This window comes from Aegilops tauschii, chromosome 2 (genome assembly GCF_002575655.3).
Source record: "Aegilops tauschii subsp. strangulata cultivar AL8/78 chromosome 2, Aet v6.0, whole genome shotgun sequence".
Taxonomy (NCBI): domain Eukaryota; kingdom Viridiplantae; phylum Streptophyta; class Magnoliopsida; order Poales; family Poaceae; genus Aegilops; species Aegilops tauschii.
In genome coordinates this window covers 84,129,344-84,201,432 of record NC_053036.3, presented here as the reverse complement: position 1 = coordinate 84,201,432, position 72,089 = coordinate 84,129,344, and the positions used below count along the sequence as shown (strand labels likewise).

The 72,089-nt window shown below is 43.8% G+C and overlaps 3 protein-coding genes across 16 annotated transcripts; all 3 read right to left on the bottom strand.

Moving 5' to 3' along the window:
* Nucleotides 1–10,958: 10,958 nt before the first annotated feature.
* LOC109742580 (pentatricopeptide repeat-containing protein At5g04780, mitochondrial-like) lies at nucleotides 10,959–14,206 on the bottom strand. The gene has a single exon (XM_020301676.2). It carries the CDS (start codon nucleotides 14,045–14,047, stop codon nucleotides 11,843–11,845), a length of 2,205 nt encoding a protein of 734 aa, XP_020157265.1. The 5' UTR covers nucleotides 14,048–14,206; the 3' UTR covers nucleotides 10,959–11,842.
* Nucleotides 14,207–30,740: 16,534 nt separating this feature from the next.
* Nucleotides 30,741–34,014, bottom strand: LOC109742578 (uncharacterized). Of its 2 annotated transcripts, none has more exons than XM_020301674.4 (4): nucleotides 33,580–34,014; nucleotides 32,316–32,516; nucleotides 31,626–31,720; nucleotides 30,741–31,546 (listed from the first exon to the last, which is right to left on the bottom strand). In XM_020301674.4, exons 1-4 carry the CDS (start codon nucleotides 33,953–33,955, stop codon nucleotides 31,436–31,438), a joined length of 783 nt encoding a protein of 260 aa, XP_020157263.1. In that variant the 5' UTR covers nucleotides 33,956–34,014; the 3' UTR covers nucleotides 30,741–31,435. The 2 variants fall into 2 exon arrangements, with proteins under 2 accessions (XP_020157263.1, XP_020157262.1); XM_020301673.2 differs by having other exon boundaries at nucleotides 30,741–31,542.
* Nucleotides 34,015–45,744: 11,730 nt separating this feature from the next.
* On the bottom strand, nucleotides 45,745–51,934 carry LOC109742577 (histidine--tRNA ligase, cytoplasmic). Of its 13 annotated transcripts, none has more exons than XR_012201880.1 (9): nucleotides 50,963–51,934; nucleotides 50,782–50,879; nucleotides 49,459–49,509; nucleotides 49,010–49,101; nucleotides 48,837–48,927; nucleotides 48,186–48,300; nucleotides 47,926–48,109; nucleotides 46,156–47,385; nucleotides 45,745–46,055 (listed from the first exon to the last, which is right to left on the bottom strand). XR_012201880.1 is itself a non-coding variant. In XM_073508033.1 (8 exons), the coding sequence occupies exons 5-8, from the start codon at nucleotides 48,863–48,865 to the stop codon at nucleotides 47,264–47,266; spliced, it is 450 nt and encodes a 149-aa protein (XP_073364134.1). In that variant the 5' UTR covers nucleotides 48,866–48,927; nucleotides 49,085–49,101; nucleotides 49,459–49,509; nucleotides 50,782–50,879; nucleotides 50,963–51,934; the 3' UTR covers nucleotides 45,745–47,263. The 13 variants fall into 13 exon arrangements, 5 of the variants coding, with proteins under 5 accessions (XP_073364134.1, XP_073364135.1, XP_045088570.1 ...); XR_012201879.1 differs by having other exon boundaries at nucleotides 45,745–46,155; nucleotides 46,335–47,385; XR_012201878.1 differs by having other exon boundaries at nucleotides 45,745–46,691; nucleotides 47,203–47,385.
* Between the last annotated feature and the right edge of the window lie 20,155 nt (nucleotides 51,935–72,089).

Below are 72,089 nucleotides of genomic sequence, written 5' to 3'. Positions count from 1 at the left end.
AGGGATACCGACGATCGAATCTCGGGCAAGTAACATACCAATAGACAAAGGGAATTTTATATGGGGTTGATTGAATCCCCGACATCGTGGTTCATCTAATGTGATCATCGTGGAACATGTGGGAGACAACATGGGTATCCAGATCCCGCTGTTGGTTATTGGCCGGAGAGATGTCTCGGTCATGTCTGCATGGTTCCCGAACCCGTAGGGTCTACACACTTAAGGTTCGGTGACGCTAGTTGTTATGGGAAATTGTATGTGGTTACCGAAGGTAGTTCGGAGTCCTGGATGAGATCCCGGACATCACGAGGAGTTCCGGAATGGTCCGAAGGTGAAGATCGGTATATTGGACGAAGGGTATTGGAGTCTGAAAGTGTCCCGGGGGTACCAGGCTATGGCCAGCATGACCGAAAGGTGTTTCGGGGGGCCCGGCAAGTGTTGCAGGGCCTCATGGGCCAAGGGGAGGGGGCAAACCAGCCCACTAAGGGGCTGTGCGCCCCCACACCCTTTCCCACGTTTCTTGGGGAGGTGGGGCGCTTCCACCTGACTTGGAGGCAAGCCTCCACCTGGCTTGGCTTGGGGGGCAAGTCTCCCTAGGGTTTTCCTAGGGAGATCCAATCTGCCCTGGCCGCCGCCCCCTAGGGGAAACCCTAGGGCGCCTCCCCCTCTCCCCTTCCCCCTATATATAGTGAGGGGGTGGGAGGGCAGCCGTGACCCTTTCCCCTGGCGCAGCCCTCTCCTCCTCCAACTCCTCCTCCTCCTCCTCCTCCGTAGTGCTTAGCGAAGCTGTGCCGGAGAACCACGAGCTCCATCACCACCACGCCGTCGTGCTGCTGGAGTTCTCTCTCAACTTCTCCTCTCCCCTTGCTGGATCAAGAAGGAGGAGACGTCCCTGGGCTGTACGTGTGTTGAACGCGGAGGCGCCGTCCGTTCGGCGCCAGATCGGATCTTCCGCGATTTGAATCGCCGCGAGTACGACTCCATCAACCGCGTTCTTGTAATGCTTCCGCTTACAGATCTTCAAGGGTACGAAGATGCACTCCCTCTCTCTCGTTGCTAGCATCTCCTAGATTGATCTTGGTGACACGTAGGAATTTTTGGAATTATTGCTACGTTCCCCAACAGTGGCATCAGAGCTAGGTCTATGAGTAGATTCTATGCACGAGTAGAACACAAAGTAGTTGTGGGCGATGATTTGTTCAATTTTCTTACCGTTACTATTCTTATCTTGATTCGGCGGCATTGTGGGATGAAGCGGCCCGCACCGACCTTAAATGTACTCTTACGTGAGACTGGTTCCACCGACAGACATGCACTCGATGCATAAGGTGGCTAGCAGGTGTCTGTCTCTCCCACTTTAGTCGGATCGGATTCGATGAAGAGGGTCCTTATGAAGGGTAAATAGCAATTGGCATGTCACCGTTGTGGATTTTGCGTAGGTAAGAAATGTTCTTGCTAGAAACCCATAGCAGCCACGTAAAACATGCAACAACAATTAGAGGACGTCTAACTTGTTTTTGCAGGGTATGCTATGTGATGTGATATGGCCAAAAGGATGTGATGAATTATATATGTGATGTATGAGATTGATCATGTTCTTGTAATAGGAATCATGACTTGCATGTCGATGAGTATGACAACCGGCAGGAGCCATAGGAGTTGTCTTAATTTATTGTATGACCTGCGTGTCAATGAAAACAACATGTAATTACTTTACTTTATTGCTAACCATTAGCCATAGTAGTAGAAGTAATAGTTGGCGAGACAACTTCATGAAGACACGATGATGGAGATCATGGTGTCATGCCGGTGACGATGGTGATCATGCCGCGCCTCGAAGATGGAGATCAAAAAGCGCAAGATGATATTGGCCATATCATGTCACTTTATGATTTGCATGTGATGTTTGTCATGTTTACATCTTATTTGCTTAGAACGACGGTAGCATAAATAAGATGATCCCTCACTAAAATTTCAAGAGATGTGTTCCCCCTAACTGTGCACCGTTGCGAAGGTTCGTTGTTTCGAAGCACCATGTGATGATCGGGTGTGATAGGTTCTAACGTTCGCATACAACGGGTGTAAGCCAGATTTACACATGCAAAACACTTAGGTTGACTTGACGAGCCTAGCATGTACAGACATGGCCTCAGAACACGAGAGACCGAAAGGTCGAACATGAGTCATATAGTAGATGCGATCAACATGGAGATGTTCACCGTTGATTACTAGTCCGTCTCACGTGATGATCGGACACGGCCTAGTCGATTCGGATCATGTATCACTTAGATGACTAGAGGGATGTCTATCTGAGTGGGAGTTCATTAAATAATTTGATTAATTGAACTCATTATCATGAACATAGTCTAAATTGTCTTTGCAAATTATGTTGTAGATCAATAGCTCGCGTTTCAGCTCCCTGTTTTAATACTTTCCTAGAGAAAGACTAAGTTGAAAGATATTGTGAGCAATTGTGCGGACCAGGGCCGTAGTATGAGGATTGACCTCACTGCTACACAGAAGGCTTCTCTCCTTGATGCACGGCTCGGTGTGCCAAACCCCTCTAGCATCGTCTGTGGATGTTGTGAACATCTAGCAGACACGTTCTGATGACTACTTGATAGTTTAGTGCTCCATGCTTTACGGCTTAGAGTCGGGGCTCCAAAGGCGTTTTGAACACCATGGAACATATGAGATGTTCAAAGAGCTGAAATTGGTATTTCAGGCTCATGCCCGTGTTGAGAGGTTGAGACCTCTGACAAGATCTTTGCCTACAAGATGGAGGAGAGTAGCTCAGCCAGTGAGCATGTGCTCAGAATGTCTGGGTACTTCAATCGCTTGAATTGAGTGGGAGTTAATCTTCCAAATAAGAGAGTGATTGACAAAGTTCTCCAGTCACTGTCACCAAGCTACTAGAGTTTCATGATGAACTATAACATGCAAGGGAAGATGATCCCGGAACTGTTCGTCATGCTTAAGGCCATGAAGGTAGAAATCAAGAAGGAGCATCAAGTGTTGATGGTTAACAAGACCACTGATTTCAAGAAGGGCAAGGGAAAGAAGGGAAACTTCAGGAATGGTAAGCCAGTTGCCGCTCCAGTGAAGAAACCCAAGAACCCAAACCCGAGACGAAGTGCTTCTATTAGGGGAACGGTCACTGGTAGCGGAACTGCCTCAAATATTTGGTAGATAAGAAGGCTGGCAACTTCAACAAAAGTATATTTGATATATGTGTTATTGATGTGTACCTTACTAGTACTCCTAGTAGCACATGGGTATTAGATACTGGTTTAGTTGCTAATATTGGTAACTCGAAACAAAAGCTACGGAATAAACAGAGACTAGCTAAGGGCGAGGTGACGATATGTGTTGGAATTGTTTCCAAGGATGATATGATCACCATCGCATGCTCCCTCTACCTTCGGGATTAGTGTTGAACCCAGATAAATGTTGTTTACATTGGTGTCTGCGTTGAGCATGAACATGATTAGATCATGTTTATTGCAATACGGTTATTCATTTAAGTCAGAGAATAATGGTTATTCTGTTTACATGAATAATACCTTCTATGGTCATACACCCAATGTGAATGGTTTATTGAATCTCGGTCATAGTGATACACATGTTCATAACATTGATGCCAAAAGATGTAGAGTTGATAATGATAGTACCACTTTCTTGTGGCACTGCCGCTTAGGTCATATTGGTGTAAAGCGCATGAAGAACCTCCATGCTAATGGACTTTTGGAGTCACTTGATTTTGAATCACCTAACACATGTGAACCATGCCTCATAGGCAAGATGACTAAAACCCCGTTTTCTGGAACACTGGAACGGGCAAGTGACTGGTTGGAAATCATACATGTTGATGTATGCAGTCCGATGAGTGTTGACGGGTGCGGTGGATATCATTATTTTCTCACCTTCACCGATGAATTGAGTAGATATGGGCATGTTTACTTAATGAAGCATAAGTCTGAAACGTTTGAAAAGTTCAAGCAATTTCAGAGTGAAGTTGAGAATCATCGTAACAAGAAGATCAAGTTCCTACGATATGATCAAGGTGAGAGTATCCAAGTTATGAGTTTGGCAATTACTAAAGACAAGGTGGAATCGTTTCATAGTTGACGCCACCTGGAACACCATAGCGTAATGGTGTGTCCGAATGTCGTAATCGCACCCTATTGGATATGGTGCGATCTATGATGTCTCTTACCGATCTACCGCTATCATTTTGGGGTTATGCATTAGAGACAATTACATTCACTTTAAATAGGGCACCATCTAAGTCCGTGGAGACGACACCGTATGAACTATGGTTTGGCAAGAAACCTAAGTTGTTGTTTCTTAAGGTTTGGGGCTACGATGCTTATGTCGATAGGCTTCGGCCAAAAAAGCTCGAACCCAAAGCGGAAAATTGTGTCTTCATAGAATACCCAAACAAGACGATTGGGTATACCTTCTATCTCAGATCTGAGGGCAAAGTGTTTGTCGCTAGGAACATGTCCTTTCTCGAGAAAGAGTTTCTCTCGAAAGAATTGAGTGGGAGGAAGATAGAACATGATGAGGTTGTTGAACCTTCACTTCAACCAGAGAGTAGCGCATCACAGAAAGATGTTTCTGTGGCACCTGCGTCAATTGAAGAGAAAGCTAATGATGATGATCATGAAGCTTCATATCAAGTTACTATCGAACCTCGTAGGTCGACAAGGGTGTGTACAACTTCTGAGTGGTAACCCTGTCTTAAAGGTGTTGTTGGACAACGATGAACCTATGAGCTGTGGAGAAGCGATGGTGGGCCTGGATTCCAACAAATGGCTAGGAGCCATGAAATCCGAGATAGGATCCATGTATGAGAACAAAGTATGGACTTTGGTGGACTTGCCGATGATCGGCAAGCCATTGAGAATAAATGGATATTTAATAAGAAGACAGACGTATGATGGTAATGTCACCATTTATGAAGCTCGACTTGTCTCAAAGAAGTTTCCGACAAGTTCAAGGAGTTGAATGTGATGAGACTTTCTCAATCATAGCGATGCTAAAGTCTGTTAGAATTATGTTATCAGTTGCTGCATTTTCATTTACGAAATCTGGCAGATGGATGTCAAACCAAAGTTTCCTTGACGGTTTCCGTGAGGAAAGGATGTATGTGATACAACCAGAAGGTTTTGTCGATCCTAAGGATGCTAAAAGGTATGCAAACTCCAGCAATCCTTCTATGGACTGGAGCAAGCATCTCGGAGTTGGAACATACGCTTTGATGAGGTGATCAAAGCATTTGGGTTTATACAAAGTTTGCAAGAAAGTGAGTGGGAGCACTACAACATTTTGATAAGTATATGTGGATGACATATTGTTGATCAGAAATGATGTAGAATTTCTGGAAAGCATGAAGGGTTGTTCGAATGGAGTTTTTCAAAGGAAGACCTATGTAAAACTACTTACATATTGGGCATCAAGATCTATAAAGATAGATCAAGACGCCTGATAAGACTTTCATAGAGCGCATACCTTGACATGTTTTTTGAAGGAGTTCAAAATGTATCAGTCAAAGAAGGAGCTCTTGCCTGAATTGTAAGGTGTGAAGTTGAGTAAGACTCAAAGCTCGACCACGGCAGAAGAAAGAGAAAGGACGAAGGTCGTCCCCTATGCCTTAGCCATAGGCTCTATACGATATGCCATGCTGTGTACCACACCTGATATGTGCCTTGCCACATGTCTGGCAAGGGGGTATAAGAATGATCCAGGAGTGGATCATTGGACAGCGGTCAAAATTGTCCTTGGGAATAAGGAAATATTTCTCAATTATGGAGGTGATAAAGAGTTCGGCATAAAGGGTTACGTCGATGCAAGCTTTAACACCTATCCGGATGACTCTGAGTAGCAAACCGGATACGTATAGTGGAGCAACCATTTGGAATAGCTCCAAGTGGAGCATGGTAGCAACATCTGCAATATGAAATAGAGATTTGCGAAGTACACACGGATCTGAATGTTGCAGACCCGTTGACTAAAAACCACCCTCGTAAGCATAACATGATCAAACCCTAGAACTCGTTGAGTGTTAATCACATGGTGATGTGAACTAGATTATTGACTCTAGTAAACTCTTGGGTGTTAATCACATGGCGATGTGAACTAGATTATTGTCTCTAGTAAACTCTTTGGGTGTTAGTCACATGGAGATGTGAACTATGAGTGTTAATCACATGGCGATGTGAACTAGATTACTGACTCTAGTGCAAGTGGGAGATTGTTGGAAATATGCCCTAGAGGCAATAATAAAATGGTTATTATTATATTTTCTTGTTCATGATAATTGTCTATTGTTCATGCTATAATTGTATTAACCGGAAGCTGTAATACATGTGTGAATACATACACCACAACATGTCCCTAGTAAGCCTCCAGTTGACTAGCTCGTTGATCAATAGATGGTTATGGTTTCCTGACCATGGACATTGGATGTCATTGATAATGGGATCACATCATTAGGAGAATGATGTGATGGACAAGACCCAATCCTAAGCATAGCACAAGATCGTGTAGTTCGTTTTGCTAGAGCTTTTCTAATGTCAAGTATCGTTTCCTTAGACCATGAGATTGTGCAACTCCCGGATACCGTAGGAATGCTTTGGGTGTATCAAGCGTCACAACGTAACTGGGTGACTATAAAGGTGCACTACAGGTATCTCTGAAAGTGTCTGTTGGGTTGGCACGAATCGAGACTGGGGTTTGTCACTCCGTATGACGGAGAGGTATCTTTGGGCCCACTCGGTAATGCATCATCATAATGAGCTCAATGTGACTAAGGAGTTAGTCGCGGGATCATGCGTTACGGAACGAGTAAAGAGACTTGCCGGTAACGAGATTGAACAAGGTATAGGGATACCGACGATCGAATCTCGGGCAAGTAACATACCGATAGATAAAGGGAATTGTATACGGGATTGATTGAATCCCTGACATCGTGGTTCATCCGATGTGATCATCGTGGAACATGCGGGAGCCAACAATGGTATCCAGATCCCGCTATTGGTTATTGGCCGGAGAGATGTCTCGGTCATGTCTGCATGGTTCCCGAACCCGTAGGGTCTACACACTTAAGGTTTGGTGACGCTAGAGTTGTTATGGGAAACTGTATGTGGTTGCCGTAGGTAGTTCGGGGTCCCGGATGAGATCCCGGACATCACGAGGAGTTCTGGATTGGTCCCGAGGTGAAGATCGGTATATTGGACGAAGGGTATTGGAGTCCGAAAGTGTCCCCGGGGTACCAGGCTATGGCCAGCATGACCGAAAGGTGTTTCGGGGGCCCTCACAAGTGTTGCAGGGCCTCATGGGCCAAGGGGGACAAACCATCCCACTAAGGGGCTTTGCGCCCCCACACCCTTTCCCACGTTGCTTGGGGAGGTGGGGCGCCTCCACCTGACTTGGGAGGCAAGCCTCCACCTGGCCTGGCTTGGGGGGCAAGTCTCCCTAGGGTTTTCCTAGGGAGATCCAATCTGCCCTGGCCGCCGCCCCCTAGGGGAAACCCTAGGGCGCCTCCCCCTCTCCCCTTCCCCTATATATAGTGAGGGGGTGGGAGGGCAGCCGTGACCCTTTCCCGTGGTGCAGCCCTCTCCTCCTCCAACTCCCCCTCCTCCTCCTCCGTAGTGCTTAGCGAAGCTCTGCCGGAGAACCACGAGCTCCATCGCCCCCACGCCGTCGTGCTGCTGGAGTTCTCCCTCAACTTCTCCTCTCCCCTTGCTGGATCAAGAAGGAGGAGACGTCCCCGGTCTGTACGTGTGTTGAATGTGGAGGCGCCGTCCGTTCGGCGCTAGATCAGATCTTCCGCGATTTGAATCGCCACGAGTACGACTCCATCAACCGCGTTCTTGTAACGCTTCCGCTTAGCGATCTTCAAGGGTATGAAGATGCACTCCCTCTCTCTCATTGCTAGCATCTCCTAGATTGATCTTGGTGACACATAGGAATTTTTTTGAACTGTTGCTATGTTCCCCAACAGCCGGAGTACCCAACATGCTCGAAGGCTGTGTGTTGGTTCGGAATTCGGCATCGTGTGTATCCGACAGGGCTAGTCGAGCCATTCATCAAGGACAGTTTTGTGCCCCGTTGGGGGCTTAATTTTCTTGTCCATGAGGTGATGATCGGGTGCCTCGTAAGGGTGTATCCTTTTTGCCCATCCGGTGGGTGGCTTAAAGGCCGGCGGTTCCCACCGAGTTGTCTGGGCTTTCCAGACGCTTTCCATGGCGCAATATTTCTACACTATGTGTGCCAAATCTGTGAAGTGCAGTATGCGACGTCGGTTGAGGGCATTGAGGATCCCTTCGTCCGTACAGTTGCGGCAGAATACTGAAACTGCGTCGTTGTTGCAGCAATCTTTGATCTTGTTTTTAACAAGGAGGAATCTGGCCCAAAAGTGATGGACTGTTTCCTGAGGTTGCTGTCGCACATACATTAGGTCGCATGTGTCCGGAGGACTGAAATTGCTTGGGGAATATTGCTTGTGGTGGGCGGGTGGGCTTAAATCCGAACCCTGACCCACTGCGGGATCCAGAGTTTGAAGAATTTATGAGGTCACTAGCTCAAGATCCGGAGCGCCTTGGGAGGTTTCAGGCTCAACGCCTGGTTCTATGTTCGGAGGACAAGGAGTCTCTTCCCGAAGAGGGGTATCCGACTCACAGGGCTCGGAAATCCGAACATAGCTTGTCCTCAGTATAGGGGGGAGGTATCCTTGGCTTGCTCTTCTACAACCGATACCAGATGGGTGATCGGCGGGGATCTGATTTCCCTCTGATCGGGTTTAAGCCCAATCCGATCGTAGTCTGTCACGACCCCCAGGGCGGCGATGCGATCTAGCAGTTCGTTCAAAGACAAGATATCTGCCGGATCCATCTTATCGGAGTGTTCGAGGCCGATGCGGAGATGATTTTTGGCAATTTGGGGGACCGCCTTTGGCTTAACGGCCGAGCGGGCGCCCATGGTAAAACTGCCGTGCTGGAGGATCTGCCCAGGAGCTAGGGCCCTTCCAGAGACGTTTTTGTCGTTGATGACAAGGCGAGCCATCGATCCTTCTATTGACGACACAGAGGAACTCTCAATGAAAGCACCAATGTCGGTGTCAAAACCGGCCGATCTCGGGTAGGGGGTCCCGAACTATGCGTATGAGGATCGAAGGTAACAGGAGAAGGGGGACATGATGTTTACCCAGGTTCGGGCCCTCTTAATGGAGGTAATACCCTACTTCCTGCTTGATTGACTTTGATGAGTATAGGGGTTACAAGAGTTGATCTACCTCGAGATCGTAATGGCTAAACCCTAGATGTCTAGCCTGTATGATTTGTGATCATCTCTACGGACTAACCCCTCCAGTTTATATAGACACCAGAAGGGCCCAGGGTTGTACAAAGTCGGTTTACAGAGAAAGGAAACTATAGGACTAGCCGCCAAGCTTGCTATCCACGCCAAGGAGAGTCCCATCCGGACACAGGGGAAGGCCTCATATCTTGTATCTTCACGGCCCATTAGTCCGGCCTATGCCACATAGCCCAACCATCTGAGGACCACCCAGCCGGCTTTTATTCCGGAGAACCCCTCTTCCTGCTCGTCGGATGCCATGGACAGTGTGGACAATATGGTGCAAGGAAGAGATGAGGAGCGGAGGTGTGGTGTGGTTCTTGCCCAGTGTCTGGCCTCGTTTAAATAGCTGGTGAACGCGAGGAGCCAATCGGCGTTGTGTTTAATGTCGGTCGGCTCGTGAACGGACGTGTGGTCGGAGTAGGTTTCTTGGCACACGCGCGGCTTTAATGAATGCAGGCGAGGAGGCGTGTTCAGTCGGCCGTGCAGTAGGCGGCGCTCTCACGGCCGGCTTGAAAGGACGTGTGGTCGGAGTAGGTTACTCGGCACACGCGTGATTTTAATGAATGCGGCCGAGGAGGTGTGTCCAGCCGGGCAGGCGGGGAGGCGTGTTCAGCCGGGCGTGCAGCGGGCGACACTCTCACGGCCGGCGCGTCGCTTCAATGCAGGCGCCAGTGAGAGATCGCGTCCGCCCTAGGCCCGCATTGTGGAACAATTATATAAATTCACTTACATAAACAATCTTTGAATTGTACAAACATTTTTTGAATTCATGAACATTATTTGAATCAATTTTTTTTAAGAAAAATGTGAACAATTTTTTAAATCCTTGAACATTTATTGAATTTTGTGAACATATTTTGAATTCACGAACATTCTTTCAAATTCATAGTTTTTTTATTTCCCAAACAATCTTATGAAATCTTGAATACTTGAATATTTTTATACAAATTCGCAAACATTTTTTTTAATTTGTAAACATGTTTTGAATTTACGAACATTTTTTAGAAATTCACAAATAATTTTTGAAATTGTGAGCATTGTTTTGAAACTCGTGAACATTTTTTTAAATAAGCGAGCATTTTTTAGATGCATGGATATTTTTTCAAATTCATGAACATTTTTTGAATCTGCGATCATTTTTTTAATTTGCAAACATTGTTTTTCACAATCATGAACAACTTTTGATTTTTTGAACATTTTTCTTCAAACCGAGAACAATTTTGTAACATGGCAACATTTTTTCAAAGTCACAAACATTTTTTAAATACACAAACATTCTTTCATAATTCGTAATTTTTAGAAATTAGGATTTTTATGAAATTCTGTATTATTTTAAAATAATAATAAAATAAAGGCATAAAATAAAAATGAAATGAAAAACAGTGGACGTCCCACCCCGCACATGGGCCGACCCAAAAGGGCGCGCAATGGGGTAGGCGGGGTGCGCATTGGTTCGTTCGCCAGTGGGAACTGCGCTAAATAGGAGGCATCATGGATAGGTTAGTTATACTCTCTTTATCCATATATATTGGGTCTATGCGTTTCTCGAGGCTAACTTTGACCACATGTCAAAGCAATAATATATGACATGCAAGTTACACAAAGCATAACGTTAAATTCATATGTGAAAGGAGTTTCCAATGTCATATTTCACATTATACATCTCATATACTATTAATCTTTCATTAAAAAAACGTAAAGAGCACAACTTATACGTAGGTGAAGCATTTTTTGCTCTCTTTAACTGCAAAATTTTGCCAAAGTCTGCTGGAGCTACTTGTGTCCCTCCACTATTTGCATGGGCCGTTTAGTCATGCATCTCCGATCTTAAAGGTCGCCTCAAAGTTCCATCCCAATGGACACCAACATCGTTCCCCGGGAGTGATATAATCTTTACAGGAGTTCCAGATTATAACAAATTTAGAACAAGGGCTGACACTGGTTTCCTACCAATCGCATTCGGTGCACAGTCGCCGCTGCCTTCCCAGGGCTACCCTTCTCCGATCGCCATGGTCCCGATTGCACTGTCCCGGCCTCCCTGTCCCACCTCGCACTCCTTCGACCCCATCGTGCCCTTCTGTCCCTTCTCTGGTTGACATGAAGCTCGCCGCACCTTCCTCAACCTTCGCTCTCCTACCTTTACCAACCGCATGTCCACCTCCCACTGCTCCCGCCACGAAGAAGCCACGCGACCAGGAAGGACGACACAAAGTAGTCGGAGCAGTGCCAATGCTGCCATCACCGTAGCTGGTCAGCGAGGACCCCCGTTGTCACCCATCAGATCATGATGCCCTCCGCGTAACATAATGACCGCCCGCTCACCATGGCACCATTACAAAGAAGAGGCGGGGCTCAAAGGCGGCGGTGCGCTGTTGAAAGGTGCTGGCAGCAACAACCGAGTGTGCGGAGGAGCAAATGTGAGAAAAAACTTCGACCCACGTGTGAAAAATTTGCCACCAAAATTGTCGAGGTAAATCTTTCACCAGAAATCCTCACAAGAACACCTCGCATCCTTGAAATGATGAAACCTGTACAAATCTCGCACGACGATCTCCCTATCTGTGGCTCGGCTTACATACTTGATTGCTTCATGGCAGTCCACACAAATACGCAGGTTCTTGAAGATTCGAAGTGGAGTCCCACTGGGAGTGCTGATGATCCCAAACGCCATTGCAAGCTTCTCACTGTGGAACCTCAGAGCTGTCTCCCTTTGTTCCTCCTCCACATCATGAGCAACAAGATCAAATCTACTGGTGTACCCCAGCTCCTTTAGTCTCTCCATCAGCTTCTCCAAGCAGGTATAAATTTCAGATGATCTCGGGTGTGCCGTGTCCCCCGCGACAAAAGTATGCACAATGTTCTTCAGATGGATCCAAGATTGTCCGGGTTGCTTTCGAACCCCCCTTTCCCGCATCAAACTTCTGAGCTTTGAAGTATCACGCCACTTGCTGTGAGTGGCATACATGTTTGACAGCATAACATATGATCCAGCATCACATTGCTCAAGTTGAATCAAACTTTCAGAAGCAAGTTTTGCGTGCTCCATGTCCTTGTGAACTCGACAAGCTGACAGTAATGTCTTCCAAACAATAGATTCATGCTTAATCTTGTTTGCGTTGATGAAATTATTTGCTTTGTCTAGCAGTCCAGCTCGACCATAAAGATCAACCATGCAATTGTAATGCTCAATGCTCGGAACAATTCCATACTCTTCTTGCATTAGCTTGAAGAAGTGCTCTCCTTCACTGACCAATCTGCCATGGCTACAGGCAGATAGAACACCGACAAGGGTGACCTCATTTGGTTTGATCTTTTCTGCAATCATTCTGTTGAAGAGTTCTATGGCCATCCTACCTTTCCCATGTGACGCATAGGAACACAGCATTGAAGTCCAGAGAGCAACGTTCTTCGTGGGAGCTATGTCAAACATCCTGCAAGCGTCTTCAAGGTTGCCACACTTAGCATACATGTCGACGATGGTAGATACCAATGGTGCATCAAAACTGTGACCTAGCTTCTCGACGCATCCGTGCACTTGCCTGCCTTGCTCAACCATCCCTGCATTTGCACACGCTGCAACTGCGCTGGTGAGGGTGAACTGATCTGCAGCAACCCCTTGACGCAGCATCAACCGGAAGAACTCAAAAGCTTCTTCCTCCCTGCCATTCTGGACGTATCCGGTGACCATTGTGCTCCATGCAAATTTCATGTCGCCGGTAAGATGCGACCATCTATCAAAGATCAACACAGCAGCGTTCATTGAGCCGCACTTGCAGTACATGTCCATGAGAGAGCTCCGAACAAATGCGTCCGTCTCCAGTGCAGCTGTCAGCACACGGCCATGGAGCTGCCGACCGAGGTCCAGCAAAGAAAGCATGCCGGCCAAGGCAAGTGCCGTGGAGTATGTGTAGTGATTAAACTCCACTCCAGCTCGTGCCATATGATACAGGCGGTCCAGCGCCTTGGCAGCGCACCCATTCCGCATCAAGCCGCTGATGATTGTGTTCCAGCTCGAAGTGTCCCGCACCGGCGACTCATCAAACAGCTGCACCGACCCAAGAACGTCGCCGTTCTGCAGACACGCACTGATCACGATGTTCCAGGAGACGGCGTCGACCTCGGCCATGGCTCTGAATGCCCGCTTAGCCCGCTCGCAGTCCCCGCACTTGGCGTACATATCGAGAACGGCGTTGCACAGCACCCGGTCCAGATGCACCCCGTTCCTCAGCAGCCACCCATGGATGCGCTTGCCCGACTCCACGTCGCCGAGGCCCGAGCAGCACCTGAGGACGGCGGCGAGAACAAACGCGTTCGGCGCGGCCCCGCCCTCGGCGAGCATCTCCGCGAACGCGCCCATGCCGTCCGAGTGCCGGCCGGCGCGTGCGCAGCCCGCGATGACCGCCGTCCACGCGGCCGCGCTCCTCTTGGGCCTTTCGTCGAGCACCCCGCGCGCATCGTCGAAGTGACGGTCTCTCGCGCAGGAGCTCGGAACGGGGACGCGCTCGTGGGGTGTCCGGGTCAGTCCTGCCTCGGGCGCTCTTGCGCGAAGGGACTGGGGACGCCGGAGGAGCGGCGCGGAGTTGCAAGACGAGGGAACCGGCAGCGATAGCGGCGCGGAGGAGGGAGACGAGAGAGTCGGCGGCGATAGCAGCGCGGCCGCAGCTCTCCTAGCCGCGTGCCGCATGAATCGGATGTCCGCCGGTGTAGTAGCCTCGGAGGCGAGGCGGCGGATGGTGCGCGCGCGTGGAGGCGGAGGCGAGCGCCGGGGTTGGAGGGAGACGCGGGGGAAGCTAAAGCGAGATGGACCATCAACCTGAAGCCCCTGTCTGAATCCACTGTCATCTGGTTTCTTGCTTGGACGTGCTCTCTTTTCTCAAATAAATTTTCATTTTTTTCTCAAATGTTCTTTTTTCACCAAATGATAGCACACTCATTCATAAACTGTCATGAAATAAAGTCCGAGGTATGAATCCCATACATCAGATGTTCTACAGCTGAAAGCAGTCTTTGCAAGGCTATCGGCATTCCTGATCAAATAATTTTTACATCCTTTGCTTATATTGTATAATGGGATTCTGGTGCATCGAAATAACAAATTGACCGTACCAGTTTATGTAGCTCTAGTGATATAAATGCTTTTATATTTCTTTATAAAATGAGAATTTGGCAGAAGTCTTGAGAAATTGCTTAAAAATAACCGATTACAGCAAACGAACTAAATGACCACATGAGCCTTAGAGCATCTACAGCCGGACTTTTCAAATCTGGCCTCTCAAACGCACATTGACCGGGCACTCTTCAAAAAATGCAATCCACATCCAGACACCTCAATTACCATATCTCAAATCCATACAAACTCATGCAACTACGTCGACGCACATGCATCGTCCGGCTACTCCATCACACTACACTAACACATGACATCGGACTACCAAAATTTGGCATATTTGGCTATGGTGGAGTTCATCCACGGCTGCCCTTGCCCTTCCCGGCGCCCTTGCCGTCTTTCTCACGGAAGTACCGGTCGAAGACGCACTACGAATCGAGCCGGATCTGCTCGCCGGAGTTGTCCTCACCGTCGTAGTCCTCCTTCTCCTTCTTCGGTGGCAGTCCGGCCATGGCATGGACCGCCCGATTCTGCTCTCGGGCGAGGGCGCGCGTGTTCATCCGCTGATGTTTCTTCACATGCGGGCGCGGATGGCTTCCTCCTCTGTGGCCGCCCGCGCCGCCACCATTTCCGCCGCGATACAGGCCTCGGCGGCTCTTATCCTCTCCTTTCCACGGCGAGCCACCCGTTCCCGGTGGGACTCATACTCTGCCCGACCGGTGATGGGGAAGGAGAGGTGTTCCGGCCGGGACCGCGAGGATCCAGCACCATAGGATCCGAGCGTCCAGCGAGCCGACACTATGGCGTCGCGGTCGCGGCAAACGGATCCGTCCATCGGCTGGGCGCTGTCCTCCCGGGAGCGGCGGAGTGCAATGCGGACTACCATTGCCTCCTCCAACCCATATGGGACGACACCCCAGTCAACGGATCCGGACTGGTCGAAGTCCGATCCGCTGCCTGCCATGACGGAGAAGGCTGGAAATCGCTGGAGGTGAGCTCGGGTGGCGGAGGGGAGCAGACTAGGATTTGCTCCGGCGAGCGGATGAGGACGAATATAAGTGGGGTCGGGTAGGCCGGGCCGAGTCTGAGCCCGGGCGCCCCCATATCCGCCTCATATTTGGGCTGGATATGGGGGGTGTCGGTCAGCCGGGCGTTTGAGACCCGTTTGAAGCGTCTGTCTGGATCGAAAAAAGTGACCGGGCAGTCCGCCCGGGCTTATGCGGCGGGTTTGAGAGGTCCGGTTATAGATGCTCTTACAAGCTGGAAAGAAGGAAGTGTTGGAAATATGCCCTAGAGGCAATAATAAATTGGTTATTATTATATTTCCTTGTTCATGATAATCGTTTATTATCCATGCTAGAATTGTATTGATAGGAAACTCAGATACATGTGTGGATACATAGACAACACCATGTCCCTAGTAAGCCTCTAGTTGACTAGCTCGTTGATCAATAGATGGTTACGGTTTCCTGACTATGGACATTGGATGTCGTTGATAACGAGATCACATCATTAGGAGAATGATGTGATGGACAAGACCCAATCCTAAGCCTAGCACAAGATCGTGTAGTTCGTTTGCTAAGAGCTTTTCTAATGTCAAGTATCATTTCCTTAGACCATGAGATTGTGCAACTCCTGGATACCGTAGGAATGCTTTGGGTGTACCAAACGTCACAACGTAACTGGGTGGCTATAAAGGTGCACTACAGGTATCTCCGAAAGTGTCTGTTGGGTTGGCACGAATCGAGACTGGGATTTGTCACTCCGTGTAAACGGAGAGGTATCTCTGGGCCCACTCGGTAGGACATCATCATAATGTGCACAATGTGACCAAGGAGTTGACCACGGGATGATGTGTTACGGAACGAGTAAAGAGACTTGCTGGTAACGAGATTGAACAAGGTATTGGGATACCGACGATCGAATCTTGGGCAAGTAACATACCGATTGACAAAGGGAATTGTATACGGGATTGATTGAATCCTCGACATCGTGGTTCATCCGATGAGATCATCGAGGAGCATGTGGGAGCCAACATGGGTATCCAGATCCCGCTGTTGGTTATTGACCGGAGAGTCGTCTCGGTCATGTCTGCGTGTCTCCCGAACCCGTAGGGTCTACACACTTAAGGTTCGGTGACGCTAGGGTTGTAGAGATATTAGTATGCGGTAACCCAAAAGTTGTTCGGAGTCCCGGATGAGATCCCGGACGTCACGAGGAGTTCCGGAATGGTCCAGAGGTAAAGATTTATATATGGGAAGTCTTGTTTTGGTCGCCGGAAAAGTTTCGCGCATTATCGGTATTGTACCGGGAGTGCCGAAAGGGGTCCGGGGGTCCACCATGGGGTCCACATGCCCCGGGGGGGCCACATGGGCTGTGGGGTGTGCGCCTTGGCCTATATGGGCCAAGGGAACCAGCCTCAAGAGGCCCATGCGCCAAGAGATAAGATAAAGGGAGAGTCCTAAAGGGGGAAGGCACCTCCTAGGTGCCTTGGGGAGGATGGACTCCTCCCTGGCCGCACCCTTCCTTGGAGGAAGGGCCAAGGCTGCGCCCCCCCTCTCCCTTGGCCCTATATATAGTGGGGGGAAGGGAGGGCAGCAAACCCTAAGCCCTGGCGCCTCCCTCTCCCTCCCGTGACACATCTCCCTCCTCCCGCAGCGCTTGGCGAAGCCCTGTTGGAATCCCGCTACTTCCACCACCATGCCGTCGTGCTGCTGGATCTCCATCAACCTCTCCTTCCCCCTTGCTGGATCAAGAAGGAGGAGACGTCGCTGCTTCGTACGTGTGTTGAACGCCGAGGTGTCGTCCGTTCGGCGCTAGGATCATCGGTGATTTGGATCACGACGAGTACGACTCCATCAACCCCGTTCTCTTGAACGCTTCCGCTCGCGATCTACAAGGGTATGTAGATGCACTCCTTCCCTCTTGTTGCTAGTAAACTCCATAGATTGATCTTGGTGATGCGTAGAAAATTTTGAATTTCTGCTACGTTCCCCAACAAGAAGCAGTTGTGAAATAGCATCCATTGTCAACGAAACAATGAAGACACTCGGTTCAATCTCAGAAAACAGTAAAAGCGTGTAACATCGACTCGTTTTTGGCTCGACTCGAAAAGAAATGAGTTCATTAAGAGCGCTTTATGTAGCTCAACCGAGAAATAAGCTGATCTTGATCCAACACCAGCTCACTCGATTTTAGCTTGATAGTTTGACATAAATATAATTATATTGAATGATCATATTATTTGTAAAAAAGAAATAACGCCGCATCTTCTATTTCTAAATAGTCGCGGCCCAATGTCTATTTTTTCTAGTCGTGCAACCATGACATGTAAGCAAATCATAAATTATAATTTTGCATTACTCCATGCTTGCAGCGCTGCCACATCATCAATTCATACATATTAGTCATAAATTTCATCTTCACCCACAAAAAAAATCATAAATTTCATCCTTTGCATTACTCTATGCATGCAGCGTCATCACATCATCAATTGATGTATTTTAGTCATAAATTATTTTTGTATTAGTTTTTGTATTGACAATATGTGTGTTGGGCAATTGTAGCATGCCTATGTAGCCCACCTTTACGTTTTTTAGACGTGACATTCTTTTATCGGTACTTCAATTTTTCTCTTTTTTATTTATAATCCTCTTTTTTTAAGCTTATATTTACTTTCCATTAGTTTTAGATGTTTTGTAAGCAACTATTTATGCATTCCTTTTATCAATGTCATTGATACAATCTGTTACAGTAAGAAGTTGCTTATGTGTGATGTATTGGCATGCTTGATTAAGTACATCCTTAGGTGATCCATGTCATTTGTATAGTCTTGTTCATAGCGGAGAGATAAGACCGATTGTTCATGATTTCAGTATGAATATCTGATAACAATGTTAGATCCATCTGCAATTAACTCCTATAAATATGCATGTGTTGTAATCTGACAACAATGTTAGATCGGTGTGTAAATAAGTTTTGGATATATGCACGTGTCTCGGTCTAGAATCCGTAGTTTTTCTGATTTTTCCGTCAAATGGTTAAACTAGTATATCTCGTATATCACTTGCTATTTAATATGGAGCGGCATATAAGGCCAACCAAGCATTGAATTCATTAATTATCATGATCATCTGTCACTCTGCGCAGGTGAGTTTAGTAAGACACCACTATAGCATAGAGCATGGGGGGGGGGGAAGAAACGAGAACTTTGAGGCTTGAGAGGTATCGGGAAAATATTGTTTTATTGCAACGGTTGAGAGGAGGCAGTGGATAAGCAATTTGAGCAAGAGAGTCTGTCTGCCCCCAACAACAACAACATTGGCTACTTGTCTAAGCCTTGAAGATGTGACCATAAACAAGATAACAACTGGCAATTACATTAGCTTGACACCCCATCAAATCGGCCTTTTCTATTTGAGATGGTCTTTCTAGCCAACAATCTGACAATCAAAGTGAACAGAATCAGAAGTACAGCAGCAATGCAACATCATTTACGGAAACACAAGTGCATATTTACCATTAACCAACCGCTTAGAAGAAACAACTCTAGTCATTTCGTTCAATAAGAAGCCAATGCTACATATCAGTGCTTTCCCATGGTAGTACAATAAAGATGCATGACATTCAGCTACGATACCGAGTCCTCGCTTTTTGAAGCCGCTACAAATTGATCCTCGATCAAGTAAGGCACACATAGATCAAAACTACAAGCTAGGTATGCAAATGTCACATTCTACAGATATGTGTGTACTGTAATCTAACAACAATGTTAGATTGATGTGCAAATAAATTCTGGATATATGCATGTGTTGTCTGGAGTCTGAAATTTCTTTCATTTTTTGGTCAAATGAACATACTAGTATATCATTTTGTATTAAATATGGAGTAGCATATACTATGTGGATCAAGCAATCATTGGTTCTTGTATGCTCTAATTGTAAGATCATGGTAGTTTCCTCTGAGTCTGCCTTAGGCCGAATATATGAGATAGCATCATCCATGCTTGATGTGTACGCGAAACTATTACATATATGTGGGTGGCAATTGATTTACCTATAGTTGGCTAATGACAAATGCATATGGGACTAACACAAAATGTTAAGGTAAGAAGTTGCTCCTCTATGATGTATTGGTATGCATGATTAAGTACATCTTTGTGTGATACATGTCATTTATAGTTATCACAAAAAGATAAGGCTGACTATTCATGATTTTGGTATGAATATCTGATAACAATATTGTGATCAATGTGTAATTAAGTCCTCGAAATATGCATGTGTTGTAATTGAAGGAAATATGCCCTAGAGGCAATAATAAAGTTATTATTTATTTCCTTATATCATGATAAATGTTTATTATTCATGCTAGAATTGTATTAACCGGAAACATAATACTTGTGTGAATACATAGACAAACAGAGTGTCACTAGTATGCCTCTACTTGACTAGCTCGTTGATCAAAGATGGTTATGTTTCCTAGCCATAGACATGAGTTGTCATTTGATTAACAGGATCACATCATTAGGAGAATGATGTGATTGACTTGATCCATTCCGTTAGCTTAGCACTCGATCGTTTAGTATGTTGCTATTGCTTTCTTCATGACTTATACATGTTCCTATGACTATGAGATTATGCAACTCCCGTTTACCGGAGGAACACTTTGTGTGCTACCAAACGTCACAACATAACTGGGTGATTATAAAGGTGCTCTACAGGTGTCTCCGAAGGTACTTGTTGGGTTGGCGTATTTCGAGATTAGGATTTGTCACTCCGATTGTCGGAGAGGTATCTCTGGGCCCTCTCGGTAATGCACATCACTTAATTAAGCCTTGCAAGCATTGCAACTAATGAGTTAGTTGTGGGATGATGTATTATGGAACGAGTAAAGAGACTTGCCGGTAACGAGATTGAACTAGGTATTAAGATACTGACGATCGAATCTCGGGCAAGTAACATACCGATGACAAAGGGAACAACGTATGTTGTTATGCGGTCTGACCGATAAAGATCTTCGTAGAATATGTGGGAGCCAATATGAGCATCTAGGTTCCGCTATTGGTTATTGACCGGAGACGTGTCTCGGTCATGTCTACATAGTTCTCGAACCCGTAGGGTCCGCACGCTTAACGTTTCGATGACAGTTATATTATGAGTTTATATGTTTTGATGTACCGAAGGTTGTTCGGAGTCCCGGATGTGATCACGGACATGAAGAGGAGTCTCGAAATGGTCGAGACATGAAGATTGATATATTGGAAGCCTATATTTGGATATCGAAAGTGTTCCGGGTGAAATCGGGATTTTATCGGAGTACCGAGGGGTTACCGGAACCCCCCGGGGGCTTAATGGGCCATAGTGGGCCTTTATGGAGAAGAGGAGAGGCAGCCAGGGCAGGGCCGCGCGCCCCTCCCCCCCTAGTCCGAATAGGACAAGGAGAGGGGGCGGCGCCCCCCCCCCTTTCCTTCCTCTTTCCCTCCTCTTTCCCCCTCTACTCCTAATCCAACTAGGAAAAGGGAGGGAGTCCTACTCCCGGTGGGAGTAGGACTCCACCTGGTGCGCCCCTCCTGGCCAGCCGCACCTCCCCCCCTTGCTCCTTTATATACGGGGGCAGGGGGGCACCCTAGAGACACAACAATTGATCGTTTGATCTTTTAGCCCTGTGCGGTGCTCCCCTCCACTATAGTCCACCTCGATAATACTGTAGCGGTGCTTAGGCGAAGCCCTGCGTCGGTAGAACATCATCGTCGTGCTGACGAAACTCTCCCTCAACACTCGGCTGGATCGGAGTTCGAGGGACGTCATCGGGCTGAACGCGTGCTGAACTCGGAGGTGTCGTGCGTTCGGTACTTGATCGGTCGGATCGTGAAGACGTACGACTACATCAACCGCGTTGTGCTAACGCTTCCGCTTTCGGTCTACGAGGGTACGTGGACAACACTGTCCCCTCTCGTTGCTATGCATCACCATAATCCTGCGTGTGCGTAGGAAATTTTTTGAAATTACTGCGTTCCCCAACAGTGGCATCCGAGCCAGGTTTTATGCGTTGATGTTATATGCACGAGTAGAACACAAGTGAGTTGTGGGCGATATAAGTCATACTGCTTACCAGCATGTCGTACTTTAGTTCGGCGGTATTGTTGGATGAAGCGGCCCGGACCGACATTACGCGTACGCTTACGCGAGACTGGTTCTACCGACGTGCTTTGCACACAGGTGGCTGGCGGGTGTTAGTTTCTCCAACTTTAGTTGAACCGAGTGTGGCTACGCCCGGTCCTTGCGAAGGTTAAAACAACACCAACTTGACAAACTATCGTTGTGGTTTTGATGCGTAGGTAAGAATGGTTCTTGCTAAGCCCGTAGCAGCCACGTAAAATTTGCAAGAACAAAGTAGAGGACGTCTAACTTGTTTTTGCAGGGCATGTTGTGATGTGATATGGTCAAGACATGATGCCAAATTTTATTGTATGAGATGATCATGTTTTGTAACCGAGTTATCGGCAACTGGCAGGAGCCATATGGTTGTCGCTTTATTGTATGCAATGCAATCGCCCTGTAATGCTTTACTTTATCACTAAGCGGTAGTGATAGTCGTAGAAGCATAAGATTGGCGAGACGACAACGATGCTACAATGAAGATCAAGGTGTCGCGCCGGTGACGATGGTGAACATGACGGTGCTACGGAGATGGAAATCACAAGCACAAGATGATGATGGCCATACCATATCACTTATATTGATTGCATGTGATGTTTATCTTTTATGCATCTTATCTTGCTTTGATTGACGGTAGCATTATAAGATGATCCCTCACTAAATTATCAAAGTATAAGTGTTCTCCCTGAGTATGCACCGTTGCGAAAGTTCTTCGTGCTGAGACACCACGTGATGATCGGGTGTGATAGGCTCTACGTTCAAATACAACGGGTGCAAAACAGTTGCACACGCGGAATACTCAGGTTAAGTTTGACGAGCCTAGCATATAACAGATATGGCCTCGGAACACGGAGACCGAAAGGTCGAGCGTGAATCATATAGTAGATATGATCAACATAGTGATGTTCACCGTTGAAACTACTCCATCTCATGTGATGATCGGACATGGTTTAGTTGATATGGATCACGTGATCACTTAGAGGATTAGAGGGATGTCTATCTAAGTGGGAATTCTTAAGTAATATGATTAATTGAACTTAAATTTGTCATGAACTTAGTACCTGATAGTATCTTGCTTGTCTATGATTGTAGATAGATGGCATGTGCTGTTGTTCCGTTGAATTTTAATGCGTTCCTTGAGAAAGCAAAGTTGAAAGATGATGGTAGCAATTACACGGACTGGGTCCGTAACTTGAGGATTATCCTCATTGCTGCACAGAAGAATTACGTCCTGGAAGCACCGCTAGGTGTACCACGTGCGCCAGCAACTGCAGACATTGTGAATGCCTGGCAGTCACGTGTTGATGACTACTCGATAGTTCAATGTGCCATGTTTTACGGCTTAGAACCGGGACTTCAACGACGTTTTGAACGTCATGGAGCATATGAGATGTTCCAGGAGTTGAAGTTAATATTTCAAAAGAATGCCCGGATTGAGAGATATGAAGTCTCCAATAAGTTCTACAGCTGCAAGATGGAGGAGAATAGTTCTGTCAGTGAACATATACTCAAAATGTCTGGGTATAATAATCACATGATTCAACTGGGAGTTAATCTTCCGGATGATAGCGTCATTGACAGAATTCTCCAATCACTGCCACCAAGCTACAAGAGCTTCGTGATGAACTATAACATGCAAGGGATGGATAAGACGATTCCCGAGCTCTTCGCGATGCTAAAGGTTGCGGAGGTAGAAATCAAAAAGGAGCATTAAGTGTTGATGGTCAATAAGACCACCAGTTTCAAGAAAAGGGCAAAGGGAAGAAGAAGGGGAACTTCAAGAAGAACAACAAGCAAGTTGCTGTTCAGGAGAAGAAACCCAAGTCTGGACCTAAGCCCGAGACTGAGTACTTCTACTGCAAGCAGACTGGTCACTGGAAGCGGAACTGCCCCAAGTATTTGGCGGATAAGAAGGATGGCAAGGTGAACAAAGGTATATGTGATATACATGTTATTGATGTGTACCTTACTAATGCTCGCAGTAGCACCTGGGTATTTGATACTGGTTCTGTTGCTAATATTTGCAACTCGAAACACGGGCTACGGATTAAGCGAAGATTGGCTAAGGACGAGGTGACGATGCGCGTGGGAAATGGTTCCAAAGTCGATGTGATCGCGGTCGGCACGCTACCTCTACATCTACCTTCGAGATTAGTTTTAGACCTAAATAATTGTTATTTGGTGCCAGCGTTAAGCATGAACATTGTATCTGGATCTTGTTTGATGCGAGACGGTTATTCATTTAAATCAGAGAATAATGGTTGTTCTATTTATATGAGTAATATCTTTTATGGTCATGCACCCTTGAAGAGTGGTCTATTTTTGTTGAATCTCGATAGTAGTGATACACATATTCATAATATTGAAGCCAAAAGATGCAGAGTTGATAATGATAGTGCAACTTATTTGTGGCACTGCCATTTAGGTCATATCGGTGTAAAGCGCATGAAGAAACTCCATACTGATGGACTTTTGGAACCACTTGATTATGAATCACTTGGTACTTTGCGAACCGTGCCTCATGGGCAAGATGACTAAAACGCCGTTCTCCGGAACTATGGAGAGAGCAACAGATTTGTTGGAAATCATACATACAGATGTATGTGGTCCGATGAATATTGAGGCTCGTGGTGGATATCATTATTTTCTCACCTTCACAGATGATTTAAGCAGATATGGGTATATCTACTTAATGAAACATAAGTCTGAAACATTTGAAAAGTTCAAAGAATTTCAGAGTGAAGTTGAAAATCATCGTAACAAGAAAATAAAGTTTCTACGATCTGATCGTGGAGGAGAATATTTGAGTTATGAGTTTGGTCTTCATTTGAAACAATGCGGAATAGTTTCGCAACTCACGCCACCCGGAACACCACAGCATAATGGTGTGTCCGAACGTCGTAATCGTACTCTACTAGATATGGTGCGATCTATGATGTCTCTTACTGATTTACCGCTATCGTTTTGGGGTTATGCTTTAGAGACGGCCGCATTCACGTTAAATAGGGCACCATCAAAATCCGTTGAGATGACGCCTTATGAACTGTGGTTTGGCAAGAAACCAAAGTTGTCGTTTCTTAAAGTTTGGGGCTGCGATGCTTATGTGAAAAAGCTTCAACCTGATAAGCTCGAACCCAAATCGGAGAAATGTGTCTTCATAGGATACCCAAAGGAGACTGTTGGGTACACCTTCTATCACGGATCCGAAGGCAAGACTTTTGTTGCTAAATTCGGAATCTTTCTGGAGAAGGAGTTTCTCTCGAAAGAAGTGAGTGGGAGGAAAGTAGAACTTGATGAGGTAACTGTACCTGCCCCCTTATTGGAAAGTAGTTCATCGCAGAAACCGGTTTCTGCGACACCTACACCAATTAGTGAGGAAGTTAATGATGATGATCATGAAACTTCAGATCAAGTTATTACTGAACCTCGTAGGTCAACCAGAGTAAGATCCGCACCAGAGTGGTACGGTAATCCTGTTCTGGAAGTTATGTTACTAGACCATGACGAACCTATGAACTATGAAGAAGCAATGGTGAGCCCAGATTCCGTGAAATGGCTTGAGGCCATGAAATCTGAGATGGGATCCATGTATGAGAATAAAGTGTGGACTTTGGTTGACTTGCCCGATGATCGGCAAGCAATTGAGAATAAATGGATCTTCAAGAAGAAGACTGACGCTGACGGTAATGTTACTGTCTATAAAGCTCGACTTGTTGCAAAAGGTTTTCGACAAGTTCAAGGGATTGACTACGATGAGACCTTCTCACCCGTAGCGATGCTTAAGTCTGTCCGAATCATGTTAGCAATTGCCGCATTTTATGATTATGAAATTTGGCAAATGGATGTCAAAACTGCATTCCTGAATGGATTTCTGGAAGAAGAGTTGTATATGATGCAACCGGAACGTTTTGTCGATCCAAAGGGAGCTAACAAAGTGTGCAAGCTCCAGCGATCTATTTATGGACTGGTGCAAGCCTCTCGGAGTTGGAATAAACGCTTTGATAGTATGATCAAAGCATTTGGTTTCGTACAGACTTTTGGAGAAGCCTGTATTTACAAGAAAGTGAGTGGGAGCTCTGTAGCATTTCTAATATTATATGTGGAGGACATATTGCTGATTGGAAATGATATAGAATTTCTGAATAGCATAAAGGGATACTTGAATAAGAGTTTTTCAATGAAAGACCTCGGTGAAGCTGCGTATATATTGGGCATCAAGATCTATAGAGATAGATCAAGACGCTTAATTGGACTTTCACAAAGCACATACCTTGACAAAGTTTTGAAGAAGTTCAAAATGGATCAAGCAAAGAAAGGGTTCTTGCCTGTGTTACAAGGTGTGAAGTTGAGTAAGACTCAATGCCCGACCACTGCAGAAGATAGACAGAAGATGAAAGATGTTCCCTATGCTTCAGCCATAGGCTCTATCATGTATGCAATGCTACGTACCAGACCTGATGTGTGCCTTGCTATAAGTTTAGCAGGGAGGTACCAAAGTAATCCAGGAGTGGATCACTGAACAACGGTCAAGAACATCCTGAAATACCTGAAAAGGACTAAGGATATGTTTCTCATTTATGGAGACGACAAAGAGCTCATTGTAAATGGTTACGTTGATGCAAGCTTTGACACTGATCCGGATGATTCTAAATTGCAAACCGGATACGTGTTTACATTGAACGGTGGAGCTGTCAGTTGGTGCAGTTCTAAACAAAGCGTCGTGGCGGGATCTACGTGTGAAGCGGAGTACATAGCTTCTTTAGAAGCAGCAAATGAAGGAGTCTGGATGAAGGAGTTCATATCCGATCTAGGTGTCATACCTAGTGCATCGGGTCCAATGAAAATCTTTTGTGACAATACTGGTGCAATTGCCTTGGCGAAGGAATCCAGATTTCACAAGAGAACCAAGCACATCAAGAGACACTTCAATTCCATCCGGGATTTAGTCCAGGTGGGAACATAGAAATTTGCAAGATACATACGGATCTGAATGTTGCAGACCCGTTGACTAAACCTCTTCCACGAGCAAAACATGATCAGCACCAAGGCTCCATGGGTGTTAGAATCATTACTGTGTAATCTAGATTATTGACTCTAGTGCAAGTGGGAGACTGAAGGAAATATGCCATAGAGGCAATAATAAAGTTATTATTTATTTCCTTATATCATGATAAATGTTTATTATTCATGCTAGAATTGTATTAACCGGAAACATAATACTTGTGTGAATACATAGACAAACAGAGTGTCATTAGTATGCCTCTACTTGACTAGCTCGTTGATCAAAGATGGTTATGTTTCCTAGCCATAGACATGAGTTGTCATTTGATTAACGGAATCACATCATTAGGAGAATGATGTGATTGACTTGACCCATTCTGTTAGCTTAGCACTCGATCGTTTAGTATGTTGCTATTGCTTTCTTCATGACTTATACATGTTCCTATGACTATGAGATTATGCAACTCCCGTTTACCGGAGGAACACTTTGTGTGCTACCAAATGTCACAATGTAACTGGGTGATTATAAAGGTGCTCTACAGGTCTCCGAAGGTACTTGTTGGGTTGGCGTATTTCGAGATTAGGATTTGTCACTCCGATTGTCGGAGAGGTATCTCTGGGCCCTCTCGGTAATGCATATCACTTGAGCCTTGCAAGCATTGCAACTAATGAGTTAGTTGTGGGATGATGTATTACGGAACGAGTAAAGAGACTTGCCGGTAACAAGATTGAACTAGGTATTGAGATACCGACGATCGAATCTCGGGCAAGTAACATACCGATGACAAAGGGAACAACGTATGTTGTTATGCGGTCTGGCCGATAAAGATCTTCGTAGAATATGTAGGAGCCAATATGAGCATCCAGGTTCCGCTATTGGTTATTGACCGGAGACGTGTCTCGGTCATGTCTACATAGTTCTCGAACCCGTAGGGTCCGCACGCTTAACATTTTGATGACAGTTATATTATGAGTTTATATGTTTTGATGTACCGAAGGTTGTTCGGAGTCCCGGATGTGATCACGGACATGAAGAGGAGTCTCGAAATGGTCGATACATGAAGATTGATATATTGGAAGCCTATATTTGGATATCGGAAGTGTTCCGGGTGAAATCGGAATTTTACCGGAGTACCGAGGGGTTACCGGAACCCCCCTGGGGCTTAATGGGCCATAGTGGGCCTTTGTGGAGAAGAGGAGAGGCGGCCAAGGCAGGGCCGCGCGCCCTTCCCCCTAGTCTGAATAGGACAAGGAGAGGGGGACGGCGCCCCCTCCCCCCTTTCCTTCCTCTTTCCCTCCTCTTTCCCCCTCCACTCCTAATCCAACTAAGAAAAGGGAGGGAGTCCTACTCCCGGTGGGAGTAGGACTCCACCTGGCGCGCCCCTCCTGGCCGGCCGCACCTCCCCCCTTGCTCCTTTATATACGGGGGCAGGGGGGCACCCTAGAGACACAACAATTGATCGTTTGATCTTTTGGCCGTGTGCGGTGCCCCCCTCCACCATAGTCCACCTCGATAATACTGTAGCGGTGCTTAGGCGAAGCCCTGCGTCGGTAGAACATCATCATCGTCACCACGCCGTCGTGCTGACGAAACTCTCCCTCAACACTCGGCTGGATCGGAGTTCGAGGAACGTCATCGGGCTAAACGTGTGCTGAACTCGGAGGTGCCGTGCGTTCGGTACTTGATCGGTCGGATCGTGAAGACGTACGACTACATCAACCGCGTTGTGCTAACGCTTCCGCTTTCGGTCTACGAGGGTACGTGGACAACACTCTCCCCTCTCGTTGCTATGCATCACCATGATCCTGCGTGTGCGTAGGAATTTTTTTGAAATTACTGCGTTCCCCAACAGTATTCTTACAAGAATGTCAGATCGATGTGTAAATATGTTCTGGATATATGCATGTGTCTGTTGAAGTTTGAATTTCTCTCACTTTTCCATCAAATGGAAATACTAGTATTACTAGTATATCACTTGATATTTAATATGGGTAGCATACAAGGCCAACCAAGCATTGAATTCATTTATTTTCATGATCGTCTCATGATCATACAATAAATACAGGCACGATTTTCTCCGGCCATTCACATCTATAAATATGCAAGCCAAGACATGTATACACATTTTAAGGATTCCATTTTGTAAGATATCGCTATAGCAGGGGGGAGGGGGAAGAAACAACAACCTTGAGGCTTGAGAGGTATCAGGACAACTATTTCTGCATTGCAATGACATAGAGGAGGCAGTGGATCAACGACTCGAGCAAGCTTTTGTAGTGATATTTCAGCCTCACAAGTCAAATGATGAATGGTACAAGTCCATTGGCCTTGGTCCATCTCTGTGGCTGCTTCGCCATCTCCTGGACCTGGAGGTGGTGAATAGAGGAGTAGGGGTCTTCGCTAGGTGTAATTGTTTTGCATAGGAGCCTGTTTTTCCATTTCATGGGTCGTTAGGCTTTAAAAACGATCTAGGTTGTCCCCCCGCAAATAAAAAACCAATCTAGTTTGTGACGGTATGGTACGGGACCATGCTTTGTGACCAAATCGTAAAGCACATGTTTTAAATAAACGACACAGAAGAAGACATGAGGAGTCATAGCCGACAGTATCTCTGTTACCTTTCTGCCATGTACCGTGTTTCGTGTTGTTTCAGCTTGGCAACTGTGTTGGTAGGAGCTCTCAATTGGACTTGTTTGCGCTCCTTTGTAATGTTATTTTATTTTAGAAAAGGAGGAGGACCCCTGGCCTCTGCATCTGGACGATGCATGCAGCCACTTTATTAATTATTCACACAAGACCTTACAAAGTCATACAACAACATGTAATAGAATGGTGTTTCTAATTTTTTATTTGGTGGGTGTTTGGTCAGGCTTAACTCAACAGCATGACGAGAATCTCATGAGTCGGTGACTGCCAACAACTAGTGATTGGGCACGTGCAAACGCACGTGTAACCGTAGAAAGGAATTTCCTCATCTATCCTGGTTAGGGGGCGGTTATTTCAATAGAATCAACAAAATGTCTAATAGGATACTAATCTAACATAATTGATAAAGAGGTGTAATAATGTGGTAATTGCTATTGGCTGAGTTTGCTTGTATAGGTTCCGAGGACGATGTGTTGCTTGATTGTGCCTTCTCCGGACTAGCCACAGTTGTCATCATGGGTGATCAGTAGGCTCCATCATCCTTGGCGGCCGCTGCCGGGTTGCTAGCTGAGGGAAACGTGGGTGTGGCATGGCGAGGATAAGAGCGCTTCCTGCTTGTATATTCTGCAAAATCAGCCTCCGTTCATAGAAAATATGGCGAAGTTTGATAACCATGGTGGATGTAACCCTCGCTGCCTCGCCCTACTCGAATCTTGCTGTGATCATGCCGCAGTACACAAGCAATGATCGTTGTGTCCACCCGCAAAAAAAATGATCGTTGTGTCGCGTGTGTGATATTGGTTTTGCTGCATCGAATGTGCACATAGCCGGTGATGTTGTGCATGTCCGATCGCTGCTAGACAAGTGATTTTGGAAATAATCTGAAGTTTCCTATCAAGGAGATGTATTGGTGCTGATTATAGTACGTAGTTTTGAAAATTATTTGAAGTATGGATATAGTAGTTTCCACGCCAACGCCCTATATCCCACGATTGGTAGGCAAATGATTTTGAAAATAATCCAAACTTGCATTGTGTGCACATGTGTTGGTGTTGATTTCCATATTCACGCTAATAGTTTTGGCAATAACCAAAACATGGTATGGCTCCTTAGATGTATTAAGACGTTTGGGAGGGAGATTTTCTTTCGAAGAGAAGTATTCAGGGTAGTGCCCTAAACGTGTCGAGTACTAAACATGTTTAGCGCTTAACATGGAAGGAACATAGACCGTTGGATTGACATGGTCGAACTGAGATGTGTTGGATCTTCACAACTCCCTCTTTTTATATAAGATGAAGAAGAAGAAATATTGATATAAATGACACAGCAGTATGATCGGAAGCTCAATATTGACGAACATACTATAATCATGCTCTTTAATTTGCAGCCAGGCTTAGTTCCTAGTTCCTCACAAGTCACAACAACACATAGAACTTCGAAGCGTCTTAAGCAATCAGCCAACCAATGGTACGGAAGCTAATTATATTCACATAAAACAACCGTAGTTCACCATGACCAAGGTACATTAGTTACATACTTCCATGCCACTGCCACAGAAGATACGACGAGCACAGTTTTTATACGTGCAAATACTAACACAGTTGTTATTTAGACATTTAGGCAGGCAAACACTAGACACTAATACAACTAATATTCACTTACAGCGAGCTCAGAGAACCTTTGCTACCTCCATGGAACCTCCTGCTTACTCCAGAATAGTTAACAGCTGGGCTGCAATACTTGTCTTGGCCTGAAAAGTCCGATAAGTTGGCCTCGATCATATTGTCTATTTTCTTATAACTGCCTTGTTGGATATCAAGAAGCGCCAACAAATCCCTGTCAAGCGACGTCTCTTTATTCTCATCCTGAGGAGCACTACCATCAAAGGCGGATTCATTGCCCTCATCCGTAGCGCTGTCGCTATCATCGAAGCCGACGAAATCCCCCAAAAGCTCAGTAGAAGGCAGTGCTTCGTTGCCAAGACCAATGGCAGGAGTAGTAGTACTAGCCATGTCTAGATCAAGAAGAGAAGGAGGAGAAGGAGAAGAAGGAGAAGGCTTACAGGCAACTCCTCGCTCTAGCCTAATACTAGGTAACACAACAGTAAGATAGCCAACACTAACTCTAACTAGTTTCAGCAGGACGGTAGAAAGCATGGAGTTAGCAATTGCGTTTCTGATGTCGGAGAAGCTGATCAGTGCGGCCTTCCTCTGGGTTCTCCTGTATTGCCTCTGTATCCTGCTGAAAAAGCGGTTGATGGAGACTTCCTGCCTACATGTTTCAGGTACACCTGTCTTAATTACTGTATCGATCTTTTCTTCAGTAATAAAGGAAGCAGAGACACACTCACATGGAAAGGGTAGAAATGCCTGGCTAAGAACCCAATAATTGAACCAAACAGCGCAGCCAATATTGCAATGATTGAGGCAGATGTGGTTCCCAAGCCTGTTAGTTCATGAAAATAATACCAACAGCGTGAGATCATCACAATTTTTTACAACATGTTAATAGCAAAACCAGTAATTACATAATTATTAATGATTTTTTTCTTCGCAAACGGAATCTCATAAATGGGCCTGCAAACATTAGACCAGTATTCTAACTATCACAGTACTAGGTATTGTTAGCAAAATATGCAGAGCATGCTAAAAAAATGTTTGAAATATTATGTACTATCACTCAGATCTGCAGATCAACGAACATAACACAATTTCAGTAAGAAAGAAGGTTAATATTTATTCAGTAAAAGTGCTGAATATTCTGACACCTTAACTTGACACAACCCAGCATTGATGTCATATAGGAGTATTAATTAACATATAATTCTGTACATACACGCCTGTGTGACATGCATGGACCTACAGTAAAACCCTGATTCATATTCAGATGAGGGAACTCACATGATCATCAAACCTACAATTTACTGATGATACCAGGTAGGAAGATTAAAGACCAGAGCAGTTCAATACTGGAACGGTGGTACTTCACTGGTTTATGTAATTGTAATGCTAACACAAGTAGAAAGCCCATCTGAACTCACCTTTCTGGTTCTCATGTGCACAATCTTCTGGCTTTAGCTTGATTTGTCTAATCAATCGATTTCCTCTGTCAGCAACCAACAGTGCACAAATTTTGGGGACATAAATAAGCTCAAAGTCAGCAGAGAAGGTAGCATTCTGCGCTGGTTCATCCCTGTGACCAGTCCCCACTGAGTACGCTCCAGCAATTGTAGTAGTATAACCTACCAATTATATACATTTAGATGCAATCAGGAGAAATGACACATTTATTGGCCAAAAAAATGTTCCAAATATTGGCCGGTTAATCAGCATATCGGTCAGTTAATCGCTACTCAGTGGGTCACCGAATAGCTGATTAACTGATTTATCGGCCGATTAACTAGAAAATTCGCCTATTTATCCCTACTCAGCACCCGACCAATATGGTACTCCCTCCGTCCCATAATATAAGAGCGTCTTTGACACTAGTCCGTCCCATAATATAAGAGCGTCTTTGACACTAGTGTAGTGTCAAAGACGCACTAGTGTAGTGTCAAAGACGCTCTTATATTATGAGACGGAGGGAGTACAAGTTACCGATATCCCCAACATTGCCAAAAATGCTTACATAACTTATCTTTTCCACGTACTGAATTGGCAAGCTGATTAACAAAGGGAACACTACATGGCACCACTACATATGGATATCTTGCAGCCCTGCGAATAGGAAATGGGGAAAACCAAGGTACTCGACGATGAAATACCATTCCTTAGTTTTGCAATGGCATAGTTTGGCAGCGGTGACTTGTTAGAGATGAATGGAACCAAAAGGAAAGGTTGTGAGGATCAAGATCCAATGTAGTATCATCTTTGAGTTGACATGGATTAGCATCACAATCATGATATCATACAAATCGAGATGTCACAACCACAAATTAAGTGGTAGTCTCATTCAAAACTGTGGAATCATGGGAAGTGAGAAATATGCCGCACATAAGGTGCAGATATGCAGTGGCGAATTCGCCGATTACTGTAGCCATGCTTCCACTGTACGGGGGCACAAGTCATCCTCAATCATCCGCTGCTAAATTCGCAATCTCAAATAAGGAGCGGAAACGTGAGGGGAAAATCCGATCTACAACTCAACCCAACCTGATGAAAGCGACATGTGCACAACATTCCAACACGGGCATTAATGCGGCCGTCGCCACCATTTTTAACACGGCATCGAACAAACCCTAACTAAACCCTGGGAAGGATCCAATAAAGTACTAACGGGCAAGCAAGTTCACCGACCGAACTTACCGGAGGGCGCGACCTTGCGGATGGAGCCGTTGGCGCGGTCGGCGACGTAGACGTTGTCGGCGCCGTCGACGGCGATGCTGCGGGGGTGGCCGTGGCCGAAGGCGCCGGCGCCCCCCGCGAGCCTCCGCGGCCCGGCGTCCGCGGAGACGGGGAGGGGGAGGGTGTAGAGCGTGGATCCGGCGGAGTCGAGGAGGACGAGGTCCCCGGCGCGGGGCCGCGGGAGGAGCGCGTAGGGGTGGGTCCCGGTGGGGTTTAGGTCGGAGACCGTGGAGACGGTGTAGCCGTCCTCCAGGACGAGCCCGGCGCAGGCGAGGAGCGGTAGGAGGGGGGTGAGGAGGAGGGCGTGCCCGAGGAGGACGCGCGGTGGTGAGGCCATGGCAGATGGCACTGGCGGGGTGCTGCGGCGGGGGAGACGGGAGGGGCTCGGGCTCAGCCCTGCGAATAGGAAATGATGCGGCCGGTTGCTCGGAAAACCAGTTTATTAAACAAACACAAAGACTGCTAAAAAAACACAAAGCAAATGCAAGAGTGCTTGGTTTATAATTTTATTTAAAACAACCTTTTTAGTTGCTTTGTGTTAAAAATAAAATTTTCAGTTGCTTTTAAGGGCACCCATAGTGTGTACCAAATAACATTGTAAAATTAAGTTTTGGCTTTTGGCAGCTCCGTTACACATTTGTGGAGGCTAGTGCTATAGCCAAAGGAAACGGGAACTGAAGTTTGTTTATCCTCCGATGCCAAGCTACTTCGGGAAATAAAATACTATGCGAATCTCACTAAACTAGCACAAAGCAACATACGGAAGTATAGATGTGGTAATTTTCAACATTATATTCCGCAACATTATAGTCTGCATAGATGTGGCAATTTTCAACATACAAATTGGGAACCGCTATGGAGAAATACTCCATTTGACATGGATGCAAAAGTTGTGACCGTGACATAAATTGAGCATCATCACATTGACGATGCCCTAAAACAACTTAACCAAACAACCTTTTTTACGGAACTTTGTACCAAACAACTAGCATGATTGCCTTCTCATATTAATGTGATTGTGTAAATTAACTTAGGATTTCATTTGGTGACAACTTGTTGGCTTATCAAATAAAATATTTTTTGGGTAAGTCAATAAAAGATGAGACAGTTAAGACAACTTAAAAAAACTGATGCAAAAAACCAAAGATAAGAGGGAAAAATCAAAACAAATAGAAAGGAGGGAATACGTAAGGCTGGATGAAGCGTTCTACCTTGCACGAGAGGAACCTTGTGTATTTTTATGTATATAAAAAAACAATAAAGGATACATCAATACCTGAAATTAGTTTATGTTTCGGTCACTTTTATTTGTGGACGTACTACCCAGGTACATATCGACCCTCTCTCTCTCAGAAAGAATGTACACATGAACCCAACACTAGGGCTTCGTCGCAACATGCAGGAAAGGCGTTGCACAAGAAATAATTATTTATGGGAGTGGATAAACAAAAAATTAAAAAATTAGTTTTAGACAACTATGCCTATTTGAAGTATGTCATATATACTTATTAACAAACCCTTTCCTTGTATGCAGGAATTTATATTGAAAACTTACCCATCAATTACAACAAACTTGCACTCACCGTGTTGTGAATGAGCAAATGTAAACTAGTGCAAGTAAAGTGATAGTTATGATTTAAGTTGATTAATTACGAAACTGGATTTCATTTTAAAGTTTCTAACATAAAAAATAGTTGTGTCGCTTGATAGAGCATCAAACCATTGACACATGCAAAAAAAGGTGAAATTTCAACAACAAAAAAGCAACTAAGTAGGAAAAAAATAGAATCTCGAAACGTTAGCACAAGCGAAAAATTAAACATTTTTTTTCATGTCAGTTACTCCCTCCGTTCTTAAATATAAGACCTTTTAGAGATTTTAATATGGACTACGTACAGGATACGGGGCAAAATGAGTGAATCTACACTCAAAAATATATCTATATACATTCGTATGTAGTCCGTATTGAAATCTCTAAAAGGGCTTATATTTAGAAATGGAGGGAGTACTTCTCAGTACCCGTTAGATGGGCCAGGCCCAATTCGCGACGGGAGACTTTTCCTATTAGCGAGCCTAGTACACAAAAATGTTTTTTAATTACTGTTATTTACATTTCTGAAATGGAAAAAAATATTTCAATTTTTAAAAAGTTCATTGCACGTTCAGAAAATGTTCAGACGGTGTTAAAAAATGTCACACAATCACCCGCAAAAAAATGTCACGCAACTTTAAAAAAATTATAAACATGTTTCAAAAAATGTACGTGGAATTTTTAAGGAAAATGCTTATACAATGTAAAAAAATGTTCATATAATTCAAAAAAGATGGTTTGTAACATTTCTATACTACTATAGTACTATATAGTGTATGAGTTTTGAATTGGATATAGAGGGTCAATCGTAATAATTGGTCTACTAAATCTAACTGCTAAGGTCAACATGACTTGCCATGAACAATAGACTGGTGCTGGCAATGGCCTGTGCAGACAAAGAAGCCCTATCTTCTGCCTAATGGGCCATGTTGCCACTTGTGTTGGCGATTTGAGCACAGACAAGATTGACCGTTGGCTGCAAGAGTGGGCGAGGTTCTGTTCACCGAAATAATGACCCAAGACTTTGCTGGTAATTTTTATCGTGTTTGGGTGAGGATCAATGTGCATAAACCTTTGAAGAATGCGGTGTCAATGATCCGCGATGGTAAGAGACAGATCTACCGTGTGAAGTACGAGCACCTACCTGACTGGTGCGCAGTTTGCGGCCATCTTGGGCATGTCTACAAGGAGCACGGCAACGGGATCCATCCTCCTTCCGCGTTGCACTTCAAGAACCTCAGAGCAGACTGGAACATGCGAGTTGGAACAGGCCCGGGAGCAGGACGAGGAAGAGGCCGCCGCGGGGGTCGTCGTGGAGGTCGTTCTGCAGGTCGCGGCCAGGGTCATGGCAACCCAAGTGATCCTGACATGGAGAATCCTTTGGTGAGCAAATCTGATGAAATCATGCAGGATGCCGGGAAAACAGGAAGCGCACGTCAGATCCTAAGGAGGGGGCCCTGCTAGCTCTCCCCTCTGCTTCTACAGCACCGGCGCTGCCGCCCCCAGAGGTTCTTGCTAGCCCTTCCTCCAAACAGGACCCGAAGCGGCCGCGAGTTAACCCTGACAAGACAGTCCCGAAGAAGAATGCAGCTTCTGAGAAACCTAACGATGCAAAATCGGCGACCTCCCGAGGGGAGGATCGCCGGGCACAATGAATATCATATGCTAGAATTGTCGCGGTGTGGGCAAAGCCGCGACAATTCGCGACTTAGCGAAGCAATTTGCCCCGACAGTGCTATGTATTGTAGAAACTCAGATCTCAAAAGCACGTGTCGAAAATTTTGCTGGTATGTTAGGTCTGCTTATGTTGTTGGTAGTTCAGGCCGCAGCGGTGGAATCGGTTTGTTTTGGAACAATGGAATAAATCTTGATGTTTTTGGCTACTCTGAGTACCATGTTGATGCAAAAGTGTCTATGCCCAATCACAGTGATTGGAGGTTGACATGCGTTTATGGTGAAGCCCAAGTCGGTGAGAGGTATAAAACATGGGATCTACTCAAGTCACTCGTGTCTGCCAGCGCTTTGGCTTGGCTCTGTATAGGCGATTTTAATGAAGTTCTCCACCCGCACGGACACATGGGGACCGGACAGCGAAGGCATACACAAATTCAAGCTTTCCGCGATGTGGTTGATGTTTGTGCATTCACAGACCTGGGATACCACGGGAAGCCTTGGACTTTTGAAAAGAAAACGGCAGGTGGAGGATACTGCAGAGTACGTCTTGATCGTGCACTATCAAATACAGATTGGGCGGCTGTTTTCCCTCAAGCCCAGCTATCACATGAGACTGCAACCTCGTCTAACCATTGCCCGTTACGGTTGCAATTGGAACCCCCTACTCCAGCACAGATCAAACAGAAGCTGTTCAGGTATGAAGTATACTAGGAGCGGCACGAAGATTTCGGGTCTTCTTTGGAAGCAATGTGGAGTGGCTCTCCGGCTGGCCAAAATGTCATGCAACTGAGTAAAAAACTTGGAGACCTGTCGGCATCGCTGCGACAGTGGAGCGGAGCAACGATAGGCTGCGTGGGAAAAGAAATAAAGAAACTAAAAAGGGAGCTGGCCACTTTGCAGAATGATCCCCGGAGAGTTGCGCCCTCACATGCAGAGACAAAAATTACTAATCGTCTCGTTGAGCTCTACCACATGGAGGAAATTATGCAGAGGCAACGATCGCGCATCGACTGGCTTACAGCGGGGACATAAACACTAAGTTCTTTCAAAGGAGGGCAAGTATGCGTCGACGGAAGAACATGAAAAAAACTTTGCAGTGCACGGATGGAACCTCAACAGATAATCCGGCCGAGATGGCCTCGATAACTAATGAGTTTTATAAAAACTTATTCACGTCAGAGGGAACGTCAGGGTTGGATACGGTGCTTGATGCAGTCCCCTCAAAGGTCACCCCAGATATGAACTTGATCCTGACCGCGCCTTATAGTGGGGACGAGGTGAAAACCGCCCTCTTCCAAATGTATCCCACGAAGGCTCCGGGGCCGGACGGATACCCGACGCATTTTTTCCAGCGACATTGGGAGCTGTGTGGTGGCGAGGTGACAGAAGTAGTGCTACGTATATTGCGTGGGGAGGAAAGTCCAGATGCTATCAATGAAACGATCCTTGTTTTAATACCAAAGGTAAAAGATCCCACTGACTTGACATAGTTTAAGCCTATCAGTTTATGTAACGTGTTATACAAGATTGCCTCCAAGGTGTTATCCAATAGATTGAAACAGATATTGCCTGACATCATCTCTAAAGAGCAATCTGTGTTTGTGCCCGGTCGTTTAATCACGGATAATATCACAACAGCCTATGAGCGCCTGCATTTTATGAAAAGAAACAAAGCCCAATGGAATAGATATTGTGCAGTAAAACTGGACATGATGAAGACATATGACCGTGTTGAGTGGAGCTACCTTGAGGCTATCATGACCAAGATGGGTTTTGCCTCTACTTGGGTAGCTTCAGTCATGAGGATGGTGACTTCGGTGAAATTTTCTATCCTCTTCAATGGGAGTAAGCTTGAGGAATTTACACCATCCAGAGGGATCCGTCGGGGAGACCCCATTTCTCCATACCTGTTTTTGATTGCAGCGGAGGGACTTTTATGCCTCTTAAAAACCCAAGATGAATCATCGCACCTCGGTGGTATTCGAGTGGCTCCGACGGCCGGTAAGCCACTTGCTTTTTGCATATGATAGCCTGTTGTTTATCAAAGCCAGTTCAGCTGGAGAGAATGAGTTGTCTTCCTTGATGGATAGATATTGCAATGCCTCAGGCCAGAGAATAAACTTAGCAAAGTCCTCGGTGTTTTTCAGTAAGGGCTACCCGAACTCGCTGAAAACTGAGGTAAAAAACATTTTGAACATCCCTAATGAATCTCTGTCCGATAGATACTTGGGAATGCCCACAGATGTGGGATCTAGTAAAAACAGAGCCTTCAAATTTCTTAAAGACAGAGTATGCATGGAGCAAGATTAAGGGGTGGATGGAAAAGCTATTGTCAGCCGGAGGGAAAGAGGTATTGATTAAATCCGTTGCACAAGCGGTTCCCGTTTACTCTATGTCATGTTTTAAACTCCCACGAGGCCTTTGTGAGCATATCAACTCACTCATCAGAAAGTTTTGGTGGGGCAGCAAGGAGGGGAAGCAGAAACCAAGTTGGGTATCATGGAGCACTATGACTATGCCAAAATACTGTGGTGGATTGGGATTCCGGGATATAGAGCTTTCAACCTAGCTTTGCTAGCTAGACAAGCCTGGAGAATTCTGACAGACCCGGTGAAAGATCGTGGATGTCGCCTAGAGGGGGGGTGAATAGGCGTTTTAAAATAATTACGGTTTAGGCTTGAACAAATGCGGAATAAACCTAGCGGTTAATTTGACAAGCACAAAACCTACAACGACTAGGCTCACCTATGTGCACCAACGACTTATGCTAAGCAAGATAAACAACTAAGTGATAGCAAGATATATGACAAGAAACAATATGGCTATCACAAAGTAAAGTGCATAAGTAAAGGGTTCGGGTAAGAGATAACCGAGACACGCGGAGACGACGATGTATCCCGAAGTTCACACCCTTGCGGATGCTAATCTCCGTTTGGAGCGGTGTGGAGGCACAATGCTCCCCAAGAAGCCACTAGGGCCACCGTAATCTCCTCACGCCCTCGCATAATGCAAGATGCCGTGATTCCACTAAGGGACCCTTGAGGGCGGTCACCGAACCCGTACAAATGGCAACCCTTGGGGGCGGTCACCGAACCCGTACACTTTGGCAACCCTTGGGGGCGGTCACCGGTACCCGTCAAATTGCTCGGGGCGATCTCCACAACCTAATTGGAGACCCCGACGCTTGCCCGGAGCTTTACACCACAATGATTGAGCTCCGAACACCACCAACCGTCTAGGGCGCCCAAGCACCCAAGAGGAACAAGCTCAAGGGCACCAAGCACCCAAGAGTAATAAGCTTCTCAACTTGTAACTTCCACGTATCACCGTGGAGAACTCAAACCGATGCACCAAATGCAATGGCAAGGGCACACGGAGTGCCCAAGTCCTTCTCTCTCAAATCCCACCGAAGCAACTAATGCTAGGGAGGAAAATGAGAGGAAGAACAAGAAGGAGAACACCAAGAACTCCAAGATCTAGATCCAAGGGGTTCCCCTCACATAGAGGAGAAAGTGATTGGTGGAAATGTGGATCTAGATCTCCTCTCTCTTTTCCCTCAAAAACTAGCAAGAATCCATGGAGGGATTGAGAGTTAGCAAGCTCGAAGAAGGTCAACAATGGGGGAAGAACACGAGCTCAAAAGATAAGGTTCAATGGGGAAGAATACCCCCTTTTATAGAAGGGAAAAAATCCAACCGTTATGTGCTCAGCCCGCATACGAGCGGTACTACCTCTCTGGCGGAAGAAGCAGGGAAAAGGAGCAACCAAACATGAACCTTGGGGCGGTAGTACCGCTTATAAGCGGTACTACCGCGCACCCCAGCGGTACTACCGCTGGAGGAGCAGAACACGGGACCAAAAATGCAGTAGCGGTACTACCGCCCGACCGGAGCGGTACTACCGCTTATAGGCGGCACTACCGCCCATCAGGGCGGTACTACCGCTTATAGGTGGAACTGCCGTGCCTTACTGCCGTGCAACTACTGCAAAACTCGACACGAAAAATGCAAGACCCAAAATCGAGGCGGTACCAGCGCGGAACCGTAGCCGTACTACCGCTTATGGCCATAGGCGGTACTACCGCTTTGGACAGCGGTACTACCGCTTGGGGCGATAAGCGGTACTGCCGCTCTGGCCGCGGTACTACCGCTAGGAAACCAAAACTGCCATAACTTCTGCATATGAGCTCCGAATTGAGCAAACTCAAGCTTGTTGGATTGAGAAAGACGGGTAGCATCAAAACAGAGGAGTGAAACCTCCAACCGAGAAGAACCGGCATAACCTCCAACATCTAAAACATCATAGAAGATGCGAGTGAACTCCGTTTTCGATGAACTCGAGCTTGTCATCAAGATGACCATAAGCTCCAAAACTCACAAAGAGAAGAACCAAACAAGAACCAACAAAGATGATGCAAGGATGCAATGGTTTGAGCTCTCTATGAACGATACGATCAAGCTACTCATCGAGAGCCCCACTTGATAGTACGACAATCGATCCTATAACCCGGTCTGCCAACTACCATCATGAGACCGGTAAAATAGAAAACCTATCAAGAGCAAACCTTTGCCTTGCACATGGTCCACTTGAGCTAGATGATGACGATCTTGACTCCCTCAAGTTGGACCACCTTTCTTGGTTGTGTTGGCTCGATGAAGACTAGTTGATTGCTCCCCCATACTCCACTATGGGTGAGCCACTCTTCCGCACATCTTCACCAGTCCATTGTCACCACAATGGACGGCAAGCTTCAAGCATTTGATCTCGTCATGATGCTTCACTTGAACTTGCGCACCGCAACATCTTCACAAGTCCATTGTCGCCACAATGGACGGCAAGCTTCAAGCATTTGATCTCTTCATGATGCTTCACTTGAACTTGCACACCGCAACCTAACCCCACAAAGAACTCTCACGAAGATCATGGGTTAGTACACAAAGCGTAATTGACAATGCTTACCACACCATGGGATCGCTTGATCCCTCTCGGTACATCTTGTGTGCTTTGTGTGTTGATCAACTTGATTCACTCTTGACTTAGTCTTGATCAACCTTGACTCTTTCCAACTCTCTTCATTTGGATGATGTCTTGAAGGTAAACATGAATGATCACACAATCTTCTTCTTCAAGACATGCTTGCAATAAGTTCTACTCTCACATGACCAATCTTTGGATAATTCCTTAATAACACCTTGGTCACCACATAAACTCCTTGAAACCAACACATGGACTTCAAGAAATGCCTATGGACAAATCCTTCAAATATAACTCAAGGCAACCATTAGTCCATAGAGATTGTCATCAATTACCAAAACCAAACATGGGGGCACCGCATGTTCTTTCACCCGGAGTCCCTTAGTGCGCGAGTATTGAAAGCCAAGTATCACCCTACAACAGATTTCTTGAGCTCGGAGCTGGGTTCGGCCCCTTTCCAAATCTGGCGAGCCATCATGGATGGACGGGAAGTGTTAACTCAGGGGTTAATCCGGTGGATCGGCGATGGTTTAACCACGCATGTTTGGAACCAGAACTGGCTACCACGTCCGGCCAACATGAGACCTATAGTGAGCAGAATAATGGATCCACCTCAAAGGGTGAGCGAACTAATCTTGCCAGGTGCACAATGGGACATCACAGGGATCTCAGAAATCTTTCTGCCAACAGACGCTCAGGCAATTATGTCAATACCCTTGTGTACGAGACACATCAATGATTTCTGGTCTTGGATCCATGAAAAGAATGGGGTGTTCTCCGTTCGATCTGCTTACCGTATGCTGGTTAACACCAAGATGAAGAGAGAAGCATGCCTTGAGGGTTGAGCAAATTCATCAGATACTGGCAGAGAATCCAAGTCATGGGAGAAGTTATGGAAAGTTAACGTACCCCCCAAGGCGAAGATCTTCTTATGGAGGATGGCTCAGCAATCCATTCCCACAGCAGATTTGCTACATCACCGGAACATGTCCACAAGCACACGGTGCGGTTTGTGCGGGGCAAAAGATTCATGGCAACACTCGTTACTCCACTGCACAGTAGCCCGTTGTGTGTGGGTGCTGCAAGATTCGAAGCTGGTTGAAGCTTTGAATAACACCACTGAGGCGGATGCGAGGAGATGGTTGTTTGTCCTACTGGATATGCTTTCGCTGACAGAGTTTACCCAGGTCGCGGTCACCATGTGGGCGCTTTGGCATTCACGGCGTCAGGCGCTACATGAGAACATCTTCCAGAGCCCTTTGTCAATGCATAGCTTCATTTTAAGTACATCAGAGGAATCGAGGAATGCAAGCCTAAAGTGACTCAAGGGACAGGGGATCCAACCCCGGTGCAAATGCAGACTAGATGGGTACCGCCGCCGCCGGGAGTGGCAAAGGTCAGAGTTGATGGAGCAACTGCGAGAAACACCCTGGATGGTTCATTCAGCGCTGTATGCAGAGACGATACCGGGTTATTCTTAGGAGCCTCGGTGATCAAGATGCCAGGTGTGGTGGAACCGGCTACTCTGGAAGCTTTGGCGTGTCGAGAGGCGCTTGCTCTAGCGTCGGACCTGCATATCTCCCGGGTTGTTATTGCTTCAGACTGCCAGGGTGTGATCAGGGACATCAAAGAAGGCACAGGAGGATTGTATGCTAGTACAATCAAGGAGATTAATGAGACGGCAAGAGACTTTGATCAATGCACCTTCATCTTTGAGGGTAGATCGACAAACATCGAGGCACATAGCCTTGCCAAACACGCTTTCGGACTAGATTATGGGCGCCATTTGTGGCTTATAAACCCACCAGATATTCATTGTATTCCTATGAACTTTTATGATTAATAAAGTGTGTTTAGACTAAAAAAACTAATATCTCCATTTGTTCACCTAAAAAAAATATCTCCATTTGTACATTGTTATATTTTATTCTTGAGCCTTGTCTAAAAAAATCTTGAATCTATTAGCAATTTGATGACTTACTTACTTTTACCAAAATCACTTTGCTATGACGTGCATTGTACGTGTATATGTACTAGTAAAAACTGTAAATGAGTTTTAAAATATGTTCATGAATTTTTTTCGTAAACCTTTATACAATATAAAATATATTCACATAGTTAAAAAATGTTATTAAAAATGTTTAACCATGTACTAAAGAAATATTTAACACATATTTAAAAAGAATCAAAATTATGTACTTACAAAAACGTTGGAAAATGTTAAATATGCATAAAATGTTTATATGTGTACCGAACATGTACAATGTGTACGAAAAATTTAGACATCAAAACATATATTTAAGAAAAATATTAATCATGTATTTGAAAAATGGTAAACATGCATGCAAAGTGTTATATGTATAAAAAACAATGTGTATGAAAAAAATAGACGTTAAAATATTTATTTAAAAAAATGTTAATAGTGTATTTGAAAAATGTTAAGCATGTATAAAAAATATTTTGATGTATAAGAAAAATGTGCAATGTGTACGAAAAATGTACACATGTCCTAAAAAACAATAAAAATAATAGTAAACCAAAGAAAGCTGATGAAAACCAAGAAAGAAACAAGGAAAAGTGAAGAAAAAACGAAGAAACCCAAGAAACTGCTACAATAGTGAAAACCGCGATAAGAAAAACCACAGAGAAAGAAAACCTGCCACAACTACAATAATGGGCTGGCCTAGTAGCGTGCTCGCCAAAAGAGAGACACAGCTATGTCTCGCAACTCGCGAGACATACCTCCCGCACCCAGAATTCTCCTCCGATTTCAACCTAAATCCCTCCTACAAGGAACATGATACAACATATCTACCTAAGGCTAGGGCTCCTGGAGATCGCCATGCCAAATCACACGATCCAGCTTACCAAAGGAAGCCACCAGATCGTTTCTCCACGATGACGACGAAGACGAATCCCGCAGCGACAGCGGCACATGCGTTCACGACGAAGATTGCACGGGGAGGCATCCGAGGAGAACCTGGAATCAGGTGGGGTGATTATGGGGCTCCCTTTCCGGGTGCTACCCGCCCGAAGCTAGCTGAAGGGGAAACAAAGGGGCATGTGGTTGTGAATCTATATGCTTGAGCGTTCATTGTTGCGGGACAAGAGGGGCGGCTAATGTTGTGATCAAGTATGGGGACGTGTTGGTGCACATAGTCCCAAAATGTAAATTAGTACTCCCTCTGTCTATTAATTAGGAGGATTCATAACATGTGTAATGGAAGAGGACAATTGAACAACAAGCAGTGTCGCTTGGGTTTGTTTGTACCGGCACGACCCAAGGTGGTAGGTTCAAATCCCCGCGCGCAGCGAACCCATCCAACTGAGATAGAAGGCCCGCTGTCAGGTTGGTAGAAGACTGAGATATGCACATGCAACCGTAGCGCAGGACCGGTGCAACAAGTTTTAGGACACATATCCTAAGTCTGAGGACCATATTAAAGACACATTCGCAAGTATGAGGACCATACTAGATCGGAAGCGCGCCTTGGCGCGCGTTGCCTAGCTCAACACAGCGACTGTGCCTCTAAAACTTCAATATAACAAAGCGTTTTAGTACATCCAAAGGAAACTGGAATAGCCACTGAAAATAAATGTGTTCAGTATATATCACAAACACTACAAAGATATATTAAGAGCTTAAAAGAAAACATTCTCTGTTACCAAAGGGAATTAAAATAATTGCTCAGAATGGATTAGAGCAGTACAACAAAAGTATGGCAAACAAGACATATTTAGTCATTACCACAAAATGGCACAAAGTGCATGTCTAAGAAGTGATTCAATAATCCAACGTCTGGTATTTATCAGGGAAGGATGTAATCCAATACAAATCATCAAAGTACAGTACAAAGTAGGATATGGTTCAATAAAAACCATCAATATTTAATATGAAGCATAATATCTATATTAGTATTCAGGAGTGGTCCAGTAGATTTAGTATAAGACATCAAGATTTACGATATAACACAAGCCAGGCAAATAACTGGTTTGCATGCAATTCAGTACAAAGCATTAAGATTCATGACATAGGAAGGGCAACTTGCCGCGCGTGACCTGTCCCAAGTCATGTTCCTGCTAGGACAATGCATGTAATGGCTGAGTGTGTCTCGGAATTTGCAAATTCAAAGGACAGTACGACACACTTAATGCAAACCAAGGCAAGAGTCAAGTAGTCACCCATATCCATAATTCTCTGAGGTCCATTCAACACATGAATCAGTTTCTTCACGCAATCAATCAGGAATATCGATTATGGAAGCACACAAGTCAAGTTTGTAAAATGCCGAATTCACCTGCAGATAGGGGGGCAATCCCATATAGACCATTCAAGACAGGAGCAAGGTAGTCCATAAATATCAAAAGTACTACCCTATGTACACACAGTGTACAAATCCACCTAAGAATTTTCTTTTCAATACCCTTGATCTTGATAAGAAAATCATAGTCTGGAACATAAATAAAAGAGCATTACCGGTAAGAAAAAGCCACCACGGACAAATCTTAAGATCCTCATAAAGCATCATTGAAATTATAACCTGGAGTTAACCAAAATCATGGCATCGCTGAAAGTATATATGTACCCAAAATCCAATTATCCATGTGTAATCTCAGAGAATCAACCCTCAATCCTAAAAAAATTGTTTTTGTTCATTTTTTAATTCCAATATGACAAAATCTACACAGAATGACCATAGTCATGGAATAGAACTATTATATAGCTATCTTATACACAGAATGACCGGAAGATGTCCAATAGATCATGCAGTCCTCGACCTCCCAGCTTCTCAGGATCATTCATAACCTCATAAGCCTGAGCTAACTTCTTGAACTGGCACATGACATACTATTAGTTAGCCAGCTCAACCATAAAACAATGTTTTAAACAAACTTGGTAACCGCCTAAAGAGTACTCACTACCCAGCAAAGCTTGACCGACCCAAGCATGTCATTTTTAGTTCAGCTAGGTTGATATATGGCAATGGGCAAATAAGTTGTTTGCCTAGTATGCATCAGTATTCAGCAGTCAACTTTTTCTGCAACACTAAAGAAACTGGACTTGTAATAAAATTTGCGCACCACCGAGGATCAACGCAATTTTTTTAAATATCAATTTAGAAACCAAACGCATTACCAGAAAGATATAAACATATGGTTGAATATAAATATATAATAGAGCAACAAAGAAATTTGCTGCTGGGATTGAGCCGAACTAATGTTGGCTGTTGCTACACCCTGCTGCCATTCATACAATTTATTTGCAAGTAGCAAGCAGCCAAACACACGCATAACACTTTAGCAGAGCAAGCAAAAAGGTCGAGAAAAAAGAACGGAGAGGCTACCTACAGGCTGCGGCAGCTCGAGCATGGAGGCGGCTGTCGGCATGCGTGAGTTTTCACAACATCAGAGCAGTGCCGAGAAGATCCTGGTTGAGGCGGAACAAACCCGGCGACAGACGCCAAATACTGAAAGCCTACAAAGCCATTGGCCATACAAAGGTGGCCATATTTCAAGTTCGCCTTGACCTGAACATCAGAAATCACAAAAATCAGATAAATAACACGGAAAGGTGCTCTGAACCCAAATCTTTTCTTCATAACATGGAGAAACATTAGTGAACGGAACAATCTTACGTCATATAAAATAAATAAATTAAGATGTTATAAGAAACTAAGAAAGAAACCAGATAAAAGCGCTATAAAGTGCAGCAGGCTAACAAAATTTAGTCTAGAATATATGCTAGCAAATCAATAATCGTACAAAAAATACCGTGCGCCAACAAAGCTTCGGCTCTGGATCGGGTAGCTAATACGCCATCTCTACTGTAAGTTTGGAACTCACAACAAGCACTTGACATATAAGGCAACAATTCCAACAATTTGTGATCATGTGTATAAATCGAGGAGCCACACTGTCTTGTGTACACACCTCATCATCAGCAAAATGAACGCACGGAGAAACCAAGAACAATGCATCGCCTAGGACACACGCGCTCTACATTTAAGATTTCCTCTCTAAGGGTTAGATAATCTCTGCTTCAACACCTGGACGAAATCCAGACTCACCGACCAGCACCATCCACAGAATGCCTGTCTGAGTCACATACTTTATGTGGTCCAGCTCCCTGGTGGTGAGCTTGAACTCTGCCTTTATCCCAGCACTCCATAACTCATTCGCAAGCTTGGCGGCCAATATAAGGTCCTTCCCTAGAATCGACACCAAAACCTCTGTCACCCTAGCCCGGATAACCTGCGATTCGAGGGCCAAGATCAGTTCTGCTACATTGCCGCAACAACGACATAATGACACAACATTGAGAAAATACCTGGTTATTTTCTTTCTCATGTTGCTCAATGATTGCGAAAACCCTTTCTATTCCAAGATCGACGCCAACAGTGGGGACTTGCTTGTTACTGAACATGCCAACAAGTTTGTCGTACCTGCCACCAACAGTAATAAAACCAAACTATTGCAAAAAAATTATGAGCGCAGCAATCGTCAAGAGGTTGTTCGCTTAGTTAAAGAAGGTACTTTCCATATTTAAACACAATGAAGAAAATTCAGATATATAGCAATGTACAGTAAGTCACTTATTTTGGGACGGAGAGAGTACATGAGAAAAAAGAAATGTAAAATATGCTCTGAGATCAAATGGGTCAAGCAGTGGGTCTTACAAAGGTGATTGATTGAAAGAACTGGAAATATAAAAAAAAGCATAATTAAAGTTTTCAGATATAAATCAATGTACATTAAACCAATTGTAGTGCTATATCAGACAAAAGGTAATTCAGATGATAAATAAGATGGTACATATAAAAGACCAGTATATCAAGCAATGATTCTTAAAATGGTGATTAATAGAAAGCACTGGCAATACAGAATGATGCCCAGTATATAGGAATATGATTACAAAAAAATGACTAAAGCAAGAACACAGGTAACAAGTGAGGTGCAGATGTGAATGAAGATTCCAAACCTGTGTGACGCCCTTGAATATAGCTTCATATATCACATTAGTATATCAACTTCAAGTCTTCACCATATTTTCCCATCAAGGTTACACGTGCCTACATCACAAGCCAAACAAACCACAAACATGAACATCTAGCTCACAATCGCATACACCTGAACAAATAATGCCTTGCTAACGTTCCAATGAAGTGGTCAACGGCTAGGAGGTGGATCCATGCGGAAGCGACAGTCATCTCGCTCACAAACACTCACCAGCTAAAGTAAAAGCCCTACAGTACTAAGAAGTAGAATCATGTCACATCTAAAAACAACAGCTGCAACAATCTACAAGTAAAACAAAGAATTACACACACTTTGGTAGAAATGCAACATATGTTGTTTGCCTTGAAGTGAAGAAAGTTTAATTTATTAAAATAACAACATGTTTCACTGAGCCCAGAGTAAGAACTATGAATTATATCACATTGTCCAAAACACCATAGTTGGTATAGGTATATTTCAAAACATCATCACATATAGTATTAATTAGCAATGAACGATTTCTTCATATAATCCGTAAGAAAATGTGAAAATAGCACATAGATAGAAACAATGAAGTTGAGATGAAGGTACCAAAAAAGGCATACCTAATGTGCGTAGGTAAGTTCCATTGAACCAGAAAGAGTATAACAAGTTCACTGCACGACAGAAAACACATGTGTTACGAATACTTCAATCTCCTTAGTATTGCCATATAAAAAGAGTAACAATAGTGTGCCCACATAAAGCCAAAGCTAAGATATCTGGAAAAGGCCGAGTTGAGTAGAACAAAACGTGAAACTCGATTGCAGTTCGTATCACAAAGAATGCTTCAAGCGACCATACTTAATTTTGAACTGCTTGTCAAAATTGAGTCAAGCAAACCATGATACCGCCACAGATAGGGCGACAACTCAAGCTCTTGTTATACAAAAGAAATCAAACAACTGGATTCAATGATCCTTGATGATACATTGCACTTAAATTTCTGCAGGAGTCTGGGAAGGCAACTAAGTTCTGCTATGTATGGTTAGAACAAAGTCGCTCTGAGGAATTTGAATGGCCATATTTATGAATGTTCCCAAGGTAAGTTTTTACATCAGTTTATTATGATGGAAGACAGCGAAGAAGAAGAGGATGATGACAACTATGTGCCCCCTGAATACAGTGATGCTGCAATGGGGGAAGCTGAAGATCAAGAGGAACCAGACGATGTGCCCGATGATGATCTCCGCCGGGTCATTGTTGATGCAAAGAGACAGTGCAAAAGTGAAAAGGAGAAGCTGAAGTTTGATCGCATGTTAGAGGATCACAAAAAGGGTTGTACCCCCATTGCGAAGATGGCAACACAAAGCTCGGTACCATACTGGAATTGATGCAGTGGAAGGCAGAGAATGTTGTGCCTGACAAATGGTTCGAGAAGCTACTGAAAATATTGAAGAAGCTTCCAAAGGATAATGAATTACCCGACAGTACGCACGCAGCAAAGAAGGTCGTATGCCCTCTAGGATTGGAGGTGCAGAAGATACATGCATGACCTAATGACTACATTCTCTACCGCGGTGCGTACGAGGATTTGAACGCATGCCCGGTATGCGGTGCATTATGGTATAAGATCAGACGAGATGACCCTGGTGATGTTGACGGCGAGCCCCCAGGAAGAGGGTTCCTGCGAAGGTGATGTGGTATGCTCCTATAATACCACGGTTGAAATTTCTGTTCAGAAACAAAGAGCATGCCAAGTTGATGCGATGACACAGAGATGACTGTAAGAAAGATGAGAAGTTGAGAGCACCCGCTGACGGGTCGCAGTGGAGAAAAATCAAGAGAAAGTACTGGGAGGAGTTTGTAGGTGATGCAAGGAACGTATGGTTTGGTTTAAGCATGGATGGCATTAATCCTTTTGGGGAGCAGAGCAGCAATCACAGCACCTGGCCAGTGACTCTATGTATCTATAACCTTCGTCCTTGGTTGTGCTTGAAGTGGAAGTTCATTATGATGCCAGTACTCATCCAAGGCCCTAAGCAACCTGGCAACGACATTGATGTGTACCTAAGGCCATTAGTTGAAGAACTTTTACAGCTATGGAATGGAAACGGTGTATGTTGCTACCTCTTGAGCATGCGGGAAAGGGTGATGCAGCAAAGTAGCGTAAGTATTTCCCTCAGTTTTTGAGAACCAAGGTATCAATCCAGTAGGAGACTACACGCAAGTCACCTAGTACCTGCACAAACAATCAAGAACCTTGCAACCAACGCGATAAAGGGGTTGTCAATCCCTTCATGGCCACTTGCAAAAGTGAGATCTGATAAAGATAATAAGATAAATATTTTTGGTATTTTTGTTGTATAGATTGGAAAGTAAAGAGTGCAAAATAAACGGCGACAGAAATTGGCAAGTTGACGGGAAACTAATATGATATAAAATAGACCCGGGGGCCATAGGTTTCACTAGTGGCTTCTCTCATGATAGCATATATTACGGTGGGTGAACAAATTACTGCCGAGCAATTGATAGAAAAGCGCATAGTTATGAGAATATCTAGGCATGATCATGAATATAGGCATCACGTCCGTGTCAAGTAGACCGAAACGATTCTGCATCTACTACTATTACTCCACACATCGACCGCTATCCAGCATGCATCTAGAGTATTAAGTTCATAAGAACAGAGTAACGCATTAGGCAAGATGACATGATGTAGAGGGACAAACTCAAGCAATATGATATAAACCCCGTCTTTTTATCCTCGATGGCAACAATACAATACGTGCCTTGCTGCCCCTACTATCACTGGGAAAGGACACCGCAAGATTGAACCCAAAGCTAAGTACTTCTCCTATTGCAAGAAAGATCAATCTAGTAGGCCAAACTAAACCGATAATTCGAAGAGACTTGCAAAGATATTAAATCATGCATATAAGAATTCAGAGAAGAACCAAATATTGTTCATAGATAATCCTGATCATAAACCCACAACTCATTGGATCTCGGCAAACACACCGCAAAAATTATGACATCGAATAGATCTCCAAGAACATCGAGGAGAACTTTGTATTGAGAACCAAAGAGAGAGAAGAAGCCATCTAGCTAATAACTATGGACCCGAAGGTCTGTGGTAAACTACTCACACATCATCGGAGAGGCTATAGTGTTGATGTAGAAGCCCTCCGTGGTCGAATCCCCCTCTGGCAGATCGCCGAAAAAGGCCCCAGATGGGATCTCACGGGTATAGAAGGTTGCAGCGGTGGAAAAGTGATTTCGTGGCTCTCCTGGATGTTTTTAGGGTACAAGGGTGTATATAGGCGAAAGAAGAATGTTGGTTGAGCTACGAGGGGCCCACGAGGGTGGGGGCGCGCCTACTCCCCCTGGGCGCGCCCTCCTACCTCGTGGCCACCTTGTTGCGTCTCTGACTTCCACTCCAAGTCTCCTAGATTGTGTTTGTTCAAAGAAAGATCCTCGCGAAGGTTTCGTTCCGTTTGATATTCCTTTTCTGCGAAACACTGAAATAGGCAAAAAAACAGCAACTGGCACTGGGCCTCCGATTAATAGGTTAGTCCCAAAAATAATATAAAAGAGCGTATTAAAGCCCATTAAACATCCAAAACAAATAATATAATAGCATGGAACAATCAAAAATTATAGATACGTTGGAGACGTATCAGCATCCCCAAGCTTAATTCCTGCTCGTCCTCGAGTAGGTAAATGATAAAAACAGAATTTTTGATGTGGAATGCTACCTAACATATTTTCAAGGTAATTTTCTTTATTGTGGCATGAATGTTCAGATCCAAAAGATTCAAGACAAAAGTTTAATATTGACATAAAAATAATAATACTTCAAGCATACTAATCAAGCTATTATGTCTTCTCAAAATAACATAGCCAAAGAAAGCTCATCCCTACAAAATCATATAGTTTGGCCATGCTTCATTTTCATCATACAAAATGCTCTCATCATGCACAACCCCGATGACAAGCCAAGCAATTGTTTCATACTTTAGTATTCTCAAACTTTTTCAACTTTCACACAATACATGAGCGCGAGCCATGGACATAGCACTATGGGTGGAATAGAATATGATGATGGAGGTTGTGTGGAGAAGACAAAAAAGGAGAAAGTCTCACATTGATGCGGCTAATCGACGGGCTATGGAGATGCCCATCAATTGATGTCAATGCTAGGAGTAGGGATTGCCATGCAACAGATGCACTAGAGCTATAAATGTATGAAAGCTCAACAAAAGAAACTAAGTGGGTGTGCATCCAACTTGCTTGCTCATGAAGACCTAGGGCATTTGAGGAAGCCCATTGTTGGAATATACAAGCTAAGTTCTATAATGAAAAAATCCCACTAGTATATGAAAGTGACAAAATAAGAGACTCTCTATCATGAAGATCATGGTGCTACTTTGAAGCACAAGTGTGGAAAAAGGATAGTAACATTGCCCCTTCTCTCTTTTTCTCTCATTTTTTTGGCCTTCTCTTTTTTTATTTGGCCTTTCTCTTTTTTCCTCACACGAGACAATGCTCTAATAATGATGATCATCACACTTCTATTTATTTACAACTCAAGGATTACAACTCGATACTAGAACAAAATATGACTCTATATGAGTGCCTCCGGCGGTGTACCGGGATGGGCAATGAATCAAGAGTGACATGTATGAAAAATTATGCATGGTGGCCTTGCCACAAATACGATGTCAACTACATGATCATGCAAGGCAATATGACAATGATAAAGCGTGCCATAATAAACGGAACGGTGGAAAGTTGCATGGCAATATATCTCGGAATGGCTATGGAAATGCCATAATAGGTAGGTATGGTGGCTGTTTTGAGGAAGATATAAGGAGGCTTATGTGTGATAGAGCGTATCATATCACGGGGTTTGGATGCACCGGCGAAGTTTGCACCAACTCTCGAGGTGAGAAAGGGCAATGCACGGTACCGAAGAGGCTAGCAATGATGGAAGGGTGAGAGTGCGTATAATCCATGGACTCAACATTAGTCATAAAGAACTCACATACTTATTGCAAAAATCTACAAGTCATCAAAACCAAGCACTAAGTGCATGCTCCTAGGGGGATAGATTGGTAGGAAAAGACCATCGCTCGTCCCCGACCGCCACTCATAAGGAGGACAATCAAAGAAACACCTCATGCTTCAAATTTGTTACACAACGGTTACCATACGTGCATGCTACGAGACTTGCAAACCTCAACACAAGTATTTCTCAAATTCACAATTACTCAACTAGCACGACTCTAATATCACCATCTTCATATCTCAAAACAATCATCAAGTATCAAACTTCTCATAGTATTCAATGCACTCTATATGGAAGTTTTTATTATACCCATCTTGGATGCCTATCATATTAGGACTAATTTTATAGCCAAAGCAAATTATCATGCTGTTCTAAAAGACTCTCAAAATAATATAAGTGAAGCATGAGAGACCAATAATTTCTATGAAATAAAACCACCGCCGTTCTCTAAAAAGATATAAGTGAAGCACTAGAGCAAAATTATCTAGCTCAAAAGATATAAGTGAAGCACATAGAGTATTCTAATAAATTCTGATTCATGTGTATCTCTCCCAAAGGTGTGTACAGCAAGGATGATTGTGGTAAACTAAAAAGCAAAGACTCAAATCATACAAGACGCTCCAAGCAAAACACATATCATGTGGTGAATAAAAATATAGCCTCAAGTGAAGTTACCGATAAACGAAGACGAAAGAGGGGATGCCTTCCGGGGCATCCCCAAGCTTAGGCTTTTGGTTGTCCTTGAATTTTACCTTGGGGTGCCTTGGGAATTTCCAAGCTTAGGCTCTTGCCACTCCTTATTCCAAAATCCATCAAATCTTTACCCAAAAACTTGAAAACTACACAACACAAAACTTAAACAGAAAATCTCATGAGCTCCGTTAGTATAAGAAAACAAACCACCACTTTAAGGTACTGTAATGAACTCATTATTTATTTATATTGGTGTTAAACCTACTGTATTCCAACTTCTATATGGTTCGTACCCCCCGATACTAGCCATAGATTAATCAAAATAAGCAAACAACACACGAAAAACAGAATCTGTCAAAAACAGAACAGTCTGTAGCAATCTGACTAAATAGAATACTTATGGAACTCCAAAAATTCTGAAATAAATTGGTGGACGTGAGGAATTTGTCTATTAATCATCTTCAAAAAGAATCAACCTAAAAGCGCTCTCCAGTAAAAAAATGGCAGCTAATCTCGTGAGCGCTAAAGTTTCTGTTTTTTACAGCAAGATCGCAAAGACTTCACCCAAGTCTTCCCAAAGGTTCTACTTGGCACAAAAACTAATTAAAACATAAAACCACATCTAAAAAGAGGCTAGATGAATTATTTATTACTAAACAGGAAGAAAAAGCAAGGAACAAAAATAAAATTGGGTTGCCTCCCAATAAGCGCTATCATTTAACACCCCTAGCTAGCCATAAAGACAAGAATAGATCTAGGTATTCTCATCTTTGGTGTGCAATCCATAAGTGGCTATCATAATAGATTCATAAGGTAATTTAATTTTCTTTCTAGGAAAGTCTTCCATGCCTTTTCTTAACGGAAATTGGAATCTAATATTTCCTTCTTTCATATCAATTATTGCACCAATCGTTCTAAGGAAAGGTCTGGCAAGAATAATAGGACATGTATGATTGCAATCTATACCAAGAACAATGAAACCTACGGGTACATAATTCCTATTTGCAACAATAAGAACATCATTAATCCTCTCCATAAGTTTCTTAATGGTGGAATCCGCAAGATGCAAATTTAAAGAACAATCATCAAATTCACGAAAACCTAACACATCACACAAAGTTTTGGGAATCGTGGAAACACTAGCACCCAAATCATATAAAGCATATCATTCATGATCTTTAATCTTAATTTTAATAGTAGGTTCCCACTCATCATAAAGTTTTCTAGGGATAGAAACTTCTAATTCAAGCTTTTCTTCATAAGATTGCATTAAAGCATCAACGATATGTTTAGTAAAGGCCTTATTTTGATCATAAGCATGAGTAGAATTTAACGGATTGCAACAAGGAAATAGAATCTATCAAAGAGCAATTATCATAATTAAATTACTTGAAATCCAAAATAGTGGGTTCATTGCTATGTAAAGTTTTGACCTCTTCAATCCCACTTTTATTAATTTTAGCATCAAGATCTAAAAACTCTGAATCATTGGGACGCCTTTTAACTAAAGTTGACTCATCTCCAGTCCCATCTTTATAAAGATTCATATTGGAAAACAAAGATTTAATAGGAGACACATCAAGCACTTTTAGATCTTCATTATTATTATCATGAAAACCAGAAGAACACGCTTTCACAAAGCAATCTTTTTTAGCACGCATCCTAGCAATTCTTTCTTTGCACTCATCAATGGAAATTCTCATAGCTTTGAGAGACTCATTGATATCATGCTTATGTGGAATAGATCTAAGTTTCAAAGAATCAACATCAAGAGAAATTCTATCCACGTTACTAGCCAACTCGTCAATCTTAGGCAATTTTTCTTCAAGCAAAGCGTTGAAATTCTTTTGCGAATTCATAAACTCTTTAACACTAGTCTCAAAATCAGAGGGCATCTTATTAAAATTTCCATAAGAGTTGTTGTAGGAATTACCATAATTATTAGAGGAATTACTAGGGTACGGCCTAGAATTAAAGTTTCCTCTATACGCGTTGTTACCAAAATTGTTCCTACCAAAAAAAATTCACATCCATAGATTCATTATTATTCTCAATCAAAGTGGACAAAGGCATATCATTAGGATCAGAAGAAACACTCTTATTAGCAAACAATTTCATAAGTTCATCCATCTTTCCACTCAAAACATTAATCTCTTCTATTGCATGAACCTTTTTACTAGTGGATCTTTCAGTATGCCATTGAGAATAATTAACAATAATATTATCTAGGAGTTTAGTAGATTCTCCTAAAGTGATTTCCATAAAAGTGCCTCCCGTGGTCGAATCTAAAAGATTTCTAGAAGAAAAATTCAATCCGGCATAAAAAAATTGTATAATCATCCATAGATTCAAACCATGTGTAGGACAATTACGTATCATTAATTTCATCCTCTCCCAAGCTTGTGCAATATGCTCATGCTCAAGTTGCTTAAAATTCATAATATCGTTTCTAAGAGAGATGATCTTAGCGGGAGGAAAATACTTAGAGATAAAAGCATCTTTGCACTTATTCCATGAATCAATACTATTTTTAGGCAAAGAAGATAACCAAGTTTTAGCACAATCTCTAAGCGAAAACAGAAATAGCTTCAATTTAACAATATCATTATCCACATCTTTATTCTTTTGCATATCGCACAAATCAACAAAGTTGTTTAGATGGGTAGCGGCATCTTCACTAGGAAGGCCAGAAAATTGATCTTTCATAACAAGATTCAACAAAGCAGCATTAATTTCACAAGATTCAGCATCGGTAATAAAATCATTGTTGTTGGTATTGGAAAAGTCACATAATTTAGTATTGTCTTGAGCCATCATGACAAACAATCAATCCAACACACAAGCACACAAGAAGCAAGCGAAAAAGAGACGAAAAAAGGGCGAATAAAATGGCAAAGGTGAAGTGGGGGAGAGGAAAACGAGAGGCAAATGGCAAATAATGTAATGCGATGGATAAGAGTTTGTGATGGGTACTTGGCATGTCTTGACTTGAGCGTAGATCTCCCCGGCAATGGCGCCAGAAATCCTTCTTGCTACCTCTTGAGCATGCGTTGGTTTTCCTTTGAAGAGGAAAGGGTGATGCAGCAAAGTAGCATAAGTATTTCTCTCAGTTTTTGAGAACCAAGGTATCAATCCAGTAGGAGACTACATGTAAGTCACCTAGTACCTGCACAAACAATCAAGAACCTTGCAACCAACGCGATAAAGGGGTTGTCAATCCCTTCACGGCCACTTGCAAAAGTGAGATCTCATAAAGATAATAAGATAAATATTTTTGGTATTTTTGTTGTATAGATTGGAAAGTAAAGAGTGCAAAATAAACGACGATAGAAATTGGCAAGTTGATGGGAAACTAATATGATATAAAATAGACCCGGGGGGCATAGGTTTCACTAGTGGCTTCTCTCATGATAGCATATATTACGGTGGTTGAATAAATTACTGCCGAGCAATTGATAGAAAAGCACATAGTTATGAGAATATCTAGGCATGATCATGAATATAGGCACCACGTCCGTGTCAAGTAGACCGAAACGATTCTGCATCTACTACTATTACTCCACACATCGACTGCTATCCAGCATGCATCTAGAGTATTAAGTTCATAAGAATAGAGTAACGCATTAGGCAAGACAACATGATGTAGAGGGATAAACTCAAGCAATATGATATAAACCCCATCTTTTTATCCTCGATAGCGACAATACAATACGTGCCTTGCTGCCCCTACTGTCACTGGGAAAGGACACCGCAAGATTGAACCCAAAGCTAAGCACTTCTCCCATTGCAAGACAGATCAATCTAGTAGGCCAAACTAAACCAATAATTCGAAGAGAATTGCAAAGATATCAAATCATGCATATAAGAATTCAGAGAAGAACCAAATATTGTTCATAGATAATCTTGATCATAAACCCACAATTCATCGGATCTCGGCAAACACACCGCAAAAAGTATTACATCGAATAGATCTCCAAGAACATCGAGTAGAACTTTGTATTGAGAACCAAAGAGAGAGAGAGAAGAAGCCATCTAGCTAATAACTATGGACCCGAAGGTCTGTGGTAAACTACTCACACATCATCGGAGAGGCTATGGTGTTGATGTAGAAGCCCTCCGTGATCGAATCCCCCTCCGGCAGATCGCCGGAAAAGGCCCCAGATGGGATCTCACGGGTACTGAAGGTTGCGGCGGTGGAAAAGTGGTTTCATGGCTCTCCTGGATGTTTTTAGGGTACATGGGTATATATAGGCGAAAGAAGTATGTCGGTGGAGCTACGAGGGGCCCACGAGGGTGGGGGCGCGCCTACCCCCCTGGGCGCGCCCACCTCGTGGCCGCCTCGTTGCATCTCTGACTTCCACTCCAAGTCTCCTGGATTGCGTTTGTTCCAAGAAAGATCCTCGTGAAGGTTTCGTTCCGTTTGATATTCCTTTTCTGCGAAACACTGAAATAGGCAAAAAAAACAGCAACTGGCACTGGGCCTCCGGTTAATAGGTTAGTCCCAATAATAATATAAAAGAGCATATTAAAGCCCATTAAACATCCAAAACAGATAATATAATAGCATGGAACAATCAAAAATTATAGATACGTTGGAGAAGTATCATACGTGTGTGGGATGAGCACAGACATGAGGAATTTGACCTGCATGGGTTGCTTTTTGTAACCATCAATGATTGGCCTGCTCTCAGTAACCTTTCAGGACAGACAAACAAGGAATACCAGGCATGCACGCACTGCTTAGCTGACACCGAAAGTATATACCTGGACAAATGCAGGAAGAATGTGTACCTGGGGCATCGTCGATTTCTTCCGACCAACCATCAATGTCGAAAGAAAGGCAAGCATTTCAAAGGCGAGGCAGATCACCGAAAGAAGCCCGCCATGCGTACCGGTGATCACGTACTTGCTATGGTCAATGAATTACACGTAATCTTTGGAAAGGGTCCCGGCGGACTATCTGTTTCGAATGACGCTGAGGGACGCGCACCCATGTGGAAGAAGGAATCTATATTTTGGGACTTACCCTACTGGAAAGACATAGAGGTCCGCTCTTCAATCGATGTGATGCACGTGACGAAGAACCTTTGCGTGAACCTGCCAGGCTTCTTGGGCATGTATGGGAAGACAAAAGATACACCGGAGGCATGGGAGGACCTGCAACGTTTGCACGAAAAAGATGGCATGCCTCCAAAGCAGTATGAAGGTCCTGCCAGCTATGCTCTTACCAAAGAAGAGAAGAAAATCTTCTTTGAATGCCTGCTCATTATGAAGGTCCCGTCTGGCTTCTCGTCGAATATAAAGGGCATAATAAATATGGCAGAGAAAAAGTTCCAGAACCTAAAATCTCATGATTGCCACGTGACTATGACGCAACTGCTTCCGGTTGCATTGAGGGGGCTTCTACCGGAAAACGTTCGATTAGCCATTGTGAAGCTATGTGCATTCCTCAATGCAATCTCTCAGAAGGTGATCGATCTAGAAATCCTACCAAGGCTAAGGAGTGATGTGGCGCAATGTCTTGTCAGTTTCGAGCTGGTGTTCCCACCATCCTTCTTCAATATCATGACGCACGTCCTAGTTCATCCAGTCGACGAGATTGTCATTCTGGGCCCCGTAGTTCTACACAATATGTTCCCCTTTGAGAGGTTCATGGGAGTCCTAAAGAAATATGTCTGTAACCGTGCTAGGCTAGAATGAAGCATCTCCATGGGCCATCAAACAGAGGATGTCATTGGGTTTTGTGTTGACTTCATTCCTGCCCTTAAGAAGATTGGTCTCCCTCAATCGCGGTATGAGGGGAGACTGACTGGAAAAGGAACGCTAGGAGGGGACTCAATAATATGTAGGGACGGGCATTCTTGGTCTTAAGCACACTACAAAGTTCTACAGAACTCTACCTTGGTGACCCCGTATGTCGATGAACACAAGAACATTCTGCGCTCCAAACACCCGGAGTAGTGTGACGACTGGATTACATGTGAACACATCAGGACTTTCGGCAGTTGGTTGGAAACACGTCTCAGAGGTGACAACACTGTTTCTGATGAGCTGTACTCGTTGTCCAGGGGACCATCTTCGACTGTATTACCTTACAAAGGATACAAGATAAATGGGAATACATTTTACATGATCGCCCAACATCAAAAGAGCACCAACCAAAACAGCGGTGTCCACTTTGATGTAGCAACCAAGAGGGGAAAGGACACATATTATGGTTACATAGTGGACATATGGGAACTTGACTACGGACATGATTTTAAGGTCCCTTTATTTAAGTGCAAATGGGTCAATTTGTCAGGAGGAGGGGTACAGGTAGACCCACAGTACGGAATGACAACAGTGGATCTGAACAATCTTGGGTACACCGATGAACCATTCGTCCTAGCCAATGATGTGGCGCAAGTTTTCTATGTGAAGGACATGTCTACCAAACCGAGAAAAAGAATAGATAAGGAAGCGAATACATCATACGATGAGCCAAAGCGCCACATAGTTCTTTCAGTAAAAATAGACATTGTGGGATTGGAGGGCAAGACAGACATGTCTGAAGATTATGAAAAGTTCCATGAAATTCCTCCCTTCAAAGTCAAGGCTGACCCAAGCACCCTGTTAAGCGATGAAGAATATCCATGGTTACGGCGCAATAAGCAAAGGACACAAGCGAAGAAAAAGTGAAGACTTTCTCTCCACAACTATTATGATGATGCCTTTGATCTAGAATATCACTACAGTTACATGTGAAGAAATGAAATGCCTTTTGTAACAGACGAGTTTCCGTATGAAACCCTGATACTTCGAAACAGATTGTCCGTTTTGTACACGAAGTGCATCCAGTTTTTGCCGTAACCCTCTCAACTTTTTAGCACATGCTATGTGGGTGAATTGATGATACCATGCCAACTTTCAACCTTTTCAGAGTTCATTTGTAGTGCTTTTCAATTTCAGGGTCATATAGCTCAAAAAAATCAGTAAATGCATGAAAAATAACAAATGAAGTCACAAAGGGTTGAAAATTGATGATGTGGCTTTGAATGTTGCATTTTGAACAGACAAAAAGTCTAGAGTTCAAATAAGTTCAAAAAATGAAATCCCTTTGTAATAGACGAGTTTTCGTTTGCAACCCTGATACTTCGAAAGAGATTGTCCATTTTGTACACGAAGTGCATCCAGTTTTTGCCGTAACCCTCTTAACTTTTTAGCACATGCTATGTGGGTGAAATGATGATACCATGCCAACTTTCAACCTTTTCAGAGTTCATTTGTAGTGTTTTTCAATTTCAGGGTCATATAGCTCAAAAAAATCAGTAAATGCATGAAAAATAACAAATGAAGTCAGAAAGGGTTTATAAACCTCTAGTATTTTTTTTATAAAACTCGAATAGCGAAAGGAATCAACTAAAAAGCTTTTATAAACCTCTAGTATTTTTTAAACTAAGATTATATAAAATTTATGCAACTAAAATTATCAAAGTATTTTCTGTTCAAAACATTAATGGCAAAACGAATTTTCATAAAGAAATTTTTTGTTGGAAACTTTAATAGCAAACTAAAATAACAAAATCTATTCTTGATTAAAACAGACATTTAAAATAAGCTAAAAATTACCAAATTTAATATAATGATAAAATACAATAATATTAAATAGCAGGAAAAAGAATCACTCAAAAATCTATTTTTATAGTAATGTTATTCACAAACTAGTGATTCACACAAATTTAAAAGAATTCAAATTTGAAAATTAATGGCACTAACGGAAAGTCTATAATTTTTGTGACCTAACAACAAAAAGGATCACTGGAAAACTGCAAAAAAAAGCAAAAAACTAGTGATTCACACAAATTGCAAAAAATTCAAATTTAAACTATTCAAATTGGAAAACTAATGGCACTAACAGAAAGTTTATAATTTTTATTACCTAAAAGAAAAAAGAATCACTGAAAAACAGTAAGTATTTTGCTGTAAGTAGAAACAAAAGAAAATAAATAAATCAAAAAAGAAAACAAAAAAAATGGAAAAACTGGAAAAAAAGTGCCACCTACTAGGCCACCACTGCCTGAATACGACTAGAAACCCAACCATGGGCTAGGATTCAGGCCCGCAAAAGGCCCAGTAGGCCCACAAGCATCATAGTTTGTGATTAGGCCCAGTAAGCCTGCATTTGAGAGGAGCTCAAGAGGGCAGCCGCAGTGGGGCTTATAAAGCACTCCGAGCTCCTCTCAACTATTGAGGTTGGACTAAACATTTGGGCGCGGGCAGGACAAGGCCTTTGGTCCCGGTTGGTAGCACCAACCGGGACGAACGGGGGGCATTGGTACCGGTTCGTGGCACCAACCGGGACCAATGCCACCCTTTAGTCCCGGTTGGTGCTACCAACCGGGACCAAGAGGCCTTTGGTCCCGGTTGGTGGCACCAACCGGGACTAAAGGGGGGCATTGGTCCCGGTTGGTGCCACGAATCGGGACCAATGCTTCGTCTATATAAGCAGCACTTGTGAAAATTTCGTTTCAGTTCTTCGATCCCTCCGACGACGCCGCCAGGCTGCCCCGCCGTCGCCGTCGTCGCCCTGCCTCCGACACCGTCGCCGCGCCCCTGCCCTGAGCCCTCGTCGCCGCGCGCGCCCCTGCCCCGACGCCGCCGCCGCGCAACCCCTGCCCGGCCCGAGCCTGACCCCGTCACTGGCCCCGCGCCGTCACTGCCCCCGCACCATCACCGTCCCGGTCCGTGATGCCGCTTGAAGCTACGTCGGTATTTCCCCAAAGAGGAAGGGATGATGCAGCACAGCGGCGGTAGGTATTTCCCTCCGCAATGAAACCAAGGTTATCGAACCAGTAGGAGAACCAAGCAACACAACATAAACAACCACTGCACACAAATAACAGCCACTTGCAACCCGACGTGTTAAATGGGTTGTCAATCCCTTTCGGGGTACGGCGCCAGAAATGGTGCATGGACGGGAGAAAATTGTAATAGATTGAAATAATAGATCGCAAATAAAATAAAGTGCAGCAAAGTATTTTTGTATTTTTGGTTTAATAGATCTGAATAAAAGTGCAAAGGAAAATTAGATCGCAAGCAAATATATGAGAAAGAAGACCCGGGGGCCGGAGGTTTCACTAGTGGCTTCTCTCGAGAAAAATAGCAAATGGTGGGTAAAAAAATTACTGTTGGGCAATTGATAGAACTTCAAATAATTATGACGATATCCAGGCAATGATCATTACATAGGCATCACGTCCAAGATTAGTAGACCGACTCCTGCCTGCATCTACTACTATTATTCCACACATCGACCGCTATCCAGCATGCATCTAGTGTATTAAGTTCATGGAAAAACGGAGTAATGCAATAACAACGATGACATGAGGTAGACAAGATCCGTTTATCTATGGTGGTAGATATATCCCATCTTTTTATCCTTAGTAGCAACAATACATACGTGTCGGTTCCCTTTCTGTCACTGGGATCAAGCACCGTAAGATCGAACCACTACCGGGCACCTCTTCGCATTGCAAGATAAATAGATCAAGTTGGCTAAACAAAACCCAAATATCGGAGAAGAAATACAAGGCTATAAGAGATCAAAGAAACTCAAATAACTTTCATGGATATAAAAAGATATAACTGATCATAAACTTGAAGTTCATCAGATCCAACAAACACACCGCAAAAAGAGTTACATCTTGTGGATCTCCAAGAGACCATTGTATTGAGAATTCAGTGAGAGAGAGCAACCCTTGTGGATCTCCAAGAGACCATTGTATTGAGAATTCAGTGAGAGAGAGCAACCCATCTAGCTACTAACTGCAGACCCGAAGGTCTACAAAGAACTACTCACGCATCATCGGAGAGGCACCAATGGAATTGGTGAACCCCTCCATGATGGTGTCTAGATTGGATCTGGTGGTTCTGGACTCTGCGGCGGCTGGATGAATATTTCGTCGACTCCCCTAGGGTTTCTGTATTTTTGGGGTATTTATAGAGCAAAGAGGCGGTCCGGGGGGCACCCGAGGTGGGCACAACCCACTAGGGCGCGCCAGGCCCTGGTGGGCTGTACCCTCCTCGGGACTCCCCCCAGGTGCAACCAGGGCCCAACTTCTTCCTTTTGGCCCATAAAAAATCATCGTGAAGTTTCGTGGCATTTGGACTCCGTTTGATATTGATTTCCTGCGATGTAAAAAACATGGAAAAAATAGCAACTGGCACTTGGCACTATGTCAATAGGTTAATACCAAAAAATGATATAAAATGGTATAAAATGACTATAAAATGATTATAAAACATCCAAGATTGATAATAAAATAGCATGGAAAAATCAAAAATTATAGATACGTTGGAGACATATCAGTTCGCGCCGCCCCGCGCTACGGTCCGGCCTTCTTGTCCATATGCTGATTTTTTTGTTCGTATGTATGCTTTTTATTTGTTCATATGATAGATGATAGTTGATTTAGTGCATTTTAGGTTAGTTGTTCATATGCAAAAGTTAGAATTTTTTTCTTTCATAGATTTTTTGGGTGATATTATTGTAGAATATGCAAATGTTTTGTATGTTCATATGCAGAGAATATGTCAATTTTTTCATAGAATTTTTATGATTTTTTCTATTGTAATTTTGTTCATAGAATTTTTATTTTGTTCATATAATTTTTTTGATTTTTTCCTGTTGTAATTTTGTTCATAGAGTTTTAGGATGAAAAAAAGAAGAAGAAGAAAAAAAAGGGAGGAGGAGAAGTTTAGTTTAGTTTTAGGATTATTTTAGTTTATGTTTAGTTTAGTTTATTTAATTCAGTTTATTTTAGTTTAGTTTACTTTTAGTTTTAGTTTTAGTTTAGTTTAGTTTTTGGATTAGTTTTGGGAATAGAGGAGAAGAAGGAGAAGAAGAAGGAGAAGAAGAGGAGAGGAAGAAGATGAAAAAGAAGAAGAAAAAAGGAGAAGAAGAAGGAATAGAGGAGAAGAAGAAAAAAATAGAATAATATATTATTCTACCTTTTCTTCTTCTCCTCTTTTTTCTTCTTCTTTTTTTTCTTCGATCTTCTCCTCCATTCCTTCTTCTTCTCCTATTTTTCTTCTTCTTCTCCCTCTTCTTATTTTCTATCGGGTATGTTGTTGTCGATATACCCCCTCCCCGATAACTTCGACATGGGGGGGTCGATATACCCCCTCCCCAATAGCATTATTTTCCCATGTATGTATGTAGTCGTTGTCGATATACCCCCTCCCCGATAACTTAGACCACGGGAGCACCCCCCCTCTCGCTCGACCAACTCTCGAGGACACCCAAACCCTAGAAAAAAACGTTGTCGATCTCCTACCCCCTCCCGCCCCTACCCGACAACTCTCTCTCGATTTATAAGAGGTTTATCTAGAATGCCCCCATTATGGATGTGCATAATTAAGTTGATCCATATTTCTCCTGATCTCATCTACCATATTCTATATGTGCACGTTCTCTTGTGTCAAAGTATTGAAGAAATCCATGGTTTCGTAATTGGCTGGAAGTAACAGGCGCATGATGGTATGAAGCTCTCCAAAATTGTTTTGGAACGGAGTCCTGATAGGATAATTCGCCTTTTGGTACGAAGTTCAGCAAAGGCCATCCAAATAGCAATATTCGAAAGGCTCTTGCCGAACTTCGTACCAAAAAGCGAATTATCCTATCAGGACTCCGTTCCAAAATAATTTTGGAGAGCTTCATACCATCATGCGCCTATTACTTCCGGCTAATGATGAAGCCATGATTTTCTTGAATCCTTTGACACTAGACAATGTGATATATAGAAGGGTAGATGAGATCAGGAAAAATAGGGACCATTTTCTGCACATCTAGAATGGCGTCATTTTGTTAAATCCCTTGTCGGTCCGGACGTCGGACATTCATGAGAGAGGCGGTCCAGCCCAAACCCTGGAAAAAAACGTTGTCGGTCTCCTACCCCCTCCCGCCCTACCCGACAACTCTCTCGAGATTTATAAGAGATTTATCAAGAATGCCCCCATTAAGGATGTGCATAATTAAGTTGATCCATATTTTTCCTGATCTCATCTACCATTCTATATTTACACGTTCTCTTGTGTCAAAGTATTGAAGAAATCCATGGTTTCATAATTGGCCGGAAGTAACAGGCGCATGATGGTATGAAGCTCTCCAAAGTTGTTTTGGAACGGAGTCCTGATAGGATAATTCGCCTTTTGGTACGAAGTTCAGCAAAGGCCATCCAAATAGCAATATTCGAAAGGCTCTTGCTGAACTTCGTACTAAAAAGCAAATTATCCTATCAGGACTCCGTTCCAAAATAATTTTGGAGAGCTTCATACCATCATGCGCCTGTTACTTCCGGCTAATGATGAAGCCATGGTTTTCTTGAATCATTTGACACTAGACAACGTGACATATAGAAGGGTAGATGAGATCAGGAAAAATAGGGACCATTTTCTGCACATCCAGAATGGCGTCATTTTGTTAAATCCCTTGTCGGTCCGGACGTCGGACATTCATGAGAGAGGTGGTCCGGCCCAAACCCTATAAGTGTTGTCGAGGCCACCCCAAACCCTAGAAGCGTTGCCGAGGCCACCCCAAACCCTAGAAGCATTGTCGAGGCCACCCCAAACCATAGAAGCGTCGAGCTAGCTAGGTCTATCTTTGCCACTAATATATCCATCTCTCATGTTTGTACATTAATTGTCATGTTGTAATATTTGCAGAAACTATGGATCATCAAAGAGACTTAGAAGAAGAAGAGTTGTTGGGGGACATCATCCGTGGAGGAGGTGATGTCTTATCGTTTCTCAATGACACCGATGGTCTGGAAGGAGAGGGTGAAGCAGGCTCCGATGATTGAACAATGGAGGTGGAAGGACATGATCATGATGGCTCCGGTGACCGAATGCCGGTGGAAGGAGACCGTGATGACGGCTCCGGGGACACGGAGGAAGGAGTTGTTGCAAAGTCCGGCGAGGTATATATTTTGTTAATTAAGCCTGTGTTGACTAGCTAATTGATGCATTAATTGTTTTGGTATGTACACATATTAACTCTCTTCTTTCTTCTTTTTAGCCCTCCGGATCGAGCCAAACTTTAGTAACGAGACGAGGCCCGAAGAAAAGGTTGCACCAGGATGAAAGGTTCACGATCACAGCAATCAAGGGTGATGGCCAACCGATTGAACCCAGCCGGACCAAGGAAGCATTTTCTGCTTAGTGCGGGGTTCTTGTTAGGGACATGATCCCGGTCAGCATCCACCAATGGAATAAGCCAAAGAGCAAAGACCCTCAAGTGTCTTATGTCAACGATAGACAGAAAGATGATCTTTGGATCGTGCTGAAGGCAAATTTCACCCTACCGCCAGAGGAGGATCCGGATAAGCCAGTTAAAGAGCCATTGATCAAGGCTCATACTCTTAAGAAGATGGCAGATCTTTTCAGGAGGTGGAAGAATGAGTTGAAATCAACGTTTGTCGACAAAGGGAAGACTCCAGAATTCACCGGCCGATTTGAGAAGATAAGAGATCACTGGCCCGCATTTGTGGCCTACAAGACATCAGAGAAGAGTAAGAAGATGTCAGCGACAAACAACTTAAATGCTGCAAAGAAGGAGCATCACCATCGCACGGGGTCAGGTGGCTACCTCAAAGCCCGGCCGTTGTGCGACAAGGCTGAGAATGACCTGCTTGATAAAGGGGTCGAACTAGAGACATTGAACTGGCTAGACTGTTCAAGGACTTGGTTCTTCGGGGTTGGGGGAACCTTGGACCCTGAAACAGGGAAGTGCGTTTGGACAGACGAGCAACTTGAAATACCAGTCAAGAAGCTTCAGAAGTATATCGCTGCAGTGCAGCAAGGGACGTTCGTTCCCGACAGAGAGAACGACGAGCTCACAGAGGCCCTCAGGAATCCTGAGCACCCAGGACGAACACGAGGCATGGTAGGCTCCGTTGTGTGGAAGGTTGGGTTTCCCGGCGCAGGCGGTTACAAAACCCGGGAGAGGAGGAGGAAAGTGGAGCAGACGGAACTGCAGAAGCTGAATGCAAGGGTACGAGCGCTAGAGGAACAAGCAGTGCACAGCCAGCGACCTGCTGGAGCGACCCCAGAAGCTACCCCGCTGATGTCTACTACGCAACCTTCTTCTTGTAGACGTTGTTGGGCCTCCAAGTGCAGATGTTTGTAGGACAGTAGCAAATTTCCCTCAAGTGGATGACCTAAGGTTTATCAATCCGTGGGAGGCGTAGGTTGAAGATGGTCTCTCTCAAACAACCCTGCAACCAAATAACAAAGAGTCTCTTGTGCCCCCAACACACCCAATACAATGGTAAATTGTATAGGTGCACTAGTTCGGCGAAGAGATGGTGATACAAGTGAAATATGGATAGTAGATATAGGTTTTTGTAATCTGAAAATATAAAAACAGCAAGGTAACTAATGATAAAAGTGAGCACAAACGGTATTGCAATGCTAGGAAACAAGGCCTAGGGTTCATACTTTCACCAGTGCAAGTTCTCTCAACAATAATAACATAATTGGATCATATAACTATCCCTCAACATGCAACAAAGAGTCACTCCAAAGTCACTAATAGCGGAGAATAAACGAAGAGATTATTGTAGGGTACGAAACCACCTCAAAGTTATCCTTTCTGATCGATCTATTCAAGAGTCCGTAGTAAAATAACACGAACCTATTCTTTCCGTTCGATCTATCATAGAGTTTGTACTAGAATAACACCTTAAGACACAAATCAACCAAAACCCTAATGTCACCTAGATACTCCAATGTCACCTCTAGTATCCGTGGGTATGATTATACGATATGCATCACACAATCTCAGATTCATCTATTCAACCAACACAAAGAACTTCAAAGAGTGCCCCAAAGTTTCTACCGGAGAGTCAAGACGAAAACGTGTGCCACCCCTATGCATAAGTTCACGAGGTCACGGAACCCGCAAGTTGATCACCAAAACATACATCAAGTGGATCACGTGATATCCCATTGTCACCACAGATAAGCACATGCAAGACATACATAAAGTGTTCTCAAATCCTTAAAGACTCAATCTGATAAGATAACTTCAAAGGGAAAACTCAATCCATTACAAGAGAGTAGAGGGGGAGAAACATCATAAGATCCAACTATAATAGCAAAGCTCGCGATACATCAAGATCGTGCTAAATCAAGAACACGAGAGAGAGAGATCAAACACATAGCTACTGGTACATACCCTCAGCCCCGAGGGTGAACTACTCCCTTCTCATCATGGAGAGCGCCAGGATGATGAAGATGGCCACCGGTGAGGGTTCCCCCCTCCGGCAGGGTGCCGGAACAGGGTCCCGATTGGTTTTTGGTGGCTACAGAGGCTTGCGGTGGTGGAACTCCTGATTCATCATAAGAAATAATAGGAGGATATTGGGAAGTCTCTTCCCTTTCATTAGTATTCTATTCATCTTCTATTTTTTTCTTTTCTTTATGTAATTGGCAATATAAGGATTTTCAATGCAATTCACCACACAATACATAAAAATTTCTTCTAGATCAAAATCAAGAAATCTATCAAGATTAAAGTTTGGAATACCCTCAGTTATACGTTTCATTTCTTCATACCCCAAAATAAGATTAAGCTCTTTATGGCTCAAGGGTAATCAAGTTATCACAAATTTTCGACACGATTTGATCATGAAACAAATAGCATTGGAGCTTTAAATGACCATGTTCATTGCAAAGTTCACAAGGATGGCGATAAATATTGAATCTTTCAGCACAATCATCTAGCCTTTCTTGCAACCATTTAGTTTCCAAATACTTATGCCGCTTGCAAAATCTATCTTCCCTATTTGGTGTGTGCTTGCAAGCTCTATGTATTCCACAAAAGTTGACATGCTTATAAGAGACATTTTCATCATGACTAGTGCAATCATCATTAGTACCATGGATATTCAAAGAATTCATACTAACAACATTGCAATCATGCTCATCATTCAAAGATTTAGTGCCAAACATTCGAATGCATTCTTCCTCTAGCAATTGAGCACAATTATCGGAATCCTTATTTTCATGAAAGATATTAAAAAGATGAAGCATATGAGGCACCCTTAATTCCATTTTTTGTAGTTTCCTTTTATAGACTAAAGTAGTGATAAATCAAGAAACAAAAAGATTCGATTGCAAGATCTAAAGATATACCTTCAAGCACTAACCTCCTCGGCAACGGCGCCAGAAATTGCTTGATGTCTACTACGCAACCTTCTTCTTGTAGACGTTGTTGGGCCTCCAAGTGCAGAGATTTGTAGGACAGTAGCAAATTTCCCTCAAGTGGATGACCTAAGGTTTATCAATTCGTGGGAGGCGTAGGTTGAAGATGGTCTCTCTCAAACAACCCTGCAACCAAATAACAAAGAGTCTGTTGTGTCCCCAACACACCCAATACATTGGTAAATTGCATAGGTGCACTAGTTCGGCAAAGAGATGGTGATACAAGTGCAATATGGATAGTAGATATAGGTTTTTGTAATCTGAAAATATAAAAACAGCAAGGTAACTAATGATAAAAGTGAGCACAAACGGTATTGCAATGCTAGGAAACAAGGCCTAGGGTTCATACTTTCACTAGTGCAAGTTCTCTCAACAATAATAACATAATTGGATCATATAACTATCCCTCAACATGCAACAAAGAGTCACTCCAAAGTCACTAATAGTAGAGAACAAACGAAGAGATTATTGTAGGGTACGAAACCACCTCAAAGTTATCCTTTCTGATCGATCTATTCAAGAGTATGTAGTAAAATAACATGAAGCTATTCTTTCCGTTCGATCTATCATAGAGTTCGTACTAGAATAACACCTTAAGACACAAATCAACCAAAACCCTAATGTCACCTAGATACTCCAATGTCACCTCAAGTACCCGTGGGTATGATTATACGATATGCATCACACAATCTCAAATTCATCTATTCAACCAACACAAAGAACTTCAAAGAGTGCCCCAAAGTTTGTACTGGAGAGTCAAGACGAAAACGTGTGCCAACCCCTATGCATAAGTTCACGAGGTCACGGAACCCACAAGTTGATCACCAAAACATACATCAAGTGGATCACGTGATATCCCATTGTCACCACAGATAAGCACATGCAAGACATACATAAAGTGTTCTCAAATCCTTAAAGACTCAATCCGATAAGATAACTTCAAAGGGAAAACTCAATCCATTACAAGAGAGTAGGGGGGAGAAACATCATAAAATCCAACTATAATAGCAAAGCTCGCGATACATCAAGATCGTGCCAAATCAAGAACACGAGAGAGAGAGATCAAACACATAGCTACTGGTACCTACCCTCAGCCCCGAGGGTGAACTACTCCCTCCTCGTCATGGAGAGCGCCGGGATGATGAAGATGGCCACCGGTGAGGGTTCCCCCCTCCGGCAGGGTGCCGGAACAGGGTCCCGATTGGTTTTTGGTGGCTACAGAGGCTTGCGGCGGCGGAACTCCCGATCTAT

What these genes read in the sequence shown, in the direction of transcription:
- LOC109742578 (XM_020301673.2), bottom strand. Translation starts at nt 33,955, where the DNA reads ATGGCCTCACCACCGCGCGTCCTCCTCGGGCACGCCCTCCTCCTCACC. An exon ending in CCGCAAGGTCGCGCCCTCCG is followed by an intron (nt 32,517 to 33,579) that starts GTAAGTTCGGTC and finishes TATAATTGGTAG; the next exon opens with GTTATACTACTACAATTGCT. An exon ending in GGCATTTCTACCCTTTCCAT is followed by an intron (nt 31,543 to 31,625) that starts GTGAGTGTGTCT and finishes ACATGTAGGCAG; the next exon opens with GAAGTCTCCATCAACCGCTT.
- LOC109742580 (XM_020301676.2), bottom strand. Translation starts at nt 14,047, where the DNA reads ATGCGGCACGCGGCTAGGAGAGCTGCGGCCGCGCTGCTATCGCCGCCG.
- LOC109742577 (XM_073508033.1), bottom strand. Translation starts at nt 48,865, where the DNA reads ATGAAGCTATATTCAAGGGCGTCACACAG. An exon ending in ATGAGAAAGAAAATAACCAG is followed by an intron (nt 48,110 to 48,185) that starts GTATTTTCTCAA and finishes CTCGAATCGCAG; the next exon opens with GTTATCCGGGCTAGGGTGAC. An exon ending in TCTGTGGATGGTGCTGGTCG is followed by an intron (nt 47,386 to 47,925) that starts GTGAGTCTGGAT and finishes TCTGATGTTCAG; the next exon opens with GTCAAGGCGAACTTGAAATA.